This window comes from Copadichromis virginalis, linkage group LG1 (assembly GCF_057382275.1).
Source record: "Copadichromis virginalis isolate Kocher_CV1m ecotype Utaka linkage group LG1, C_Virginalis_male_GT1.1, whole genome shotgun sequence".
NCBI classification, from domain to species: Eukaryota; Metazoa; Chordata; class Actinopteri; order Cichliformes; family Cichlidae; genus Copadichromis; species Copadichromis virginalis.
The window spans coordinates 14,654,801-14,726,889 of record NC_140618.1 but is presented as its reverse complement, the minus strand read 5'-3'; the positions used below and the strand labels follow the sequence as shown (position 1 = coordinate 14,726,889).

Genomic DNA, 72,089 nt, shown 5'->3' with positions numbered 1-72,089 from the left:
CTTAATTCAGTTAATTCAGATAAGAAAGAACAAATATTCTGTCTGAAGTGTAGGGTTGTCATTCGTTTCAAATATTATAGAAACTCTGACCGAGTGTAACTTTAACATGTAGATTAATGTATATATACATACTTTATGTATCTATGTACCCTAATACAGAACTTGTATGTATATTCTGCAAGTGTACACTCTACATACTGCATAGAGCAACAAAGCTTACCACACAAATAGTAACTCTGGATAGTGTTTTTATATTATTTGCTGTTGGTAAACAATGTCATTTTCAAAGCTGCCACTGCACAGAATATATATTTTCAGGATTCCTTCCAAGTACACATTGGATGAACACCATATTTTTCTCCCTATCACTGTCGTCCATTCATTCATTATAAATTAATTTACTCGTCACTAAGGAATTGTTGCCAACTTGAAATGACCTCAAGTCTGCTCGGCTCTTTTAAGCCTTTTAAAAGCAAATGATACTCTGAGAATATGTGCTATGGAGCATCCAAAGTTCAGACCCAAGCATCTGACCCAAGCCCTTCCTGCCACATGCTCTGCTACCCTAATAACACAAAAGCATATCGCTTAAGAATAATAAATTATTCAGTCACAAAGAATACAATTTTTTATGTAAGTCTTTATAGACCATTACAAAAGCCGAATTGGCTATCACAAGTACATACCTCTCCATTATAGCATCAAAGTAGCATAAAAGCATAGTGTACTACTAATGATCTAACAACACTCAGTGATATAGCAGTCTGTCACTCGAGTGAGTCGAATTGTGTTCCAATGGATTTTTCAAAGTAAGAAAGTTAGTTATTATATAAATTATACTATTGCGTGGCCTCATGAAACCATAAAGCATACTGTAATATTCTACAATAATATTGCAGCTACACAATATGATCTTGCACCTACTTAGTGGTTTCCAGTCTTTAACTAAATTATGTTTCTTGTGGGGGGGGGGGGGGGGGGGGGGGGGGGGGGTTTGTATTAAACTTTATATTCCTTCACAAGAGACCTCGCTTTATGCTAAGCAAAAACAACTTTTTCTGCCTTTTTTCTTTGCTGTTTTTCTTCATTTATCCATGTTAGGCCAAAGAAGAAATACCTTTTTTTTTAAAAGCTGACAACAGCAATAGATATTTCAGGCACAAATTTGCCTTTTTTTGTTTTTGTTTTTTGTTTTTTTTACATGAATTCATCTTTCCGTCTCTTTCTGAGAACATTCCACAGCTGTGGAGTATTAATGGACCAAAGTTTGTTTTATGTTTTGGTGCCAGCCCCACTCCCTTATCCTCTTGTAGTGGCAGCTTGGCTACAGGATTTTTATCTAATTCTATCAACTACATTTGGATTGAAACTATTTAAATGACAAAAAAAATGTGGTTGTGGATTTGTACAATAACATTATAGGTTGCTCAGTCTGTATTAGTCACACAATAAAAACAATGTAATAGATCTTTGAATAAACTCTTATTAGTTGAGAATAGTTTTTTCGTTCCATGATCTTAGATTGATACATATGAGTGCGTCAGCATTCAAGTTAAGATCCAGGTTTACAGCCAAACATCTGAACTCATTTTACAGTACCAGACTACAAAAATAAGGCCTCTGGTGAAGGAATAGGCCCCATGGCAGAGCTGCTGGGTGATAGATAAAGTAGGGCAGGGGTAATGATGAGGCATCATCGATGTAAATGATACTCAGGGAGGCCTGGCAAGAGATGTGTGTGTGTGTGTGTGTGTGGGGGGGGGGGGGGGGGGGGGGGGGGGGGCACAAGCAGGTGAAACAGAGAAAAAGAGAGAGTTGTGAAGACACAAGCACTCATGAGAGATGGGAGCAGGTGAGAGCGAGGCTGGGAGGAGAGCTGGATGGATGGAGGGAGGGAGAGAGGGAATAGGGATGATGAAGAGGGAGAGAAGAGAGAAACAGAGGTGTTGGGGGTGGTGATGTATGTAGGCCTGTCAGAGAGTAGTCGGGGAAGATACAGTGTGCGCCTTACACTGGGGAAGAAACACCCCCACTAACTCCACCACACACACATTTGGCTTCCATCCCACACCACCCACCCAGCACCTCTCCCTAGGTTGGCCTGGATGTAGAGGCTGACTAATAACCTAAAGGTTGTTGGGTTGATCCCCGCCACAGACAGGAGTGTTTTCTGGCTGTGAGCTGGCAGCTGGAGGATACTGGTATTACTTCTGAAGTTCTCACCAGTAATGCCCTTGAATAAGACATAGAATCCCATGCTGCACTGCAGGTGGCCTCTAGCATCCCTGATGAAATGCAAATATATAGAGAGCTGTGTGTGTGTGTGATAGGAGGGTGAATGCAGGATATCCTCCTGGTTACCTGGTTTACAGTAAATTAACAACACGTCTGACTGTATAGTCAGTATTATATCAGTATTACAAAGGCCCTGTGAGCAGAGGTGAATTTTTCAGTACCACATGAAAAGGTTTGACATGTTAGTGTTATCAGTTATTAAAGGAAAAATTAAAGGAAAACAAACAGATTTCAAACATTCTTTGCTTCTTTTCTCAGATAGAGTTTGTGCAAATGTCCTCCAGACATGTGTTCTCTGACTTGATAGAAAAACACATTATATATCAGTTGACTCTATATTAAGGTTTGGAGGGACACTGGTTTTTAGAAGACTGTGTTTTTAGAAGACCAGTTTTTATCACGCCAACATAACTTGTAGTGAGTGTAGCTGCTTTGAAATGCACAAAAGAGGAAGTGTGATGAAATAATTATTTGGCATTTTGATTCAACTCTAAAACTGGTTTTATGTCATTATTTTTAAATCTACTTGACAAAGTAACTGATGCTGCTGATTCAGGAAAACAGTGTTTATGGTCTTTATGGTCTAGACACAGAGAGTGTTTCATAAGCTCTAATGATGAGGTTCCAGGTTGAAAATGCCACTGCTATTTTGAACATATCTGTCAGCTTCAATCAGTGAACTAACCTCTTTATTCAGCTTGCTTGCGCTGTACTTCATGTTCAGAGCAAACATGGTAACAAAGCTGAGCTTTTTTTCTACATTTTTTCCACAAAACTAGTTTCTTGACATCACAGACTTTGAAATTTTCACTCTGCAAATGTCAGCAGAGCACAAGGAAAAGTAATGATTTGATTACTGTGAACATTTTTTAAGCCTTGCTGAATGTCAAAGCTTCCAAAGTTGTGTGTGAAGAAAGAGAAGAATCAAGGCATCAAAGATCGACATTCACAGGTCTGAAGTCTAAGAATGGTTGAAGTTTTAATTTTACCAGATCTACCGGTGTTCCTTTCTCTGTATGAGCTTGGGTACAGTATGGTACATATGGGAGGCATATGAAGTTGTGTGCATGCGTGCGTGAGTGTATGCGTGTGTGTTGGTGTTTCGAGTCAGAGAGCAGAGTAATCCATTCTCTCCACAGTGGTATGGAGAGACACTGTTGTCATGCCGTGTTTCACACACACACCAGCACAGAGACACACTCAAATACACAAGCTGTTGTCACGCTGCGTTACATGGAGTCGTGATCACATTATCCAGTGCTGGACCCTACATACTCATTCACTTATATAGCATTCTCTGTAGATTTCCTTCACACACGCACAAACACACACACACACACACACACACACACACACACACACACAGACACATTCTAGGAACGAAACAACGAGCGGCTCACCCGATGGGCTGGCTGAGATCGAGAAGAGCATTGCTCTTTCTCTCTCTCTCACAGACACACACACATTCACACACACACTTCCAAACACACAGTGGTCCTGCTGACAAGCTCTTCCACGCCAGATTAATCTGGTTTACAGTCTTATCTGAGCATAGATAGCCCCTCCACAGGCGCATACACATAAACACACAAACACACACAAATATAATATAACAAACCACATTTGGACCGGGAGGGGCAATGGACTGGAGACATACGAACACCCACACACACACACACACACACAAAGACGCTGATCACAAGAATACAACTGCCTGTTTACCTGCAGGTGGGCCGGTCATTCACTTACATTTTCTGTAGAGAAAACAGGCAAACAAAGCAAACAATAAAAACGAGTGAATAAAAAGAGAGGAAAAAAATAACACACAACCAAAAAAAGAGAGAAACCACTTGTCCACGCGAAGGTTGCGAGCGGGTGGGGGGCAGCAGGAGAAAGTTTAGATTTGACAAACATCACATTAGTCACAGCGAGGAATCTCCAGTCACTCCCCCACCTAGAAAGAAATATAACTAAAAGAATATTGAAGCAGTAATTCTCCAAACTTCTCTGTCCTTTCTGCCTCATGAAGGTCAACTTACAGTTTAAAACATTCCAGTGCGCCTTTCACTTTTTCCCATTGTATTTTCATTCTTTTCATGTCTTCACTGCCAGCCTACCGGAGTCACAAATGAATTTTAAGATTCGTTCTCCCCTGAAATGTTGATTACACTGTACCATGCATAAAAACATCCTGTCACTTTACCACAGGTGAGCCAAACGAATCTAAAATAAATGTGAAACCTTCTTCTTGAGAAATCTCGCATTAAAGAAAAAAAAAAAATTATCTTTCAGAATTCATTAAGCTCGACCTAAGTCAGGCTTCCTGTAGATTAGCATGGTAAGAGAACAGCTGTTGTCACTGGTGTTAGAAAGAAAAAAATATGCAAAGAATTTGTGCAAAAGAATGTAAATTTTTGTTGAACTTTTTGTTAAAAACAGGAAAAAGAATGACATTTATTTGCCAACTGTCTTTCACTACCAAGAAAGAAAGAAGTAGAGGAAAAGAAAGAAAGAGTTTATGGCTCATGAACATTAATTCAACAATCTCAGCATCATGGTTAAAAATATATCAAAAGGTACATAGCCTGTCAGGTGTGTAGCGACTCCCAGAATACAGTCAATAGCTGTGAATGCATTTCCTTATTGCACAGCATGTAATATTTTATGTCAAAAAGATGACCATTTTCTCATTGTATGGGCCTTTCTTCTGCTCCCACTGTTCTTGATCATTCTTGTCTTTTTGTTTTTCTTCTGCTCTGATCTTTCTTCCCCTTCTTCACCCGCTGCTGGAAAATAGAAAATACAAAAAGGAAAAGAAACAAACTATGACATGTTACAGCAGAGTGACTGCACAACAACAGCGCATTGTGTGTATTATTACAATGACGGCAGGAAGCTAAACTCCACTCTTCACTCCTCACAGGGAAAACTGAATGAGTGTCAATTTCAATTTCTCACCAATGTCTCTCTCTGCCTCAGTCAAAAGCAGCGGTTGTGAGCAGAGCAGAGTTGATGGGAATAAACAGGAACAAACAAAATAAGACGCGGCATCATCAGTGTTGTCGCGTCCTTTCTTTTTTTACGTCTATCATTCCCTCTCTTTTCTAGTCATTCTCCGTCCTTTTCTACTTTGTAGCTTGTGTTTTGACTAATTTCTCCCATCTCTCACATCTCCTCTCTGCTCTGGCTGCATCCACCTCTTGTACTTTCATTTGCCCCCCCCCGACAAAAAATTGACCCACCCCCCTTTGCTTAGTAATGGACAGCTGTCATGTGTGCGTGAGTTCACTTGTGAATGTGGGCCGTCTGTCTGTACTGAATGCTGTGAGTGGCCTCTACTGGCTGACTGAAGGGAATTAAAATGATTCATGATTCACAGGAGTGCTCAGTGACTAACTCTTCACAAACATGAAGGAAAAAAAGCACAAAAACAAAAATGAAAAATGATGCAAGTACCTTTATTGTGTGAGAGATGATTTCCCTTGTAGAGCAGAACAGAAGGCCTTAAAGTTATAGTTTTGCATGTTTCCTCCTGTTTCTATACAGTATAGTGTAAGAGAGAGATAAAGAGAAGCTATGCTGGGCACAGTATACAGGGAACAGTAGGCCATAGATTTATTGCTTTCAGGGGAGTAGAAGGCTGCAGGCCTCAGGGGTCTGTCCTCACATCAATATAACAATGACACACATCGACCCAACAACGGCCCGCTTGCTTCATCACTAGGACAAAGTAGCATCAATAGTTACACAGAGAGTGCCAGAACACTGGTTAAGAACAAAGTAGAATAGCAGGTCACATATACGTGCCATGTTCCCTAAAACAAAACATATTCTGATGCAGATTAAATTATCTGACTCTTGTCTATTTATTTCATTTTGCTTTGCTCTTTTCATCTGGAGGCATAACAGAAAAAAATACAGTTAGAAGTTACAGACACAGAGTTTAATCAACATGATTCTGATCAATATGATAGGTTCACCAAAGGATTTCATTAAAATGCCCCTACCTGTGCTTCTGCTTTGCAAGATACTCCAAGTTTCGCAGGTCTTTCCTCCCCACTGCTGTCAGACTCCACAACAAAGACTTTAACTGAACAAACACACACATCCACACATGTGCAATAACACTAAGTGCAATAATCTTTTCTGGCATCGTTGTATTTTTACTCAGTTGTATATAGCATTCGTATTCTATTTTTATCTTATTGTATATTTTTATTCTATTTTATTCTACTGTATATAGTATATTATTTTATTCTATTCTGTACAGCTGTGTACTGTATTTATTCTTATTGTATTCTAATTTTTGCGTCATAACTTTTGCACTTTCTTCATTAGCTGATTGTGACATTTATTAATTTTACGGCGTGGAGCGTGCTAGTGAAACACTGACTTCTTGTTGCATCTACACCACACTTCATGCATAAACACACACATGCGCGCACACACATACTCCCAAATGAGAACATCTGCACAGAATGTGTGATGTGGGTTGACATACATGCATACAATGTGCATGTTTGATAATAAAAGCATAATGATCCCAGCCTTTTATGCACTTAGCGAGTGTTTTATCATAATACCCATGGTGACATGGTCATTGTGCGTATCAACACCCCACGACACGTGCAACATATGTTTGCAGAAAATAATATGTCACATTCATAACTCATGATAAATTTACTTCTAGACCATCATCATAAAAAAGGCACCTAACAAGAAAGGAGGCCAAAAAGTCAGGACCGAGGTATATATATATAAATTAGCCATAGGTAGGAAATATGTATAATTTAAGAAAGAAGTAAATAATTAAAACAATGGAGAAATTGAGAATTTTTTTAAATTGAATAAATCAGTTTAGAAGAGATATTTTGTTTTGTTATTGTTTTCTTTTTTTCTAATTTCTAAAAAATGTGATTATGACATGTTAATACGGTTTTTAGATTGTAGGGAAGTATTACATAGTCTGAATTAAGCTAATGTGAGTTATATATCTCAAACTTTAAATCAATTTCTCCTTTTAAACAGAAGAAGAATTTTGATAATGAGTCATAGATCACAAAAAGAAAGGAAACAGAACTGGAAATATTCAAAAGACACATGATGATGTGGGAGGAAATGAGAGACTGAAGAGAAAGAGACAATATGCTTGTAACACTGTATGGAGAGTTGCTGCTGAGTGATGAAAAGTCCATATGTTACAGAACCATCATAAATTATGTCCCACAACGTATGGTAGAGGGGCACAGGGTTTGGTGTGGATATGTGTGTGTGTCATCCAGAAATAGGACACCCACCCAGCTAGTGAGACAGCTAGCCTAGGAAACAAATAGCTCTCCTCGTTACCCGGACAGGCCTGCTACACCTATACCTGCCACACAATGCTGCATGCGCTTTGAAACAAGTGTAGTGCATGTACACACCCCAGCAAATCCAGGGTAACGTTTTTAGATTACAAACATCTTCAAAAAAATAAAAACAAGTAGTTAAAGTGGGAGGACTTGTTCTACATGGGATAACACAATCGCATCAAATCAGACCAATAAGAGAGAATATGGAGATAGAGACTATGAGGAAATACTTGGTAAAAAAACCCAACCTCTTATTTTAACATTTTACCTTTTCAGTTATATTTTTTATCTTAAAAGGTGGAAGATGGAGTCCCATTTAGGCCTGCTTTTTTTGTAATTACTGGACTACTCCATTAGGTTCAGGAAGGCTTATAGTTTGGATGTTAACCACTTGTTAGAAGATCAACTTCTTATAACCTGCTTTTCGTTCAAGTTAGTTGTCAGAAAGGTGACCGGTTTCAGTAGCGTGATGATATAAGCAGAAAAGAATTTGTCGTGTGACAAAATGGGAGTGTAACATGGCTCTTGAGGAGCAACCTTTTTTTTCTAGTTTCCCATAAAGAAAAATGATGCATACCATGCAAATTTGGCAGTTTGTACATCTACGCAGTCCCACAGACTACTTTTTCTGAAGATGCACGCCTCCTCTAATATGCAGTAATCTGCGCTCTGATGCAGTAGGACACTGCCAGAGGTGGCTTCTGATCTTGCCCCAGTATATGATCCCAGACCACAGAATGCAGTACTGCTACCTGACTGTCTGTGTCCCTGCTCTGTTTGTGTGTTTACTAATAAATCATCCCATTACACATCATAAGTAGGCCATCATAATTAATTGGCCAGTCGAGAGAAGCTCTGACAACAAGCCCCCAGCGGTGAGCATGCATACACAGACACACATGCTGTATGTAGCTCTCACAAAAGCAGCAGTCACTTGTATTATGCAAAAGTATGCACACATAACTGCAAGAAACTGTACATACTTGCATGCATATAAACGAGCACTCAGTCATGAAAGCATCAATAAGAATACAGCCATACACAAAGTTATTTGTGTGCTACATTTGCAGAAGAAAGCTTCAAGCAATGTTTACATTGTTCATAATTACAGTTTACAGTTTACATTATTCATCTATCACCAATTTTTTATGAGTATCTTGTGGCACAGGCTTAAATAATAATGTAAAATATGTGCCATAAATTCACACATTTTACATTAAGAGGAAGCTGAAAACTCCGGGACTGTTACCTCCTCCCTGTCTCCTTTCAGCCTTTTCACAGTCTGTCAGGTACCTTTGTTACCCATTGTGGTTACAACACCAAAGCAAGTTGCATGAAGAGCAATAATGCCTCACATCCTTGCAGTCTATGAGAAGGTCAGAAGGTATTCATGGAAACACTGAAGAGAATGAACAATGTCCTGACACACGCACAATGGAGCTCACTGTGGGAGAGAAAGGATGGCCTAGACCATGTTTGTGTGTATGGCTCTGTGCACACATACGTGCGTGTCATGTGTGCACATGTATATGCACACAGCTGCTTTGCTTCTAATATCCTCGTGCATGAACACATGTAGCACCATGTGACCATGACAATGACCTATATAACATTAGTGAAAGAGATAGGGAGCGAAAGTTTGTGAGCGTGTCAGTGCTAAAAGGAAAAGAGGGAAAGGTGACCCTGGAAGGAAGAATGCATGACCTCTGATACCCATCTTTAGATCAGGGGAGAAAAAGACACCTGATTGGTCTTTGAATAATTTAAAGGGACATTCCACACAGGCTTGTAAGCCCACAGACTAACGTTAGGCTAAAATAAACAAATGTTACTCTTGACTTGCATTGAATGGCGTATTCAAACCTTGTATTATTGGTACTATTTCATTGCCATTTCAAACATGATGGATTTTTTTAGTCTGACTCAATAACATATTTAACAGGGTGATCTGGTTTTCTAATCACAGTTGTAGCGCTGACCTGAAGGTCATAGGTAAAGAGATGCATACATTAGTTGGTTTTGATAAAAGCATAATCTTAAGTGCATGGACAGGTCAAATCTAATTAGATTAAATTATAACACTTAAACAAAAGCTGTAGAAATGTTATCCTTCTTCAAGCATGTTAGGCATGCAGAATACAAATCTCAAATAATACATAAGCAAAGTATGCATATCAAAAGATTTCATATGAATTTGGTTTTGGCCAGTCCCTGCGCTGGGCATCCATATTGAAATGCCCTCAGACATTGATTTGGACAATTATTTTTGACCTTTTATCATTAGGACAAAAACATCTAGCAAAATTGTTCACTTTGTCCCAAAACAAGGTTTCAAAAAGGTCGTGGCTCCTCCCACTTGTACTTCTCCCATGGATTCCAGTTCAATATTCTTTGATAACCAGAACATCTCACTAGCATATTTCCTCTGGTAAACAGAATTAGCTCTTGCTCATACTGAGGGCACTGATGACTAGATGGCAGTGCACTGACCTGTTTCATTTAACATGCAGGCAAAAGGAGATGCTCGAGAGTGGAAAACAAAGTGCTGAGTCAGTAAAACTATTCACCAAATGAAACCTGGTTAACGTATGTTGGAAAACAATGTTCAGTAAACTTAAACTGACACTGTAAACTGTAGCTAGTCAACATTTTTTTTAATGAAAAACATAATATTTAAAGGGTCAGAATTTAAAGAGGATTTTAGGTAACTTTCACTTCCTGAGAACCTGCATCCTTATATGAGGACTTCACTATACTTCACTCTGCTCAGTTATATATATTTTGTTTGTTAAATATTGCAATGGCATTATTGTGTAATTCTGTGAAATTCTATTAAATAAACCCACTATTCTCACATGCGGACACACACACACGAGCGCGTATGCACACATACACACAAATTTGTGTTAAACGATGAGTTTTTAAAGAGTTTATAAACTTATCTGATCCAGTGTATCCCTGGTTCTCAGGAGGATAATGTTTAATAGAAAAAAGTAGTATATTAAAACATTTCTGTATATGTAGACGCAACAAAGTGGCAGTTTAAAAAATCCCACACAACAATATTAAATGGCTGTTTGTATGGCAGTACTGTAAAAAAACCAAACACTCAAAACAGATTTATTAGCTTATTGCTGACCCCTGTACCTGTATATGTGAGTAAAAGGAAGGAGAAAAAGAGGGAGGCCAAGGTCAGGTTTAACAGGGTCAAGTTCAGTCCATCTCCCTGCTGCATTGCATTATGCAGTCAGCTGACTGAATTAGCATGACAACCCAATTTAACAAACCTCTTTTTCCCAGTTCACAACTATAATACACACACACACACACACACGCACGCACGCACGCACACACACACACACACACACACACACACACACACACACACACACACACGCACGCACACACACACACACACACACACACACACACACACACACACACACACACACACACACACACACACAGGGGCTTTTATACTACACAAACGTAGTATGTGCAGTATGTGATTCCAGACACACAGAAACATCTACTCTGCATATAAAAGTCTTAATTCTGTTAAAGGTTAAAATATCATTATCAACAACTAAAGGTTTTCAGCGTAGTATTTTTATATCCACTTTCTCTAAAAGAAAAAGTATTAACATGTGAAAACAAGCAAATCAGCATATTTGACATTTCACTCTGGTTCATTGGATTAAATTAAAAAAAAAATACTTGAAACTTAGTAATATAAACACATATTTACACAGAAAGGCAAAAAGACATAAGATAAACAGCAAGCATTAGATTTGTACAACAAGGCAGTGGCTACAGAAACAGAGAGAGTGTCATACACACTGATCATTGAGCAAAGCAGAGAGAAAGAGAGAAAAAAAGCTAAGTCTAAATTAAGATGTTGGATGCTGGCTTTCCAATAGGACCTTGACACAGCGGTTGACCTACTCATGACAGGATCCCAGTGCTGCGGATTTGGAATTCTATTAGTATTACCAGATGTAGGGGAGGGAGAAAAATGTCATGCAGTCATCAGGAAGAGGCCAATCCATAGCTTCTATCCATCAGCCAATTACTGGTGCTAAAGTGGAATTAGATAGGTATTGACAATAAGAGGAGGTGGAGGGAGATTAGCAAGAGAGATGGAAAAAGTCGAGGAAAATGGAGGCGGGAGAAGGGAAAGGAAGAGATGAAACCATGAGAAGACACGATGGAAGAGGAGCAGAAGAACGACAAGATAAAGCGGAGAAATTGGAGGAAAAAGAAAGTGGAAGGGAAGAAGAAAAAATGAAGGAAAGGAGAGGAGAGAGTGAGACAAGAAGGGATCTAATCAGTGGCTGAAGCAGGCTAGTAGGAGAAAAGCACACATTTAGAAATATAATATTTGATTAAAAACATCATTTTGATGCAGAGAAAAGATATTTAGGTATATATAATGCATTTGACTTTTTTAGGGTTTCCACATTTTTCTCTAACTTGATGCTGCGGAAGGTAAGTCTCCAAAAGTTATTGACACATTAAAATATCACACTGCTTTTTCCCTTAGATCTCAGAATACATAATGCTTTAAATGGTTTCAAACGGCACCTTGGGCCTCATCATGTATTGTTGTGTAGTTGTGTAGTTTCATCCCAGCAGGGAGTACTGGTACTGAAAAAAAAAAATTTAACAAAACCAAAACCAACAGAGCAACTTCCTGAGTTAACCTTTAAACAGAGGAATAAAAGCCTATAATTTAAAGAAGTGAAATGTAAAGAAATAAAGAAATAAATTGATGGTGAAAAGACAGAGTAAAGAGTATGAGAAGAAGTGATGGGAGAGAAAGATAGAAAAAGAGAGAGACTATAAACTCAGAGCTATGTAATGAATTTATGCCTGGCTGGCAGATCTTTATAAGTTATTGGAAAAATAGCCGGGGCGGCGTATTGACACAGCTGGGTCTGGGATCAATACATTGAGAACGGGCAATACATTTTAATTTAAAACTGTTCAAACTTTAGCAGCAAATCCATGCGGCTCAGTGCAGCCTCCTCCTTCATTGGAACACACAGAAACTAACACAGAGACAGATGCACATGTGTGCATGCACACACATCCACAAAAGCATTGGCTGAGAAAGACAGCAACTTCAAACTTCCTGATAAAATGACATACGCATAGTTGTGTTTCTATTACTTCAAAAAGCTAAATATGATTATCAATTAAACATCTAACTAAACTAAACTGAACTCACCAAAAAACTATAACCTTAACTAAACCTAAACGTAAACTCGGCTTGTTATCATCATGAGGACATGGCTCTTGCTGGCTAAACAAAGTCACACTGGATAAACTCCTCCCCTTATTTTATTTAAAATGTAAAACTAGTTGTAGCATATACAAGTTTTGCTGTCTAAAAGGAAAATTCTGCATAGATTTTAAGCATTGATGTCTAATGGAAAGAGCCAAGTTTACCATTGTAATCTTTCCTAACAGAGAAGGATGCATAAAGGATGCTGCAAAGCAAAAAAGTGATCAAATACTGCAGAAGGGTTTGTTTTTGCAAAACATAAGAATGATATTGCCGACTTACATCGATAAACTTTGTATGAAATATAGATAAAATTAAAAGAGGGAGACATAAAAACACCAAAAGAATCTGAGATGTACAGGAAATTTTAGGCCAGAGACATGTATTAATTGACAATAAGGATTTGTGATAGGACAGGATTAATGGTTACTAAATAGTGGAAAGGTTGTGGGGTTGAATATGCTTATGTTCATGCCCTCTTGTATTATATTAACCTGTTCAAAGTAAACCCTCGTTATCATGATCATCATGTGAAGCTGTTGTTTTTGTCTTCAGTTGTAGGTAAGGTTTCTCGTGGTGATCGTGGCTCAAGAGTTAGCAGTTCGTCTTGTAATCAGAACGTTGCCGGTTTGAGCCTCGGCTCCCATAGTCTCGGTCGTTGTGTCCTTGGGCAAGACACTTCACCCGTTGCCTACTGGTGGTGATCAGAGGGCCCGGTGGCGCCAGTGTCCGGCAGCCTTGCCTCTGTCAGTGTGCCCCAGGGCAACTGTGGCTACAATGTAGCTTATCCATCACCCATGGGTGAACGACTAAATGTAGTGTAAAGTGCTTTGGGGTCCTTAGGGACTAAGTAGAGCGCTATACAAATACAGGCCATTTACCATTTTTAAAAACAATGCTATAAATGATCAAATCATCTCCAAATTTATCATGTGCCCTGTGCTTGTTTGCATCAGTCCCTAAGTATACACCTTGGTCGGGGTTGTTCTCTGTGTGTCCAGCAAACATTTGCATCTCTTATGAGTTATTTTTAGATAAACCAATAGGATCTCTAATTAAAAGGCCAGGTTTACCAAGAGATGAGTAGGAGGGCACTTTCGACATCTGTTTTCATCCTGCTCAATTAGCATAATTAATTAATGCTAATCGATCCAAACAAATTATTTTTTAACACCTAGAATAAATCACACAACATCTCTCCATTCCTTAGCACTCTGCAAAGCATTCATTGATCGCCTAACAAATGAGACAATGCTGGGCAATGAGGCTTATTGTATTGTATTCCTATTGTATACCTCAGTTTGAATTCTTTTATCGTCCGTCATTACCTTTACATGCAAAACAGGTTGTGGTTAAAACTTGGTAAAGTGAAAAAAGATGACTTTTACTTATAACTTTAAAGTGGGTAAGTGGTAAATACAAATCCTTCAGAGAATGTTAAAGAACATTAAAATTAATGAACAAATATTTATACACATATAAATTCAACATTATGTTATATTCAACTTTAGATTTAACCTCAAGAAAGAGTGAGATGGACTATCATGCACACACATTTATGCATGCACTTTTTATTTTCCCTATATCTAAGTGTTCTGTGTCTAGCTTTCACACACATTCACACTCCCACAATGGGAGAGATACTCTACCAGTTCTCAGATTAAAAGAAATGAAGCAGCACGACTGTTGGCTTCTTTTCATCGGTTCCCTGTTAAATCCAGTTAAATTTAAAATCCCTCTCTTTACATACAAGGTCTTGAAAAATCAGCCTCATCTTATCTTGAAGAACTCATATTACCATATCAAAGAGCACTTTACTCTCATACTGCTGACTTACTTGTGGTTCCTAGCATATTTAAGGTAGAATGGGAGCTTTCAGCTTTCAGGCCCTTCCTCTGTGGAACCAGCTCCCAGTTTGGATTTGGGAGAGAGACACCCTCTCTACTTTTAAGATTAAGCTGAAAACTTTCCTTTTTGATAAAGAATAGATTTAGGACTCTGTCAGGTGACCCTGAATCCTCCCTTAGTTACACTGCAATAAGCTTAGGCTGCTGGGGGCTTCACATGTACTGAGCGGTTCTCCTTGTCTCACATGTTTTCACTCATCGTGTGTTAGACCATTTAATTATAAGTTATTACTAACTACTGGATCTCTTCCACAGTGTGTATTTTGTCTAGTCTTCCTCCCCTCAGCCCCAACTGGCCATGGTAGTCTGGTTCTGCTGGTTCTTCCTGTTAAAAGGGAGCTTTTCCTTCCCACTGTCTCCAAGTGCTTGCTCACTGGGTGGATCGTCTGATTGTTCGGGCTGTCTCTGTATAATTGTAGGGTCTTTACCTTACAAAATAAAGCATGCTGAGGCAAATGTTGTTTTGATTTGGCACTATATAAATACCACTGAATTTAATTGAACTGATTTCATTTGGTTTGAATTTAATTAATTTGAATTAGTTTTCCTTTTTATTTTTTCCCCACTGATATTTATGATTAAGCACTTGAATGTATTTTGTAAAACTCAGACTACTATTGGTTGAATAAATATTGTACATATGAACACTCATGGTTATGACATATGCTTTCTGGAAGTTGGTTTCTAATTCAGTGTCATTCTACCTCAATAGAAAAAAAAAGTGAGGGAGAGAGAAGGACTCAGAGATAGAGTGGGGACATAGATAGAGAGGACACACCTACTGGAAGCAGCAGAAACATCATTGTTGTGCTTCAGTAGTTAAAGAAATAGCAGTGCCTTTGTTTTTCAGTGATTTTCTGAACATCAGTAGTTGTACTATTGTATTAAGAGTCTGGTGCTGTTAGATCCCTTGAGGGTGTCAGTTCGTATATAGATAACCACAATACCCAGCAAAGTATTTTGCAAAATGTGCAACATGACACTGATAAACGTGCTGATAAACTACTACAGAAAGTAATTTTCTCTTTGTTAGGTAAGATAACTGTCAGGTTTTGATCAGTGCAGGAACCGTGTCAGACAGAAATCTGTAGAGTGTGTTCAAAATATAAATTTTACAATTTAAGGACATTTTACAAAATGTAGTCATAATATTTCAGAATGTTTATGATTACTCTAAATCCATGAGAAAATCTATGTTTGAGTGTTTTTTGTCAAGTGGGAATTAAGTGGCTATATTTTCACTGACTAATGTTGTGATATATAGTTCAAACTAAGGGAAAGTACTGTTTCCTCATTCTTAACCCTCATAATCTTTTACAAGCTGATTTATCTTGTCTCTTTTTTATTTAGCTGACAAGTGAGAGAGGTGAACAGCTTCTAAATATTACAAAAAAAAGCAGAATAAAGATTCATGCAGCTGCTTAAAACTGTAACCAGTAAGCAGAGAGACATGATAATGTGTATTTGTGCTTCTTTGAAAACAATAGAGTAAGATCATCTCTATTCACTCACAAGCTGAAGCCACACTTATAACCTAAACATGACTGTGTAAACATCCTGGAGATTTTTATAAAAAGACAAAGGCTTTTTCACATGGAACTGGGGCACACCTGCACACAACTGCAGACACATTCACATGCTCACATGCACCTCTAATATTGTTATATGGCTGTCAGGTTTTCAGTGGCTTGGGTTAATCGGAAAAGCAACTGGAAGGGTGCTATCTACTCACCAAACTGCCACATTTATCGATTCCATTTACACACACACACAAACTGACAACCAGTTTCACCAGAAGAACAGGCGCCCATAACACCCCTTTAACTATTCTATTGGCCCCAAATAGATTTTCCCATTTTACGCTGTAGAGGCAGGGGAAACACTGGAGCAGAACTGAAAGTGATATAAATGTATCAAAAAACAGATGAACAAACATTGTGGGAAGATTTATTACTGGAGATTTTAATAAAAATTGGAGGTGGATGAATTGATTTTGGTTTAAGGGAGGGTGTTATAAAGAACAATTTATCGGGATGGCCCAGGTAAGATGCATTATTTTCCGATTGTTATCTGGCTTTGCTGTTTAAGGGGCTGATTTGTGTTGTGTATTGCATTTTATGGGTAAGAAGGAAAGGGGAACTTTCAATGATTTAGGTGGGATGTATTAATCAAAGGCAGTCGGTGTGAACCATAGATCGCCAAGCAAAAGAGGCACAGGTGACAGCTCATTCTGCAAAAGAATGTTTTGGAGCTGCACATCATCGCTTCTCAATCCCCTTTCTTCACCACACTATTCCCCACCTCCCTCTTCCTTTCGCTCTCCATCTAACTATCTTTCTCACCTCATCATCTAAGCCTTTTCTCTCCCCTTTCTCTCTTGGTATCCTTCCCTATCCATGCCTCTTCTCCACAGTTCGGTGCACACTTGGTTTTAATTTTATGAGGCTGAGAGTAGCTTTTAACCATCCATGCGGCAAATAAACTGGGGATTAGGAGTATTTAGTGTTTTCCTCCTTCTTAAAAGCTTCCTTAGCGCTCAGTGACCTTTGCTGCTGCCTCTGACATGCAAAGAGACAAGCCCATCATCATCAAGTTTATGCATTCAGTCTACTATCACTTGGTAAATGATGTACTGTTTGCCTTTGTACTAGCTGCTTTTGTCTGCTCAGTCTAGTTCATATATATATACACACACACACACACACACACACACACACACACACACACACACACACACACACACACACACAAATATATTCATTTGTTTCTAGTATTGAGACAAATGGTTCAGGGGGTTGGAAGCTCATCTTGTAACCGGAACGTTGTTGGTTCGATCCCCAGCTCTGTCTGTCCTGGTCGTTGTGTCCTTGGGCAAGACACTTCACCTACCGCCTACTGGTGTTGACCAGGGGGACTGATGGAGCGATATGGCAGCCTCGCTTCTGTCAGTCTGCCCAAGGGCAGCTGTGGCTACAACTGTGGTTTGCCTCCACCAGTGTGTGAATGTGAGAGTGAATGAATTGTAAAACGCTTTGAGGGTCTCAGAAAGCACTATATAAATGCTATATATATATATATATATAAAATATAATACACTGGTAAAAAATCTCAGTCTTAAATGTTGAGTAATTACAGACATACCATGTAACAAATTCAGCAAAGAGTCTAAAAATGAACCAAAAAGTAAGTAAGGATTCTGTTTGTTTTTGCAATGTTCTATAGTTTTTCATGTAGAATATAATAAATGAATTTCCCTTATTTTTATATAACATAAAAAAAACATGTTTTAAAGTTCCAGCCCAGCCATGGCAGTCAGCTAGTGAATGTGAAAACAAATCAATCAATGGGCATTATGGCCAAAAGGCCAAAGCTGGTTAAAGTTTCTTGGACACACTCACTAACCACAAATGCAAGTGTGCTGATGCATGTTCTAGGGTGGTCACTAGCTACCATGAACAGCTACATATTCCAAAGTGCCTACTGTGCAAAAGCAGTGAAGTCCACTATGCATTGCTTTATAAGATAAATACACTGAAAGACTTGCAAGGCATGCCTAACAATTAAGACTTAAAACTGCATCAGTCATAAAACACAACCAAGAGTAAAAGGTTGCATCACTTATTTTTATTTGCTTCTTTTCTGCAAGCGATATGTTTCTTTCCCCTTACATGTTTCCTTTCATAGTGTTTCTTGTTCATAAAAAATTATGTACACGAGGTAAGAGTTATTTTAAGTCAGCACAAACAAAACTCCCGAATCAGGCACAGAGGCCCTAAAGGGGCAAAGGTCAAGGTATTTGAGGTGCTAAAAACACTGACCCCTGCTTTTCTCATATATGTCTTTCTTTGCAGTTAGATAAGAGCCAAGCAATTACAAAGTAATGAAAATGTCTGCATGTGTGTAATAATTTAGCAACGGTGTTTATGTGGATGATGTTATCATTGAGAAAGACAACTGGGAGCACCATCTGCAGATGGTGGCTGTGGCTCTGAAATCCCCAAAGGCAGGACTCATGGCCAGCCCCTAAAAAGTGTGTAATTGGGCAGGGGGAGAGTCACTGTCTAGGGAATCTTCTGACCCAAAGGCAGGTGTGCCTCTAGCTAGTCTACTGCCATTACTGCCTTCCAGAAGCCCAGACTTAAAAAATGATGTAAGGTAGTTCACGAGGGTGGATAGCAGGCTACTGGGTGTCTGAGCTACATTCTCAGCCTTTTTTGTGTTGACTGATCTGGCCTGGATAGGTGAGCCCAGCAGGCTTGAACCAGATTACTTTTACGTTTCCATATTAGAGACAAATGAATCATAGCCTTTAATTTCCAGGTCACATGATTTCCCGTAAAAGCTCCCTAATGCTCTAAATGAAGAGGACTGTCATAGGGAAAGGAAGAGTAATTTTCTGGGTTAGTCTGAGCAGAAGGCAAAAGTTGGAGATAGAGAAAAGTGTCATTAATTGTAATTATCATGCTTGCCTGCACTGATGTTGAAGTACCCCTTTACCTATTCACATGGTGGCAGGGTGGTGCCACCACTGCAGCTCTTTCTGACTCATGATGACCTTACAGGTTTTATTGAATCAACCACTCACATTGTTGGTTCTAAGAGAATTATCACGGTCAGCACCGGACTTCTCATATTTATTGTAGGTTAATTCACCAATAACCAGTCTGCTCCAAGCTTTCAGTAAGTATCTTGTCTTTCTTGCATTCCAAACATTTCATATATATTACAATAAAGGTTACTGTGGAAAAAATAGACACAAATACACCCTGCTTTTTAATCTCATCAGAAATTCCACAACAGTGCACCTAGTCAGCATTTTACAGTATAATGTAGAGACAATAACCAAAGCAGTTCCTTTATAGTATAATGTGTATTAGTTTTAAAAAAGAAAGGGAGAAAACTTTTCCAGAGGGGCTGAGCACAAGTTAAGCAAGCAGTCAAAAAGGAACTTTGATAATAGCAACATATGTAGGTACAGATGTTCACACAAGAAGAGATTCAATTAATCATTAAGTCACTCCACATGTCACTGCCTCAGCTAAATAAGGTCCAGTGTATCTGAGCCAGAACCACTATATGTTCCTGTGCGTGTGCATATACAAAAGTGAGTGTGCGTGTCTGTATTCATGTGTGTGTGTGCGTGTCCCTGTTTGTGTGTCGGGGCTGATTGCTCTTGACTTCATTAATCTCTGCAGTGTGGTTATGATTAGCTCTCTGAGGCATGCCAGAGGACATCTGACACACAAGCTCACACACTCACTGTCAGGTCTGGCCACCTCTCCAGCCTGTTTCTCTCACGGTCCAACCAATTAGCTGCAGTAAAGAGAAATAGACTAGCTCCTGTGGTCACTGGGCATACGCACATACACATACTTGAAAAAGGTCTGTGATATTTCAGACAGAAGAGACGAAGTCTCTGTGTGTCATATCTACAGCGAAAAACCAACTCTACAGTTTGGAAATGTGTGCAAAGTTGGAGCGGAACAAGGTGTTGCAATGCCCAGTTGGTTCTAGTAGCTTGAAAAATTAATTGGCTTAGTATATGAGGAACAAGTGATTCTAAGGTCTGCAGTGATCACATGACTTTAATAAAACCCTGAAATTAACACTCATATTTGGTCCTCTTATAAGCCCAGGTACAAAAACTGTTACATTCATTCTCTACATTACTATTATTTTGTGTGTCAAAATCAGCTTGGAGGTTAAAAAAAGATGAATAAGTAGATGCAAGAAGGGAGAACACAAAAACCAACAAAGAAACAGAACGAAGGTTAACGTAAATGAAAAATTTGACAGGAGAAAAGCAGAGAAAGACTGTAATGTTCGACAAATGGAAAAGCCAGTGGCAAAGCTAGTAAGCAATGCCAATCTGATAGAGCAAGCAAAGCAAAGCTAGAACAAGAGAACAAGGGATGAACGCGACAGCAGATGGGTAGGGGCAGATGAAAAGAACAAGTGAAGTGTAAGGACTGAAGTGCCTTAGATTGGCAGATGTCTAAGATGCAACACTACACCCTACCATGATCAGAGTGTAGACTGGATGATTTATTTTCCTTCTCCAATATTGAGTTCATGAAAAAAAAAAAGATCTACATTCAATTAAACTACTGAGGGTTTTATTTTGAAAGGAGAATGTGATTGTGGGCGTGGATGTGTGGAAGTAAAGGAATGGTCATCAGATGTGGCAATCATGCAACAAAAAAGTCTTACTCATCTTACTCTATTCTTCTGGTCTTTGATTGCCATTCTGTCCATTCTCCTTTCTTCTATTTCTAATGCATACTGAACCTAGACTTGTAGATGTTATGCACAAACATGCAAATAGAAAGTGTTTGATCTGAACCATGGTTTTACTCTTTGGGGACTAAGACGGGCTTTTCTTTATTAGGCTTTTCTTAAAATACAGATTGTGCACAAAACAAAGATATTAAAACTTGCTGGAGCTAAGGGTCACACAGTTTGTAAGGGTACATTGTAAAGTGTTGGAAACTCCTGGAAAAAATCAGGTCGCGGTGGGAGAATACTGGATGTAATAACAAAAACTTTTACTTAATTCGTTTTTTAAATGAAATTAAACTGTATTTAAAATTTTAACTCAGCATTTAGTTGCAAACTGAAAACAATTAAAGTTTTTAAAAGATGTGATTTAATTGTATCATTTTTTCTAGTCTGACAACAACACATTTACATTTGTCTTCTGCTGTGTGTGTGTGTGTGTGTGTGTGTGTCAAGAGAGAGAGCAAAATGACATATTGTTGAAAAGAAGAATGAGAGGCGTAATGATGGAACAATAATACCATATGTGTATGGTAGCCTGTGTGTATGTGCTTGTATTCGTGCGCGTGCGTGCATGTGTATGTGTGTGTGTGTGTGTGTGTGTGTGGTGATGAATCTCTCATTGTGACAGTGGGGCCGGCAGCAGCGAATGTCCTTCTGGGTGGGACATACACTCACACATGAACACGCAGACACACACACATACAGAGATACAGGCATACACAGATGGAAACGACCACACTAATGGATCACCCCTGTCTGCACGCAATCCGCCACAAATAATGATGAACCACCCCTGCATTAAACTATTTTACACAATGCTCAATTCATTACTTTGCGCGCTCTCTCTCTTGCTCTCTTTCTCTCTGCTCTCCCTCTCGCTCTCTCTCCGGGTATAGGTGAGCTAATAACAGTATGATATTTCTCCTTTACCAGCAGAATTGTAGTTTTTATCCATTAGTAGGATATTAGGAATGAGGAAAGGTGGAAGGGAGGGGATGGGATGGAGAGGGAAAAATAGATGACTTTAAAAATGGTTTAAAAGCATTGCCACTATAAAAAGTAACAGCAGCCCCAGGTGGAAAATATGAAGGAACAATTTGCATAGTTTTGCAAAGAAGAACAGGAACAACTTCCCACATTGTAGCATGGCTCAAACTGAAAATGTTTAAACCATGTTTTAAAGTCTGAGCTTGTGTGTGATGAGTAATTCCATTACTTTTTTATGGAACATAATGGGAAAATCACCACTGATGAAAATGATACCAGTGGTTTATTCATCACAAAACTCATCTTGGAAATTATGCGCAGTTTACTTGGATGCTACTAAGTTTACAGTACTTGATATGAAATATGAAATCAAACCCTGAATTTTCTCTTCAAATATGGTGCCATTTGGAATTTTTTTTAGCATTTGTGTTTATTTAAAACCTAAATTAACTACTCTTTAAGTGTTTAATGCAGGTCTAAAAAAATATTTGAAACGTGAGTTAATGTGAATGAATTCAAAATTAATAATAAATTGCTGATTGTAACTTCATTAAAAATCTTTTTCCTTAGTAGAACATAATTTTGATTTTTCTTAAAGTTTTCCAGTATTTAAACTTTCAAGGAATACCTTATAATTCTTTTATTAAAAAAAAAAAAAAAGCATACCAGTGGGTTAATGATTAGATAACAGCTGATACAAATATCTTTTTGTCTAAAAGATATTTCCCTGCTTCACTTTGCTCAGTGTGGGATAGAAGAGAAGAAAGAGTCATTATGGATTTCAATTAAGTGATCCCTGGGCAGAGAGGGATGCGTCAGAGTGGGGGAATTAATGTGCTGCGGACAGATGTTTAATAATAATGGCCGAACTGGCCCTGCCGAGAAACACACATTCCATCCGCCGCACCCTACTGTGGTGGAAGGAACACACATGCATCGAAAGACACACAGACGGCCTTGCATACACAGACGCTCACGTATAATCAGTCACACACTGACACATACAATAATGATTCATACACATGCACTGTGTGAAGACATGTGCGGCAGTCACATAGCTACAGACACTGGTATCTGTGTGTGTGTGTGTGTGTGTGTGTGTGTGTGTGTGTGTGTGTGTGTGTGTGTGTGTGTGTATCTTTATGACCAGTGCTGGCCACAGTGCATATGGCCCTCATTTAGCAACAATGGGCATGGACAATGACTGGCGGGAAGAGCTTCCTAACTGTGAGAGGTGACTCTAGGCGTGTTAAATGACATGCCCCATATGGAGAGATGGAGAAAGAGATGGAGAGAGTATATACATGGGTAATCCTGGATAAGAACTTATCGCCTCAGTGAGCAAGGGAAATGTTTTGATTGAGAACAGACAGGAGATGAGGAAAGTAGAAAGAAAATGGAAAAGTAGAGACAGAAGACAGAACTGCTCAGAACAATACCTGGAGGATGAAAGTACACCTAAGTTGTTGGAAGGGTGTGTTGTATAGAGGAATGTGGAAAAGATGTTAGGCTGAGTCTGTAAGTGTGTCATTAGAAAGAGTGTAAACAGGATGTCTTTTTATGAAGTGGTCTCACTCTCCTTTTTGTGCTGTTCTCTCACAGATACACTCCTGGTGACACCTAATCAGTGCTGTGGCAGGACGAATAGCCTGCAGCATTTTTACAGTCTTGTCAAAAACAAAGCTTGCCCCCCCCAAAAATCTCTCTTTTCTCTCTCGCTCATTCACTCGCTCTCTTTTTCCTCACATGCGCTGTTCATACCCTCTTGTCACAACAACATTTCTCCAGTAATTACTAGGGTGGTCGCCCTCCTATCGCCCTTCGATGGATGAGCTGAGCCACCATGGGTTCAACCCTCCAGCCATAACTCTACCTAGGACGTCTGCCTACTGCTCTTCACTACTGTGGTGGCCCTCAGACAGCAAATTGGCCTCAGAGAAAGACAGAGAGACTGAAAGGGATTCTCAAACAAGCACACTGCCTAGTTCACAGAGAAACAAGCCGAGGCATGCCAGTACAAAAACACATGTAAGAGCAATGAGACAGACATATACTCATTCACTTTCACTATTTGTGGTTTCCCTGTCTCCAAGGAGTAATCTATAATACAGACAGTCTTTTGCTCTGACCACTGGCCAGACAGATATATTTCCTTGCACAAGTACAGAAATACACACACAGACACACATATACACCCTGCTTAGGTGATCATTTTGACAGGGCAATATGACTGAAGGAGAGTGGAGTGAAGATGGGGGAAAATGTGGAAGGAAGAGTGGGGAGAAATAAACTGATAACTGTATGATGAAGGGTGATAACGTCAGGAGAGGAGGGAAGTAGATGAAGGGATGGATGGAAGAAGTGAGGCAGCTGGCAGATCAATACACAGATCCACAATCTGCATCTATGAAACGGGCGCTTTTTAAAATCTCTTTTAGTTTTTTTTAATGCCTACTATTCTTATTACTTACAAAATGTTTTTGCTTTGGTATAGTAAGTGGGAAGTGGTTTGCAGGACGAAAAAGAACATTTTTTCGTGAAGTTTTTATTTCTATCATGGATTACTTTTGGAATTTATGGTTAAATTATAATGTAAACTTGTTTGCATACAGCGCATGATATTAACCCAATTCGGTTACTGGAATCTGTTTAAACGCTTTACAATAGTCGAAATGAAAGGAAATAGACACGTTAGGAGGAACTTTCCCTTTTCCTGTGAGTTTTGAACGCATCTGCAGCACCCTGGGAAACACCTGTGTTGTCAAGACAACATGTAAACTCTCGCTTGAGTACACCGACATGGCGGAGCTGTTGAAAATAAAACGCGAATTTGAAGAGTTCCAAAAGGAATACTACTATACAAACAGGTATGGATTAATGATTTACATAACTATATATGGATACGTTTAATTGCTTTATGAGTTCTTGTTAGCAGTTTAGCAGTCAGCATTTAGCTAACATCACCCAGAACTAAGGCTAGCGTCATGCGTCTACTGTGTATGCTAATAAGCTTTTGCGGTCCCGTTTTGGCGTTACAATGCAAGTTTTTGGTTCCCTAAGAATGACAGTAATGCTCAGAAGCACCCTACGAGTAAGCCACACAAATGGGGCAAAGTTTAGCTGTGTAACTTGCCAGTAAAAATGTGTTGTTGTTGTTTTTTGTTTGTTTGTTTACGTATGAAGGACTTATTATCGCTTCTCCAAAAGGGTTTAGCTAAAGTCAAAGGAAAGTGGCGTTTAGTCTCCAAATGTTGAAAGATTTTTCAGCCAGTTTTAATAATTGGTGTTATAATGAAGCTTAATATGCACTTTTCAGAAAATTCTTAAGTCAGCTATGATAACAATGTATTCTCTTTACTGTATATCGTGCCTGCTGCCATGCGTAGTAAACTCCAATGGCTCGTTTTGAGCCAGGCGAAGAGTGATATATTTTTGTGTTTATGTATTTCAGAGAAGCTGATGAGAACAGAGAGAAGGAGAACCAGGCCGTCACCCAGATCCAGAGCTGGTTCAGAGGCTGCAAGGTGCGGGCTTACCTCAGGTATGGTATATCTCTGTGATCCGATTTGTATCTGTAATCCATAAAAAAAGACTTTTGGTGCTCATGCAAAAACAAAGCAGACATTCATTTTATTTATCAATGTAAGTGTAGTTCCTTTGGAGTTGTAAAACACTCAGACAGGCTGTAAGAGTTCATATCAAGGGAAACCCTGATATTAGCTCACTACCATAATTATCCCACTTCCAGAAGTTTGCAAATGGCCTGGAGGAATAAATGTCGCTTGCACTCTATGCTCTTTTCTCACACAGAGAAATAAATGTCTCTATCTCTGTGCTTGTTCCCATACTGTGACCCTAGCACCATTCTGCAGGGTCAGCAGACAAACTTCCAGACAGTAGGTTAATTCAGATTACTTTAGTTAATTGATCAATGCGTTAAGTGGATAATTAGCAACAGTTTTAGCTGCCTAAGTGCAACTCCGGGGTTGTGCTAGCCCTACTATAAGCATTGATTTTCTGGGCATATAAATGGCCTTTTGGAAATTGATGGCCTCATTGGAGGCAGAGAATCGCAGTGGACTTGCATTTAGAGTATGTTTGAAGATGAATACAAATGTGTACCGCTGACTATAGGAGGTGGAAGGCTCATCGGACATGATCGAAAAGCCTGGGAGAGCACGAATGGTCTATATGTGTGTGCATGTGTGTTTGTGACAGCTTGTATTTATAAGCATAATGTTTCCCTGACCTTTCATTTGAGCCTTTTCACAACCTTAAATTTGTATGCAGAAAATCACTTTCTTTTTATTGTTTTCCCTAAAAAAGAGTTTATGTTAGGAAGTTAAATTAATTGAATAATTAATAAATTAATTCTAGATAAAGGTATTTTTTAGCTTATTCATAACTATGGAAACTTTCCATTTCATGCTTTGTTAGGATTGAGCTTTCTGGGGGAGGGTTGCAGAATTGCTTAATTTCTCAGCTTAAACAACCTTGTTAATGACCAGTGAAATTTGCCTTTTACTTCCCTTACGTGTTTCTGAATAACTTTTTCCAGGGTTTCCTTCAGTTTAACTACTAAAAAAACATCCACCCAATCCTCTCCTCAATTTGATTTTATTACAGCCATCTGCACAAGAAGGCAATCATTATACAGAAGATATGGCGGGGCTTCACAGCAAGGGCACGTGTCAGACAAATGGTGAAGGTAAGCCAGTGCCTGGAACGACTATAGATATATTGATTATGCTATGATAGCACGCATTAGAATTCAATTGCTATATTCCTAAAGTCCCTGCGTCTGACCTTAAGAAATATAATTCACCCATTACACATTAGGAAATTAGCACTTTGGAAAAATGATGCATTATGATAAGGAATTCCATCTATTTCACAATTCTTGGGATGCATATAGAAAAAAGAAAAGAGTTGTGTATCTATGTGTGTATGTGTATGCTTTAGTAAAACAAGGCCCCATTTTCAGCATATTGCCTCCAACTGCTTCTTAATTGAACAGATTGTTGATACCGGATCCAATACCCAGCGCTCTCACGTATAATTTTCCCCTGGATTGAGTTTTGTAAACGTATCACAACAAGCTATTTATCATGCCTGTAAATTGACTGTTTGCTAAAGCATAACTGCCAGCCGCCGTTTGGGAGGCGTTCAAGAAATGGAAGGGTGGTGGTGGCGGGGGGGTGTTGAAATAAACAATGAAGGATGTGTCACATCACACATATGGGCTAAAAAGAGGCTGTTTGGTCTCATTTGGAAACAGACAAGCGCTAATTTGAATCACTCAAAATTGCCACAGTGCACTGTTTTGAAATTAGCCCTGAGAGATTCTACTCTTCACCTCCTTTATCTCTCTCTGTCTTTTTCTCTCTTGCGGACCTTATCGTGTATAATGTGATGTGCACAAAGCCTCTTCTCAAAACATCAAGCTGAATTTACAACCTCCTTTCAAGTCTTTGTCTTCCATCTCCTTCCTCTTTTTCCTCTCTTCCTTGTCGTTATTAAAAAAGACGTGTTGAGATATGAATCCCTTTTATGGCCCACACTCCAGTTTGCTCCTGAAATGTGCTCCCAGTGGTTGCCTGGCATGTTTGGAGTGCGATGGCTCGTTGAGTATGTTGCTGAATATTCTCTGGCCTTTTGTTAGTCTGTTCTGTGGCAGTCCTGTCATTGATTATGAAATCCAGAGGAGAGCGTTTGGCCGTCATACATCTCCATTAGCGCGCTGCTTGACTACCATAGATTTTCTTGGCCCTTGTCTGTGTTAGTGTATTAAGAGAGTACTGTCCTCCCCTTGATAGAAAGTCCCACTAACCACTCTCTCTCTCTCCTTTTTTCTCTCTTTGTCTCTGTCTCTCTTCTGCTCTCTCTCCATCTCTCTGACTTTTTCTCGTTCCTCTTGTCTCTCTTGCTTTCCCACTCTCCTTTTCTGCCCCCTTCCCTCCTCCCTCCACTCTACAGTGGCCCTATCTATGCTGCCTGTGCAATGTATTATGTATAAAGAGCTCTTTATCTTTGACGCCTGCTGTGGACAGATCAGAGGGTTGGGAGACAAGATGTAACACCATCGTTTCCTTTGTGTTCACAGGCGGCATATTTTATCATGAAGATGAATTTCTACGAGGAGATGGCGGTCAGGGTAAATATCACTACACTGTCTTGTTTTAGCAAATGGAGTGTCGTGGTGGGAGCCCCTGTGAGTAGCAGCCCATAAGCATCATATCTCTAAATTTCTTTAATCTTTTGTTGGCCATTTTTCTCCCTTTTTAAGTGCAGCATCATGTTGGTAATCCAGTATAATTTATTATTATTAAAAACCCTATAAAAATGGACAGATTTCTATATCAGAATGACCTATCATATTTATATGTCAAACCACAGCAAATATTTTATATATAACGTTAAAAACTTTTTTTTCACTTTGCTTAAATGCTCAAGGCCCTGAAATACTGTCTTTATCCCTGAACACCTACTACTGTTCAACTCATAAATCATAGCTCTGTGGCTGTGAGTGATGCTTTGGCACTTTTACACAAGGATATTGCCTAGAAATCTTATATTTTAACAATTCCATATAGGCCTTCTCTTTTGGTGAATAGTTTCATGCCTAAACCGTTAAAGGGTTTTATAGACCAACAAAAGAATTTGCCAGTGTTTATTGAAGAGAGAGATTCACTGTCCAGCTGGAAAGAGATGTTTATAATATTTTCGTATTGGTGGAAAAGCTGGGGAACTGAGGGCTTTACGTTTTACACATAATAGGAACCCAAACAAATAAAGCTCACCCCCTGCTTTTACAATAAATTTCGCATTATAGGAGAGACATAGATTCACAAATAATGTTTGACCCAGCTGTTTAGGTCACAGGGTGAAAGTTCAGAGGTGATGTCGACATGTAGTCCAAAAGAGAAGCTACTGAAATAAGAGACCTATGTTATCTATGAAAATAGCCACAATTTCCTATAGGAGACAATAGGAATTTTAATGGAGAACTGTGTTAAAATGACTGGTGCTTAGAGGTTACCAATGCGAGAAAGTACTGGGTTTAAACCCCAGAACGGCCAAGTGAGCCTTTTCTGCGCTGAGTGTATCCTCTGTGTCTGTCTGGGGTTTTTCCGGGTGCTCCAGTTTTCTCCCACTGCCCTTGACCAAGGCTTTAGCCTCATATGTGAAATTGGTCCCTTGGTGTTGGACTGTGTACTGCCCACAGCGCCTAAAGAGAAGTCATGGGGCAAATCCAAAGACAAAAATTCTCAAAACAGATTGATTACATGTGACTTTAGACTTTAGAAATAATAAATTAAAGGACAATAAGGGAAATACATGCAGTATCTGGCCTTTTTTATGATGCCACCTGTTGAAACTTTTCTACTATTTACACCAGACATACAGATATAGTACTTAATACCTGCAATATAAATCTTGATCCCACGTCTTCTGACACATACTCTGTACTTTCTCGACTTCAGTGTTTGTGCTGTTTCAATATGACCTGACATTTGTACTTTTTTTGCCAAATAAGTATATATTGTATAAATGAAAAAAAAGAAACCCACAAAGCACACCCAACACATACAATCATCTGAGAATCCCCTTGTGACATTTTCTTTAAATCAATTTTAACTCTATTTCTTTTTCTCTCCCCTCCTGATGTCTTTATCTTGGTGTGGTAGCTAACAGAGGATAATGTATTAAGGCCGTAATAGAAACCAGTGTTTACATGCCGCACCTCGTATTTGTATTAGATTCAACAGCATCGATTTCACTAGTCAACAAAGGTCAGCAAGAACTCGGGAGGCGGCAATTACTTTATTTAAAATTATCTATTGACTGGCAGATCAATGCTAATTCTCATTTTGCTCTTTGTTGTTTTTCCCTATCCTTTACTTCTCCTCTTCTTTCTTCTTCCCTCTTCTCATACCGTGATTATTCTTTTACCTGCCATTGTTTTAATCTCCTAATTAGTCTGAAGGACATCCGCCCCTATGCTTTAAAATGGTCAACTGTTGTGTGTGGGTGTGTTCTGGCTAATCTGCAGCCTCCTCAATCAGTGTGGATGATGCCGTTAAATACATGGTTATGTGACAGTTTGACAGTCTGTCTCTCTCGTGCTGGATTGTCCCTCTGAAAGTAGGGATTGTATAGTTTATTAACAATGGTTTAAAAAGTGTCCTACTTAAATGTTACATTTAAACTTCATAAAAACTTCTGTAATCCCACACAGATCCAGCGGACATGGAGAGGATTCTTTGTGAGGAAGTATATCCATAACTTCTATGCACGAAAAAAGTATATGGAAGGACTTGTCATGAAAAATGAACTAGTCAGGTGAGAAAAAATAGTTTCATTTATGAGACCTTAAGAGACCTGAATTAATTTTTATCTTTTTATTTCATTTTATTTTCCTGAAACTCACTTGAAGTTGTGTTGCTTTTGTCTTTCTCACATGGCCAGTACATGTGTCAGCATTCTTCTAGATAGATTATAACCGATATAATACAATATCTTCAATTAAAGGAAGCAAATATGGGGTACCTTTTTTGCACAAAGGAATGCAAACTGGAAAGGATAAAAAACTTAGCCTTAATATGTTCTGTTAGAACATGGTGTATCTTTGCCCACTGACTATGGCCTACTATATAGCCTATCAATCAAAATGAATTGATTTGATTAATGTAAAGACAGTTGTCTGAAAGGTGTATTGTGTATGCTTAACCAAAACACATGACTGGAGTAACGCGAAAGGAAAAGTGAGGATATGAAAGAGACTGAGAGACAAAGAGAAGCGAAAGACAGAAGAGAGAGAGAGAAGTCCTCTAAAGCGCTTGAGGCTAAGAGAGAAGTGAACGATGTGAAGAAATTAAAAATTAGCCTCTGATTTGAACCGCAGCTCGTGCATTAATAAAACATCCTGCGCTTCAGGGCTTACTGCTAGAGATACACCATCTTTTATTTTTGACAAAAAAAACCATCACGTTTAGCTAATAGTCACATTTTTAATGTTGCTAATATATTTTACAGGAAAATATCTTTAGGCTTCCTGCTAAAATTAAATGTAAATTTGTTAAAGTGCTCCTTGGATCACCGACTCTCCCCCCCTCACTTCCCCAGCAGCGTTTTACCTTTCCTCCACGCTCTTTGCCCCTTTTAGAAATAGGAGTGACTAGGCTGTTAAAGTCCATCATGGAAGAGTTGCTGCTATAATATAACACAAAAATGAGCACACACAAAGACATGTCAACTACGTTAAGTATTCTGACCAGTCACTGGGATTATTTTGCTTGTAATGTCTTAATGAAATTTAAGACATTACAAAAGTACAAAAAATGATTCATAGTAAAAAGTATTCATAATCAGGCCAAATTTTAACCACACTGTAATAAAGCTACAATAAGGAAACAATCAGACCATTGATCTGAACTGAACATCACTTCATAGGACTAGATTAGATTAATTCAGAAGTATGCAAGCTATAGCTTTTAGTTTGCAAGGACCTTGCCTAAACAGTATATGCATATACTGTGGCTCCTGTCTCTTTGCACCTTTTGCACAACTTACAACAGTTAACAAAAATCATAGGAATTGAAATTTAGAAACAAGGAGCTATAAGGATAAAGTGACCAGCTATGTGATGCTATTTCATTTTAGGATTCTGGTCTTATGCTTTTGTTATCAGCCGTGGTACATTCACACTCTTACTCATACACACATTTATGCAAAAACACACATACACACATGCACATGCAGCCCCTCCTCCACAGTGGTTTGGGGTACGAGGTCACTTTCACTTCACTTAATCACATGTTTATTTAGTGCTACTGGGGTCACGATCAATTAACGCCGTGCCGGCATTTATTTAAAATATCCTTTCTCTGTTAGCTGCTAAGCCCTCGGATTGCACACTGCCTGATCACTAACCCTGCAAAGGTCTGCTTTTTAATCCATCACCATGCTCCCTGCCTCCGCAAGTGTGTCCATCCGTCTGTCCAACCACTGCATAAATTAATAAATTCAAAGTCAGATGAATGATCTCCATTTATTGAAGGCTGATCAGCTGTGCATGGTAATGATGTAGGAGTATTGCATATTTTCCCTTCACTGTCTTTGTCCTTTTTCATTCTGATTCTCCATTCCAATCTCTTTCTCATGACAGAGCTCCCCAGTTCAAAACCATCTGTATCATTTCATTAGGTACAACTAATCCACGCCACTTACACCATCCTCTTTTATCCACCGCCCTCTCTCCGCCTCCCTTTCTTAATCTCTGCCTCTCGCCTCTCTCTTTCTCAATCTATTTTGTTCGATATCTTTCTCTCTTGCTCTCCTTGCCACAGGTTCACTATGCTTTAGTGTCCATCCTCATTCATCCTTCCTCTCCTTCTGCATAGCCTAATGAAGTCAGGACCCCAGTGCAGTCCCCACTCTGCCACAGTTTTCCTTGATACCCCAACAATTTATCACTTTGTCAGGGAGACACTTAAAGTTCCTGGGCTTTAATAAGGGCATGCTGTGGGACGATGGGGGCAATTAGGAAAGCGGAGCAAGTCCGCTTTGCATATTTACTAAATGTGCTGGTGTCATCGTTGCTGCCACTAGCACGGCCTGTTGACTGCATGAATTATTCCTCTATCTGCAATAAACAGCGGGGTAATTATTACTGCCATAATCAGATAAATAATTCTCCCTGTGATGTTGCAACAACATAGTGAAATCTTTTAACTTATCCTAAAGAGTGCTAAAAAAGGAGGCTCAGAGAGAATTTATGGACTGTCACTAGGCTGAAAAGCACAAGTGTTTTCTTCTCTTCTTTTCTTTTGTGCTGTGCTGTGTCTCTTCGTCTGTCTACTTTTTTCCTGTCTCCCTTCATTCCAGCCTTCTTCATTCCTCCATCTCTTGTGTCCCTCTCAAGGACATTCATGAAAGGAGAGCTGCTATGTCGGAGAGAGTGTGGGTCTGCCCTGCGATCACTCTCCCCTTCTATGCGTCAGTCTTTCTTTTACTGCTCTTCCCTTCTGATCCAGTTTGGATGCAGACAAGTTCTCTCTTCAGTCTGATTGGATTTATATATTCGCTATGTGTGTGTCTGTTGAAGTTTAATGTGGATGCACTGCTACTTGTCTCTTAAGAAAATTACTTTGAGAGTGAACAGTGGACAAAAGTCTGTAATATATTTGAAATTATTTGTTTTTTTCCTCTCAGTTTATTGAATGTGGATTAGCAATATTATCAAAGCTGGGGTTAATTGTTTTCTTAAACACCTTTGGGTGGCATTAGTTTTACTACTTTAGTGAATTAGTTAATCAATCGGTCAGTCACTTAAATGGAAAGGCTATGTTATGAGGGTGTTCAAGGCTCAATACATTGAGCTGGCCACTGTCTAAATTGACTGGCTGACTACCCTCTCATTGCCAGCTATTGAATCATTCAATTGGAGCAATTAAAACAGCCAATCAGGTCAAGCCTCCATTAAATATTTAGAACCTGGCCAATTAGCTGCTCTGGTGCTGGCCTGGATGACCGAAGGTGTGGCCTGCTGTCCCACAATGCCTCACTCTCTGATGTTCCATTACTCCTTGATCCCCTGTTTTGAACCAGAGCTTAAATTATTGAGGAAGAAGTGAGAAATGTGGCTTTATTATATTAGACATTTAAATAAGTTAGAAATCCAGGGTGAAAATGTCAGTAAGGGTTTCAGTCATTTAAAAGTACTTCAGGTATGTTTGATTAACTTGTCCAGCGGTTCAGCAGCCATTAAACATAATCTCTAGCCACAGTGCTTCAGGAATACAACATGACAGGCTTAGCGCATTATATGTGCCTAATGTTAATAATTGTTATTCAGTTTTTATTTTATGTCATATATCTATTTTATTATCACATAATCTAAATGGCAGAATATCATGATTCATGAATCATAAATATATGTATTAATATATTTATATAATTGGTGTTTCAACTCCAATTAAGGAATGAAAGTTGTGACATTATTTATTATTTAATTGCACATCATCGCATTTCAAAATTGTTCATGCATGATTATGTTTAGCCCTTTGTTGCACCTCCAGCAGTGGTACAGTATAGTTTAATGTTACTGGGATTAATGCAGTGATTTTTATCCGGCTCACTGCTAATTGTGTGGCACGAAGAAGAGCGTAGATGCAGCTTTGCACAAACAGCTGGAGAGAGACAGAGAGGCACCAGGGAGTTTATTTAATTTCTTCAACATGAAAAGATGGTTTTATAGGGGACAAATCAAGGTTCACATAGAGCAATTAATGATTTATCCTGTTGTAATTAGGTATCAGCTGTAAAGGTAAAATAATTTAACACTTGCCTGCTTTTTTATCTCCTTATTATAGGTAAAAGTGTTCTTTTTGACTTTTACCTTTTTTTGTGTGTGTAAAATATTTAATATGCATAATACATTACATCACATACTGTTAACATGAACTGTTAACTGATAATAATCAATACATTAGCTCAATTTTTGTTTCTGTTGTTATAAAAATAAATGCACAAAAAATTCCCCATAGTTGGACCTGGCTTGGGATCAGTTTAAGGCCTGAAAATGCCCTGTAATCCTCTGAGGAACTAAGGAGATCGATTGCTGTGACTTTAAAAGTGAAATGTTTTCTCTTTATTGCCTTTTTAAATTTTCATAATGTGACTTTTCTTTAAGAAACTAAAGCAAGAACTTCTCTAAAAAAAAGACAGTGTAAATGGGAACATATTTGACTTCAAAATCTATGTATGTAATTTCAGCATTCTTATGCCTTTTCAGATATACAAGTTACTCATTTTGCACACTAATGCACTCCTGTACCATCAGTATTGCTGGCCTTTGACTGTATGTTGAAAACAAGCATACAGTCAAAAGCAAGCGTGTCTCTCTGATTTAGCCTGGAGGATGTGCATTTCTTTTTTTAAATAGCTCCAAATTACATTTTTTTACTTGAATTTTTGGATGCTTGAAAGAATAATGTTCAGTGACCACAATTTATGGAAGAGTTACTGAGCTCTGTACCGTGTCAGCAAAATTGTCACTATTTTAAAGCAGTGTTGCCTTAGATCCAGAAAACTGAACTGGCCTTGTCCTTCGGACACAGAGGTTACTCTATATATTGCCCAACCGTTTTTCTGAAAGTTTTGGGACCTATGTTTTGTTTGTTTTTTTTGTTTTTTGTTTTTTTTTTGTTTTTTGCTTTGTTTTGGGGTTTTTTTTTGGGGGGGGGGGGGGGGGGGGGTAAGGGAGCAGCTGAAAGTGCCTTTGAGTGGCTCTTTAATGTTTTCTTAAAAATTTAATGTGATAGCTGAGAAAAACTTGGTTTTGTGGTGACCCTTCTCTCATACTTCCTTTACTATGCTGGTTCAGATTGTTCAGATTTTTCCTATAATCTGTCACCTATAACTTTATTTATTTTTAATGTATTATAGTAAATCTATACATATGTGTAGAATTTTAGTTAAAACTAGCAATAATTTTTTTTTCTTTACAAGAAATTAGTTTAGGCTGATAAACCAGACGTAGCACATGTTCCAGAGCTGTTCCAGAGTTAAACATAGTGTTTCTTTCTTTTCAATTTTACTCAGTCAGTCGCACACACATTTATAAACACAGACACACACGCGCGCACACACAGGCGCGAGGGCATGTGCTGCTTGCTGAACAGGGCTAACGAGGGTTCTATGTTGTGGCGGCTGGTTGGGTCGACACAGATCGAGGTGCCTTCAGCCGTTACAAATCTGTTTGGCTTTTGTCCACTACAGAGCAATTAATAACACTGGGGCTGGGGGTAGGGAAGCAAAGGTCACTCATTGAGCACCCCCACCCCCCCAACACACACATATATAGATACATATACACATACAAGCAAAGTGTACATACATTTAGTATAAAAACAGATACACATTTGCATATTTATGATAAATGCACAAACTGCTACATTCTCAGTTAAACTGTTTCAGCCCAGAGACATATGTATGAAAATATGAACATATGAACAAAGGTCCTGATCCCCTGAAACATTACTACAAGCTTTTTAAGGTGCTATTAAGAATTGAGCAAACAGAAATGACGACATATATACAGACATGCACATATCGTGGAGAACACCGTCCCTAAACCAGGACTTTAAATGTTACATTAATAAGTAATATCCCTGTTAGCTAGGTGGACAAATAGAGGCCAAGCAACCTCAATATTTACTCCCCACACACCTACACTATATTAAATTACTGTATTTAATATTACACAAATGCACATATTTAGATTCACTCTTCTTCTTTACACACCCGCAAGCATTTTTCATTTATTTTGTAATTGAGTCTGGTGCTGAAGAATGAATGAGAATGCACAGGCAATGGGAATTTGTTGTGATTTGTTTTTAAATGTCAGTAGCCACAGAATGTGTTAACCTCAGATTACTGACACACTTTGAATACCCTGATTCTTCTATGGAGGATTGTAATTGAAAACAGAAGTTGGGTAGAGGGGGAAAAAAACAGCGGAGAAGAAGTAAGGAAAAAAGGAGGGAAACAGACACGGGATTCTTGATGAGCTATGGTTAAACTCTTATTGGTATTGTGCTCTTGGAATTAAATTGGTTTTACTCCTGCTTTGTGTGTGTGTGTTTATATTATGACGACATGTGTGTATTTAGTAATTGTTTCCAATTCCCCTTTTAAGTTATCACCACTTTGTAACAACATTGCTGTGTGGTTGTGGAATTAAATTGCTGTGTGTATGGGGTTTTAATGCATCCCATTTAGCCAGCTTCGCTTAACAGATGTCATAGAAAGACCTGTCCTGGCTGCCATGATGAAATATATCAATCATCCTCCCACTTATAGCCTCTTACGCTCTTATTTTGCCTTTTTTTCTTCTATGCAGTGTCATTCTGTTGTTTTTGCCCCAGAGCTCCTCTGTCTTTCCATGTATGCCTCAGTGTGATTAGGTAGTTTTTTTTCCTTCATCTGAAGGACACTTTAGGGAATTGTCAGCTTTACGACCAACAACTGTTTCCCAAATACATAATAACACATGCACAGATGTACTTGTCTGAAGTTTACACCGTTAACAAGTTATTGATTTATTTGGTGTTAAGATATAGTACTTCATAAGGTGAATCCTCAGAAAATGTGTAATATAACACATTAATGTAGTATTAAAAAAACATTAGGCTTACTTGTTAAACCAAGTGGTATAGAGTTATATGTAATCAAAATACAGAGTAATGTGCATTTAGTCATTGTCATTCACAAAACATACTGTACATGAGTATATAAATATGATGAGTTATTTCTACTATATGAATTATAATGATTGACAACTTAGGAATTGGAGAAATTATGTCTTAACTGTTATATTTTAAAAAAAAAAAATTATGCTATTGTTCACGTGTTATTGTAAGGTGACCTTGAGGGTCTGAAAGGTGCCTATAAATAAAATGTATTATTATTATTATTATTGTGTAAAATGATTTACATTTATTATACATGTCTAACTAATGCATACCTATTGTAAAGCCTAATGAATCCGAAGTGCAAGAATCTTTGTGTGTCGTTTATGTTCCCTGCAGGAGGGAGCTTGATCAGCTGGAAGATCTCCAGAAAAGGGAGAGAGACTGTCTGGATATGGTGAAAGAGCACACTGCCAAAGTCTATCAAGCTCATCGGTTACATCATCTCCTTAGTACAAAGCAGGTGGGCTTATGGAAACACAAACACATTCAATTTTGCACACATTTTACAACAATGTTATAATGATTAGACTAATATTTAACCAGAGGGAAATGTACATATTAATTTTATGTTAACCAGAGCTACATGAAAATAGCGCAGTTTAATAAAAATACTGTAATGAATAAAAAATTGTTGGACTAGTGACAGTAACACGTATTGACTTTGTAATTCCAAAGTGACCTTAACTGCGGTTATGTATGGATGCAAAGTCACTTCAGATGACACGAGAAACGCATCCCTGTGGATTGACTTAACATTTGTGTAGCACTCACCCATACAGCTATGCACAATTATGTGCATGCTCAGATACATATGCAGGCACACACATGGGCATTGAGCTCAACATTACAAAGAGGTGGATTCCTACAGAAACGGGCTACACAGAGAAATACCACAGACCTTTTCCTTTCTATTAGTCAACAGAAGTGGGCCGTGTGGAGTTCAGTTGCGCATGTGCAAACATAAGTGTGAGTCCTCACGGTTGTTCTGATGTGCTCAGTCTGATGCTTCCCATGGCAAAAGTGTGCACATTTGTAAATGGTAAATGGACTAGTACTTATGTAGTGCTTTTATACTCTATTTGAGCGCTCAGAGCACTTTTTTTTTACCGTATGCATCATTCAACTATTCACACACACACATCATGCTTTTCTCTATGCCTAAGCATTTTTAGCGTGGCAGCCACACACTCTTAGTCCAGTGGATGCATTGGAAATAACTCGTTGTTTAGTATCATGCCCGAGGATACAGCAACAGACTAGAGAATCTGGGGATCAAACCACCAGTTAGCGGGCGAGCCACAGCTATCCTTGTGTTCATATGTGTGTGGCATCTACGCATCTTTGTGACTCCTCACTGTGATAATAATGAAGACAAAGCACAGTGGTCACTGTTGATTCAGCACTAGCATTCTGCTTGCTCTCTCTCTCTCTCTCTCTCTCTCTCTCTCTCTCTCTCTCTCTCTCTCGTGTCTTTACAACTAGCATCATCATTGCCTGTCTTGCTGTCTACTGTCCTCAGACATCCCATGTTCACCGAAGACGCATACATACACAAAATTTTCACACAATTGCATGAAGTTGATGTAAGCTGGAATGAGGTTAAGTTCGCAGTTTTTACACATCAGGCTTGATTCTTAAAATACTTTAACTCGTGGGTATCCACATAATTTGTGTTACGTTTCTGTAACTCTGTTATCGTTATTTTTAAGTACACGCTAGAAAGAATGAAAGTTTATGTGCTCTTCTCCGCCCTCTGTCCATCTTTCTCTATATACTTCCCTCTCTTTCCCTGCATATGGCAGGGGACTCTTTCCCTTCGTAGCTCTGACCTTGTCAGCAGTGAATAGATGGCTCTCCCACACAGTTCATCCTTTCTCACTTCTCAGACCCCAGCCCACACACACACACACACACCAAAATACACAGACTCACATCCAGCTTACCAAAAGGCCCCAAGTCCCTCTGACAGAGACAGAGATGCTGTGTTCCTGGGGTCAACATCATTGCTCTTCCCGTAGCTAGGTTGGTACTTGGTACTTTTTGGGCTTATGTGTTGTGTTTGTGTATTCGTGTGTGTCTTTAGGGGTGGTGAGATTTACTTTTGTTTATGCGTTGTGTGTATCTGTGTATTTTGCTGGCTTTCTGTCACTTCCTATTTGACTTGTGTACTGTCATCCCTAAAGCAGAACATTTCTCCTGTAGTTTCAAGCAATTTCCAAGATACTGATTGGTGTTGATCATATAAACTATTCTTATGACTACTCAGTCCATACTTTTAATTAGTTTACTACTCTATTGGGGTGAGGCATAACATTTACTAATTTAGTTTTTTATCTATAAGTAAGAACCATTTAATATAACTTATTATTGGTTGTAGAAATATATTTGACAACTGCTTCAAGATATTTTTGTTCTCAAGAGGGACCCTATGCATGATTGATTACTGATTTTGATTATTAGTGAAAAGTTGCCCCACTGTCACTTTGAAATTTTAGTCACTGCTTAGCAGCTAGCCTGGGACCTGTTTATCGGTCACCACTGTTTTTAACTGCAACTGGCAGTCTAACAGTGGTACTTCCTTTGCTTTGAATGTCCCCTGCAATCTAGAGGAGGTCTCTAATGAGAAGAATGAGCAAGTACTGCTCTTAACAACTAAAATCCATGATGGTGTAGTTGTCCTCATCCCAAGTCCTAGCTTGGGATGAGATTCACTAGAGGTGCATGTAATTATATTGCTTCATTATTTTTTTCTCATAGTGTACTTGACAAGTAAAATATTTGCAGAACACAACCTTTTAAATGTTACATTAAAGTGTAAGATTAATCTAAGAAAGCACACGTGTATGCATATATACATGATTACATATATGCGCATGCACATATTCTGCCGTTACATATAGGATCTAAACCTATGGGAAACTATGACGTTGTATAATAACTACTTTCAACTACTCCCTTAGTCACAAGGAGTTTTGATTTGGTAGATTTTCACATTGGATGTCCTTCCTGACACAATCCCCCAAGTTATTTGTATCAACACCACTATTTTTTAAATAGGTACGTATTGTGCTATTATCAAGCTGTACCTACAACCCAGGGTCAAAAAAATTGCAGTGAATAAAGTGGAATTTCTTTATTTTTTCTTATAACGCAATGGATGATATTTAGACCAAAAGTGCTTATGATCTAATAGTGACACATTTGCTATTTTACTAATTTGTTAATATGTTATTTTAGAAAGAGCGAGGTTTGGGAGGATGTAGTTAAAGCTGTATGTGTTTCTCTCTCTCCCTTTCCTTCTTGTTGCAGTCTTTTAGAGTGGAAAGCAGTGTTATTAGCATATAGAACAACTCAAAGCTTTGGTCTGGTAATTAAGACACAGGCAAAAGAATAACTGTGGTTTGAATAATTATCATCAAGGCTGTCTGTGGCAAATCTGTACCCCAGTTCAGAATCGGAGAGGCACAGTTTTAAGTATGTGTACTTGTGTGTGTGTTTAGGATTTTCATCTATCCATTCTTCTATTCTGTATTCATTTAAGATAACACCTTTTTAAAGTGGGGATATTTGGGGGAGGTTAATATGGATTACATGACCATTGATAGGGAAGAAGGCTGATGGAAAATTTTAACACAATTGATGTTTAGTAGCTAACAATTGTTAGTTTAGTCCCTGTCCCAGTGGGTGCCCATTCTGAGATTTGATGTTCCTCTTCATAAACTGAATTCTTTTTTTCTCCAAAATCTAAATTAAGTTATATATATATTTATTTAGTACTGAAGCATCCATGTGGACAGCCAGGTGCTTAAAAATCAGTGCCCCAAAATCATTTTCGCTTTATGTCTATGTCACTCCATAGAGCCTGTTTTTTTTATTTCATATTTTTAGGTCTAGTACATTCTTATTAAATGCTGCTGCATGTCTTTTAACAGGTGCTAGAATGTATGAACATATCACTCCAGTTTTAGGAAATTTACACTGGCTCCCTGTTGATTATCGTATTCATTTTGAGATTCTTTTGCTTACTAGTTTTAAATGGTATGGCGCCCAATTATTTAAGCAAACTCTTCAACATGTGTAACCCCAAAAGAGCACTGAGATCGTCCAGCCAGATGCTCTTAGTACAACCGAGGTCTCGATTGAAGCATAGAGGAGATCGGGCCTACGCAGTCGCAGCACCTAGACTCTGGAATAACTTAGCCACTTCAGAGTCTATTCAGTCTTTCAAATCACATCTTAAAACGCACTGTTTATGTTGGCTTTTAGTTCAGTTTGAGTACCATCAGGCTTGTTTTACGTTTGTTATGGGGGTTTTTTGTTTTCATGTTATACATTGTCATTGCCTCATCTCATTTATCTGTATTTGTTTTTCTATTGTTTTCTCATGGTCTTAACTAATTGTGAAGCACTTTGGTCAACTAAATTGCTTTTAAATGTGCTATAGAAATAAATTTGATTTGATTTTGATTCATTAATTTAAAAAAATTTAATTACTAGTAAGAAATACATTTTAATCTAATGACTTTAAAATCCTAATTTAATGTTTTCACGCTTTTACCCTCTCTCTCTTTTTTTCTGTTTCCTCAGTGCCCAGGGGTCTTCAACTCTCCATTCAGGCCAGCTCCTCATGAGATGGAGCTGCTGCTGAGGCAGCAGGTCAAGTACCAGGCCCCCACCAGGCTGGCCTCCAGGGGCAAGGCTTGTCTCTTGGGCATCCCAAGCTCAACAAGCTCTAGTTTCCCTGTGACTCTTGGATCCCCATTGATCAAAACCTCTAGAACTTACAGCTCCAGGCCCATACTGCCTCCCATTGCCAACAAGACACAGCAGGTGACGGTGGTCAAAACGTTGCCTATAAAAGACATAAACAAGTAGAAAACAGATAAATACAGTAGTATAAAAGCAGATATACAAGAGATGAGATGTGATGGTGTGAAAAACTGGATTTAAGCATGTTCAAGAGGTGAAACAGACTGTTAGTTTAACAAAGTATCATACTAATTATTAAAGCCTTCAACATCACCTTCCTTCCTCATGGGGGATGGTTCTTGATGAAAGCAGAGATCCTTTAAAACTCCTTTTAAAGAAGAATGACATCATTAGCATGGCAGACAGCTCTCCTGGGGGCTACTGCATAGAGTCGTTTAGTGCCTTTATTTCAATGAGTACTCTGTGGGACTATGTAGTTATGTGTTACTATATTTGTGCACCACAGTGTGTGTGTGTGTGTGTGTGTGTGTGTGTGTGTGTGTGTGTGTGTGTGTTTTAAAATTGCATGCACAGCTCTGACTAGTGGACCACAACAACATGATATGTGCTGTGTCAGGTAACGATTTAACTGTACAATTATCCACAATTTTGTTGTCCAGGTACAATGACAATAAAGGGCTCTTCTGTTCTAAATGTAAACTAATACACATTCACATACACATTCCACTTGAATTTGAAGTTTAGATGTATGTATTTGTTTCTGTATATTACAGATATATATGGATAATTTTGTTAAATTCCATGGAAACATGCATTATATTTCCATTAAGCAAATAAGCGACATATATACATTCAACAGAAATTAAAATTTAATTTGATAAATAATAAATTTAATAAATTAGTATTTTTCTGATCTTATATGTTGTGAACACATTTTCTTCTTTTTTTTTACAGAAATTGTTTTAACAATATATTGCTTTGTCCAAAATGATCAAGAATAAGTGTTCATTTTAAAGAGTAAATTTTCATCAAAGACCTTTGGACATATCATAGAGAGAAAAGAACAGATTTGCCACTGTTTCATATTGAACTATCACATAATTATGACAGTTACCAGTCAAAATGTGTACTATATTAATCCAGTGGCTGATAAAAATAGACGAACCTTGAGTTGCCACTATTTGAATATTTACTTTGGTTGTTCTCAACTGAGAATTTGTCTTGGTTCAGTAAAGGATAATCCAGTGGTGTGTTTGTGACTGTATGTGTCATGTGTCTGTGTTTGCATTTGTGTGTATGATGATGATTTGAGTGCTATTGAAGAGCAATATTTTCCACTCTGTGGCTCTTTATGGCAAATTGCTTTCCCTAGTATTAGTTTCTAGTAATGTAAAACATAAGTGAGCAGAAATGAGGCGTATATTTGTCTCCTTTTATTAGCTGCAGTTCATACACTTACATACACATGCAGGCATGTCTCCAGCTGGCCGAAATGGGAATAGGTTTATTAATGGTGTCCTAGGAAAGTCTCTATGGTTGATATGAAGAATAATTGTCTATATTTATACATGTGTGCCTCATAGTGTGTCTTTTTTGTGTGTGTTCAGCTCGTGTCATTAGTGCAGGAAGTCCCCTTTTCTTTTGCACTCACCCCTACATCCCACACCCCCTCCATCTCTGGTGTGATAACTATCTAGTGGTGATGGATAAGGTTGAGGTGCTGGCTGTGGAAGTGGTCAGGCCAGGCCAATGATCCCGTGGTGATAGGAGCAAGGACAGGGTCTCTGTCTCTCTCCTCCTCATTCTCCCTCCTTTTTTTAACACCAAACAACAACTGAAGGTCACCTTAAACATAGCGAAAACATTTAAGTTAATCTGCATTCCCAAAAGTTTAGCCGTTATTCGCACAAGTTCTTAAGTAATGTAGTCTTAGAGCATCCACTTTGAGATTTGACTTCGCTGGACACACGGACAACTCACACACACGCACACACACACACACACACACACACACACACATACACACATATATATTCCAACAAGCTTGTTCACCTTTGTTCTTGCACTTAGCCTGAACTCTCTTAGGCAGCTTTCTTGTAATTTCTGTAAGCAGTCTATTTCTCCAGCCTTCTTGGACATAAATCCAGAGCTCTACCTTAGATGTTAGCTGGATGTACTTCTTCAGTAATGTTGAGGTCCGGGCTCTCGGGAAGCCAATCCATGACTGATAGTCTTCCATGGTGTGTTTTTGTTTTTTTGTTGTGGGTTTTTTGTGTTTTCTTTTTTAATCCAGATGTAGTTTTTTGTGCATTGGCAGTGTTTTTGGATCCATTGCCATGATGATCTCTTCTTCTTGTTTGACTCCTCAAATATTTTAAGGACAAACTGCACACCATACTGAGATGTGCCAAGTTTTCAGCTTATTAGCTCCATGGGAATCACTGTGTTATCTTCCGCATGTTCTCTAAATTTAACTAATGAATTGATAATAAGTGACAAAGTGCCTAAAGATACCAATTAAAATAGGTTCTTCGAAAAGTTGTCTGGTTTATCCCTTGAGTTACGCCTTTTTTATGATTGAGTGAATCATAGGTAAATGTAATGTGGCTTAACGAACAAACAAAAAGAGAGCCTGAAGAACTATTGTTCAAGACCATTTGTAAAAAATCATGAGAAAGTCAGTCTCCATGGAAGAAAAATAAAAAGAAATGAGGGGTGGCTCAAGACTTTTTAATTGTGTGTGTGTTTCTTCAGTTTACCTTAACAATTTAACAACATTAACACAGATATTATGTAAGTTGACTTCTTAAATAAACTGAGTTTAAATAATCTCAGCTTATTTAAGAAGCCAGACAATTCATAATTTAGTCTTTTCCGTTGAAATCACTGCTATATTTACAGAAAACCATTCCACACCCCACACCCAACCACTTACCCACTAATCTCAGCCATGGTCTGAGTAACCCTCATCCCTCTGGCCACTTACGCAAAGACTCTATACTCCAAAGTCTTTTGCACAACATTCAAGCACTTTTCAACTTGTCATTGTTACTGTGTGCCTTTGTTTTTATATATATGTTCTTCTTGTTTGTTGGTTATTCCAGTCTTCTTACTATTTATATTTCCTGCACAATTGTTGCACTTTTAACAGGAAGAAAACTCTGGCAGAATCAGGCTCAGGGAGGGGCACCCATATGCTGGAACTAATTGGGGGTGAGGGGAAAAGAAGAGAACAGGGAAAAAGATCCACTATCATATTCATTTAGATTTCAATTAACAAATCACCACAAAAGCCCAAATCATGATTTTAACCCATTGCAGACAGTGTCCTCATTGCTCCAAAACTGTCTTCTTTTTAACTGATACCCCTCCCATCCCCCTCTCTCCAAAATTGAACTAACATGCTTGGTTTTACTTCTCCTGCCACTTGATCTTTTTTATTCTTTCTCTACACTTAGCCTTTCTCCTGTCACAAGAGAAGAGATGCAGAGGACTGACCTCTGTCTTTTTTTAATTCTGCAAAAGAGTGATTTTGCGATCAGTTTTCGACTAATGTACTGTCTATTTTGTCTGTCCTTATTCCAGGGTCTTTACAGAGAAGCAGGAGAGGCTTGGGAGCAGCGCTTGCATTGTCGTGAATTGATGTTATGTCTGCAGACCTCTTACATGCACCTAGAGGAGGCCCAGAATCAGCTACGTGAACTCGAGCCAGTGAGACTTAGGTTTGTACAGGAGTTCTCTGTCCGACCTGTCTGGATAATTCTTTTAGATTGGATACAATATATTAGAACATTCATACATTAATCTAACATAATTCAGCTACAGGTATGTCCAAGTCCATTGTTTGGTGCGTTTTAACAGATATTATTTACTGCAAATAGTGTCTGTATTAACTCGATACTAGCAAGAAGCTGTTCTTTGAGTGAGCACTGCTGAAAGAGAGAGACACAATTTTTCATTGTGGGGTCTGTACAGAAATGTTACTAAAAAGTTATAATAACATAATAATCCAGTGTAAGCTATATCCTTGCATGTGTCTTGTGTTGGTATTCGCCTCCTCCTTTTGATGCTCTATGTTAAATTGAGTTCAGTTTAAGCTGTATTTTATCAAAATACTGGTGTTACTGAAATATGTGGAGCTCCACTCTAAACATTTGGGATCAAGATTCAGTGAAGCCCTACAGGACAAAAGAACAAAGCTTTGGCACTAAACTCATAGCTTTGTGCTGTCCATCTGTGCCAATTACGCGCTAATTCTGATAAAGTTGCTTGCTGGCATCCCTAATATAGCAAAGCTCCCAGCTGCAACTTTCAGCTATTCTGGTGCAAAATAAGACATGCTTTCATAATTAAATATGCCACTATTTGCAGTAAATTGCTTCCCGCAAACTCTTAGTTTCAAAACTGACACTGCACCATCTCTAGTAAATCCTGACAGTAGTTTTATATCCATGGAGGGTTTTACACCAGTGAATCTAGCCCTATAAAAGTGAAAGACATGCTTAGCAAACAACAGTTTTAATAAAACCAATCTGAAAACCTGTGTGCACTATATTGTATAACTTTGCTGTTTCTTGTTGTCTGACACCCAGAGGAACAGGAAGTACACTTCACCATTTGAGCCACAGCAGCAGTTCATTTCCTCATCCAGCCCATACCGGCAAGAGCTTCAGATGATTAATATACACTGGTTATCAGAGGAGGTATGATGAAAACTAAAAAGACTAAACAAAAAGAAAAAAAATCATTTGTTTGTTTATTTATTTAATTATCCCATGTAGAGGGAATGGTCTGAATGGGCTAAAAGCTGTTGTAAAGGGTTTATATGGTTGAATTAGTTTGATCCTAAGGTATAATTCTTCTTCTAAGAAAGACATGAAAAAACAGAGCAGCACAACCTAAACCTTTCAACTTGTGTTGCACAAATTTGTCAAAAGTGACAGCAATTTAATAAATCGCCACTCTCCATCACACGCATATCTACACCCACCCACACCCATACACACAATTCCCAGCTATGCCCTCCACTGCCCCTTCTCCATGTATACGTAAATGAGGTGTATGCATTGATGTGTATGTGTGGGTATGTTAGTGAGAGAATGTGTGAGCGTGGGCCCTGCGGTCTGGTCCAGGCATTAGGTAATTGACTGTGTCTTTGCTCAAGGCCTTTCATGGATCACCGTCCTTTATTAGCTCACTTCCCAGCACACACACTCGCATACGTGCACATCCACACACACATACACAAAGTTCCCAGCAGCTCCACCCCAGCCCCTTACTCCCCACCAGCAACCAGACCCAATTGCCCGGAAACAAGGAGTGAAACAAGAGAGAGAGAGAGAGAGAGGAGCAAGGGAAAAAGGAGAGAGCAGCGACAGGGGAATGAACTAACACGGCCCCAGGAAGTGGAGATAAATAAGTATGAGGAGAGAGTGAGTGGGTGAACGGGGTCTCCTCAAACTGACAAGAGAAATTGAGGGAGTACGATCCATATTTCACTGTATCATGTTTGTCAAATACAATTTTAGGAAGGTTGTAGATCTGCATTGGTGGTAGTATTTTGACTTTGCCTATCGCCCTAGCCCCGTTTGGGTGAAAAGTACCTGTCTAGACAAAACAGGAAACAAATGTCCCAAATATGCTGTTGAACTAACGCAGGTTCACAGCAAAGCTGCATGGCAGTTTTAACTGTGTGTTAACGGGCATACCCACTGATTATCAAATAATATGTCGGTAAGTATAAGTGTGAATTAGAATGAGATTTGGTCATTTAAATGGTGGGATGAGCCAGGATTCATTTATTAAGTTGATTCATTTCTTAGATAAGTATGTGTGTGTGTTTGCTGACACGTTTAGCTATTTTCTATTATTTTATTTTATCTCAAATCAAATATTTGCTAAACGTATTCTCTGTATAGTATAACTTTGCCATGCAGGATGTTGTTGAGGAAGATGATAAAGACAGTAGTTGCCTGTCCTCGGCCCAGTCCTGTCATACTGCTGTCACTCAGAACTCATCAAACCTCACATCTTTCTCTCAGAGATTCTGTGTCTTTGTATCTCTCTACCTCTGTTTACTCTCTCTCTCCTCTCACTCTGTGATAATTAGTGCATTAGTCCTATCATTGGCATCACCGTGAGCTATAGCAGCAGCCAGCGGAGCTTCTTGTCACATCTCACAGGGCCAGTGGAGTGGACAGCTCAACCCTGGTACTCATCATCTTCATACCGTGCCTAGCCAGCCTCCCCCCAGCCACATTATTTAGCTATGTTATCCAGCCATGCTCCTAATTATTTTCAAATCCTAGCCATAGCCCTCTCACCCAGTCTCTGCCACATTACCTAGCCTTGCTTGTACTCATCACCTTAAGCGTTGCTTTAGCTTCTCCACACAGCCTGAAGCCTCATCATTAACATACCCCAGTTTTTTTTTCTGTTTTCTTTGGCTTGACCATCACAGCTCTTGGCAGTATGTACACAGCATCCTCAGACCAAACCAAGCCCTAGAAATAGCCTGTGACTCCTGGACCTTTATTTACCTTAGCCATCTGGGTCACAATATGAAAGTCTGTCAGTGTACACACACACATATCCACATGCATCCACATAAATTCACAAAAATGCCAGTCCCTGCCTCTTGAAAAGCTGAGTTCCCTGTCTCAGGCCAAAGAGCGCTGTGTAAAGGTTGCCCCTTTTCTTGCCCATATGTCTGCTTACCCTTTTTGCCTATGTTCCTGGTAATCCTGTTATGCCAACACAACAATGATGGTTATTTTACTCGTTAGTTCATGTTATATCATCATTGTTATTATCATTGTTATTTCAGGAGAAATAAAGTGATAAAGAGCAAAATGTAGGTTATTGGTAAGCAACACATTGCCTGTAAGTATTGTAAGATAAAATGCTATAAAAGATTGTGAACCAGTTACATGCTCCAGCAAAGACTAATTTCAAATGCAGATATGGGAAAGCCCTCTGTGTTCATGCTAATTTTGTGGTCGTTATTAGCCATGTCACCAGTGGTTCTGCCTATAACCATAGAAGATAGCTAATTAGGAGGCTACGTGCTAATAAAGTACACTACAGTGAGTGGTCACGTCTGTGTTTATCTGTGCTCCAAGCCTTTCCTTCTCTTTTCATTAGACTGATGTCCATCATAACTTTCAGAGCATCAGGAGAAACTCCCTGATACACACTAAAACACAAGCACTCTTCCCTAGGTCCAGGTCTTTTTAAAATTTTGCTTGTTTGTTTGTTTCTGGTAATTGTTTATTGAAATAATACCAAATATGAGGTCCAGACATAGAGAAAAAATCATTTTCAGAACAGAAGTTAATGCACAGGGATGAAAAGTTAAAGGGCATAAATAAATGAAAACAAATACAAATCAAACTGGACAGGCAGACGAAGAAGGAAATGCATCGACACATAATAGAATATAAATACTAATAAACAACCAGAACAGCAGTGGAGGCAAAAAAACCCAAAAGCATATATAACATCAGTCATAAAAAAATAAACATAAATTATGTATCAATGGCTAAAAGTAATACCAAGATAGTAATAACAAAGTGGAGGCAAGGCTAAAGATTGTGTTAGCTGTAGCAACGGCTTTGGATCAGTGGACCACTATACAATGTCCATCTTTCTTAATTCTGGCCCTTTCAAGTGATCATATATCTGAAAAGAACGTTGGCCAAATTTGGTCTAAACTATTTTTTAATAATAGTTTTCATTGCAGCAGTTGAAGCAGCTAATGTTGCAAATTACTCCTGAAACTAATAATGTATTTAAGCTGAGACTAGTATGAAAATTATAGTTCAAAAAATCATATAGTGTGATTATTTTACCAGACTCATAACAGTGAACCCAAAAGTCATTATTTAATAATTTATCTTTAAATCTAGGCTCAGGTGTAAACTGAGCCTAGATTTAAAGATAAATTGTTTTCCTAACTTATAGTCAATATGTGTGGTTTTACAGTAAAGGAAGAAAGACAATTTGTAAATAATAATGAAACTGATCAAATGTTTTCTTGAAATTACCATGATATCACGGAAGACCCTGGTATTCACAACCTTTTAATTTGAATTTACCAATAATAATGCTGCCATGTGGGTATTAAAACGCGAAAAAACTCGTCTAAGGGTGAAAGTCAAAATCAAATGGATTATCAGAACAAATACAGATTGATATACACCAGAATATGTTCTGATTTATCTGTTCTTGTTTCCACAGACTGTATCTAAAAGATAGATGTAGTCTCTGTGTCAACCCTCATTGGTTATCCAAAAGCTGTTATGACACTTTAGGCTTTGCAATCTCATTTTTTTAACCACTGTGCTTGAATAACAAAGATAACCTAGGACACTGTCAGATAACTCCAGCTCTAACTAGCTAGATTGGTTAACAAGATGCATTTATGATTTACTGTGATATTGATTCAAGTGATCTATCCGACTCTGCTGCATTAGGGTCCATGTTACTAACCATTACTACTAACCATTTTACAGCCTGTGTAAAACTCTGAAGCCCTGCCATTTGCTCAACCATAAAGCATTTCCCGCCACACCGCTTCCTACTTGAGACCTCAGGCTTATCAGTTAACCCACCAATTCATTTACATTATGGTGACATTTAGGACTGTATACAGAGTAACAGTGAGGGTCAAGTTCACACAGCATGATGTTAAATGGACAGCATCTGCTAAGTAGCAGATATATTTTGGTAAGATTTGAAAGAATGAATGACTTTAGATATTTTCGTTAAAAGATTCTGGACCAAACTTTACCAGATTGAGTGACTTTGTAGAACTTTCTTTCTATAAAATAATAAGGTTGCCTTAATACACTCAACAAAACACCACAACCACTAACAGATTGGCAGTATTGGTGTGAAAATATAAGTTAACTGCAATATAAAACGCTATGTCATCATAGTTATTCCAAAATCAAGATGGAAGTGTTTTTAAGTCTGAGTAGATGTTTTCTTCTCCATGTGTACATAGGTGTCAGAGAAAGGAGGCAGACAAGCTGGATAGGGGTGTCTGTACTTTAATGGACTGCCTGTCCCTGTAAGGATATGCTCCACTGAACCATGCTGTATATAGTGTAGTATAATCACTGTCGATGTCTTTCTCCTTCCATCACTTTTTCTTTGCTCATCTTTGCTATCTTCTTTATTTGCATATGTTCTCTTTTTCTGACTTCTTCATCTGTACTACCAACCAGTAGCTTTTTCTACACCCCTTTCCCCATTCTTGTAAAAAATATCTGAGTGCATATATATATATATAGAGAGAGAGAAATATAAATGGATTGTGATGAAGCTAAAATGTAGATCAAAGACTGTATATAAAAAATGGACATATTACCCATGGCATTATTCTGTTTATTTATATAGTTTTATTTATATAGTTTCAAATCACAAAAAAGTTGCCTCAAGTTGTTTTATACAGTAAGGTAAAGATTGCAGTTTTAGAAAGAAAACCCCAACAAACAAATGACCCCTTATAAGCAAGCACTTTGCGAATGTGGGAAGGAACAACTCCCTCTTAACCTTCAGCAGAATCAGACTCAGCAAGGGGCAGGCATCAGCTGCAACAGGTCATGTCTTGGTTTTTGAAACAATATAATTTTTGGTGTCACTATTTTAGTTTTAAAAGCCAGAAGTGACCATTGGGTATTTGGGTAGCTTAGGAGCCCACCCAAAAAAGGGTAGACTCCTCAGATATCCATTAACTAAGGAGCAGCGTCCATTGACTGCTTTATTACATAAGATAGATACAGTACCTGTTATTTAGTGCTAAGAAAAAACAAGCAAACCAGGAGCAGACCAACAATTATAAAAAATGAACCTCAGACTTCTTGGATAGACTTGGATGTACACACACCACAAGCAATTGTGCTTTTCACATATTCCAAATGGCACCAACACTACACACAAAGTAAAGAGGTCCAGTTCCATGACTGAAATTCTAAGAGGTTAATGCTAGACAGTGGCCCACTATAGTCATTTGTTGGCATCCATCAGTCAGTTAACTTTAAGTAAACTCAAATGTAATGGTTAAATTTATAGCAATTATAGATTAGACATGAAGACCCAGGCTATTTTTGGTCTAGAAAAAACAGGCTCTGAACATTCATTCTCTTCAGATGCGTTTTGTTTTTTTTTTTTTTAATCTTTTTAAGTCTATTTGGATTGATTGACTGTTGGGGCTACCCTCAAATGTACTGCTGTTTTGGGCACTTTCACAGTGGCTTCATTTTTCTAGGCCAGGAGCTTGTCTTATTGGATGGGCACAGAGAATCCAGCACCCACATTCTGTATCTATCTATTGGAGGTATAAGGTGTGTATGTATCACTGTGTGTGAGTCCTATTTTTTCAGGTTATGTTTGGTTTTTTTGTGTTATGGCTTTTGTAACTTTCTAAGCTGCCTAGTGTATGTATAAAAACCACCCCTTTATCAGTTGTAACTATACAAGATGTGCACACTTGGGTATATGCACATGTATGTGTGTGCTATTAAAGTGTCATATGTTCCTTAGCCAGTGTGGGAATATGTGTTGGGGGTGGTGATGGGACCTGGAAAGAGAAGCAATCACAAACACTTAAACCAGCAAATGGCCTTGATGTCCTGTGCAAAGCAGCCCGTGTTGACTGATGAGCCTGTTAACCCTGGCTGAAACAACTCCAGCACAGGGGATTAGACAGCAATGCTGGTCCCGGCTGTTCGTGGCCCATTTTGCATGGGAATTGTGCATATTTAATCTAAGGTGTGCCGAGGTGCAAAGACAAGCCTCCCTCTTCTCCGTTTCTCATTATAGATGTGTAATAGCACCCCGAGGCTGAGGCCCTTAATTCACCAGCCCCAGCCCAAGTCTTAATCTTACCCTCAGTCTCAGCCCCCACCTTCCCCCAGTGCCTACTTTCAACCCAAATCAAAGTCCTAGTTGCAGCCCTCCTCCTAGGCTTTCTCTCTCCTAGTTCTTTCCTATTCTAAGCCTTAGGGTGCTAGTATACTTGTCAGACGGTCAAACAGTGTCTGTAACCGCCTTCTGACATTGGAATTGACGAAAATTGGCAAAAATCAGATACTTTTCATTTTTGCGAACTTTTGCACTGTGAATGCCTTTGGGAGATAACCAGAATTTCACTGTTTTGTCCCACAGGGCATTTGCAGTGGCTAATAGAAAACTAGGATTACACAAGATTCATTAAACCTTTGTATTATGTGTTGTTAGAATCATGAAATGACCAATAGCAATATGAAGATAAAGAATAATGGAGAAATTGCAGGAAGATTGTCACATTTGAACCATGGTAGCATGGAAAATATGAGGTAACTAAAGACAAAAAGTTATGCTAATTAATTTCCATTCTAGTTGTATTTTTATGGTAAACCTATTTGTATAGAACTAACACCCTCATTATAAACAATATTTTATCACCATGACCAGACACGTCACAACCATAGCCACTCATTCTGGTAACTGCATTTTCATAAGGATTTGCTGCAGTCGTTTTTGTTTATATTGTTTTTTTGTTTTTGTTTTGTTTCTTCTTGATATGTTAGTTTTGAATTCTGCATTTGTTTCCAGATTAATGTGATTGCATGTCAGTGATGAGTTCTCTGAAGCATGTATCTAATTTCATCTATCATGTCATCTCTCTCCCTCTCTCTCTGCTCTCAGCAACCCCCTCTAATCCGGCTCACCCATTCACACTCTTTGCAAGACTGAATAATTAGTACTTCTCATTTAGTTATTGTCTTATTCTTTACAAAAATATTGTATATATGCCCTGTGTATCACATAACTACCGCATGAGAAGAAAGTATGTGTAGAGTGAGTGTGTGCATGTGTGTGTGTGTGTGTGTGTGGGGGGGGGGGGGGGGGGGGGTTGTTTATTAGTAAGAGGGACCCCATACTGTGGGTGTAATTTCTTGTTTGTGCATTGTTCCAAACATCTTTGGCTACTGCAGAGTAGGGGATAGATATAGAGAGGGATGGAGAGGTTGAATCAGACAAAAAAAAGATTGAGAGAAAAGGAAAGAGAGAAGGGAGCGGGGAAAAACAGGATGATAACAAAAGCGGCTCAGATTTCACAGACGCATATTTCATCAATCATGTGAATAAGTCGTGGTGATTATGCATGGCGGTGGCAGGCCGAGGGGGGCTGATTACCATACACCATAAAGGCTGCTTTCTTATCTCACACACACTGATTAGTTTCTGTCTGCAGATAGCCTCTCACTCTTCGCTCTTTCTCTCTCTCTCTCTCACACACACACACACACACACACACAGATACTCATGTGGTGTGTGTACCTCAAGCATACACACACAGTGTATGCAAGCATGCAGACACAAGGTTACATGCACTTACCCGGTACTGTTGGAATTCCAGATAAATGTAATTTAGCTGGTGGCATTAGGTCATCATTAAGTGCAAAATGAGAAAAGTTCAAAAATCCTGTCTTTGCTGGGGTTTTTTTTTGCTTTTTTTTTAATTAAGGAGGATCTGGGATAATCTTTTTGATAAATGTGATAAAGCTGTAAAAATGCAGGAACACCTCTTAAAACTGTTGGGCTTCGAAGTAGCTATCTTTGCGTACAGTAAAAATGTATATGCTTTCTTTCTTTTTAACTTTTTTTTACTATTCGTGTTAAATTTTTGACCTATGTGTAAGATATCTTGCACAAGTCCTCAATGCAAAGACCTTGTGTTGTATTTTATGATGTCCCAAAGGAGAAGCATGATTAGTTAAATCAAAATGGTCTTTGCTGTGGTCCTGTTTTGATACTGTAGGTCATTCTTTTCTGGGACTGTGTGTTTGCATGATGCAGAACAAGTGAAAGAAAGCAAGAGTTCAGCAGGATGGGGAGGTGAGGTTAGGGCAAATAAGCCATGTATGAAAGGCCCTGCTTTGTGTCTCAACCACAGAATTAGAAATGACTCTTTTCTTTTGCACTTCTCTCTCCCTCACTGATATATAATGTAAACTCATTTAGTAACCAGGCTGAAGCTGTGTCGTGCTGTCTGAGTGCCTGCATGTGAGAAGTGCGCCTGGGATGCATTAGGGCCTCCTGACAGGGGCCTGGGAGAAATAAGTGAAATTAATGGAGCTCCTTTCATGTCGGACAAGGCCGCGGCACCCCTTTCACGCCGCATACAGTCACAGAAAAGTCAATACTTTTTTATTACTCCTCGCTTGCCCTACATTCCCCACTACAAGTGCTCTGCCCACTAATTGGTTTCAGTTTCCAGAGAAAGAGAGAGAGAAACAGGAGAGAAAGTGTGGGAGAGGACTCCATCCCAAAGAACACTGAAGCAAATAAATCAATCTCATATTTTTCTCTCTGCTGTCTTCTTTCATAGTATAACATCACAGCAGAGAGAAGGAGACATCAGAGTGGAGAGAGGGAGAGGCTAAACGGTTGGTTAGAGCACGCCTGCTCCCCTGGGAACATAATAATATCTGCGAGTCTGTTAATGGAGATGAGTGGTTAAAGTAGTCTGACGCCCTGCCCAGGTCACTCTTGGGGGTTTCTAACCAACAACTCTACCTCTGCTGACTCTTTCCACTGTAACGTGGAGTGAAGCATCCTACCAAAAGACTGATTTCAACTAATCTTTGTGTATATGTGGAGATAGTGATGCAAGCTTATCAGTATATTATCAATATTGCTATTATTATAATTCACATGGTGAATTTCTCAAGCTGTATTGAACTGTCATCTAGTATTTAAAATTAACACATATGTCAGCATGTGTAATTATATAATATTACTGCATGGGATGTTGATCAACTGAGCATTTTAACATTGTTTTTCAAAAAGAATAGTTTTGCAGCAGCAGCAGTTTAAAACATGTTCCAGAGTCACCATCTGAAGCAGTTGGAAATTGTCTATCAAGTTAAATTATATCTATATAACCCAATATAAATGTGTGTGCTTGCAGTTCTAAGTAGGTAATTACTGGATTAGAATGGTTTCACGTGTGTGTACTGACGCATGTATGTGTCCTGTCTGCCGCTATGCCGTTCACTGATGTGCTAAACTTAAGTGGCAGTGGGGTTAGCCTCTTTCAGAAACAGTGGAGCCACAAATTGATGTGACATTTTGAACCCCATCCCACCACAAACACACACTCACAGAGACGCACACGTGCGCGCGCAAACAGACACACCGACACACACACACATACACACACTAATCAGCCTCCAGTTAAAAGGAGGTTCCACCAGTCTCGTTTTCTTTCTGTATCCCAGCTTTCACAGCTCTATAGTATGGGCAAGGGCAGGTTTGGGGGGCTAGAGCATGTGTGTATGTGTGAGTGTGTGTGTATGTGAAGAAGCTGTCACACTGAGCTGGCATCACCATCCAGTTTGCCATCTCTTCCTCAGTTTGACAAGTCCCTGTTTCCCACCCTGTGGCCAACATGCACACACATACGCACTGTCTCTCTGTCTCTGTCTCACTTGTCTGTCACACACACATATGATATGTGAACACACCAGTCATGCACTCACATGTATTGTTTGAATGCTTAGGCTAAATAAATGTATAGGCACACATGTGACACACACACACACTCACACACACCTGTCCAAATGCACGGATGACCACATGCTGCATATTATGCAATGAATGAGTTTGACAATGTATGCAGCATGGTCCAGAATGGGTGACAGTAACATATCAAATCACATCATTGTTACTGAAAAGAGCTTTCATTATAAATCTACAGTGGAGTTTGTTTTATATTTGTCTATTTATGTGGCAGCACTACATGACGGTTGTCATGTTCGTGTGTGTGTGTGTTCTTAACAGTTGTCGGCGTCAGATTGCGGAGGGCTTCTGTTTGTTACAAGGACAGGCTTGTCCCTCCCTCCAGGCGTCGGCATTATGATGATTGTCATGGCGATGGAGTGTGAGTGACAGGCGGGATCACATGTGCTAGCCGGGGAGCAGGAAGCCCAAACCGCCCAACTCCCTGACATTAGTTTGTCCTTCATCAAAACTTTACATTCGTTTATAACTACTCACTCTCTGCGTTGCAAAATCTTTCTTGTTTACATCTTTTTTTTTACCATCTGTCTCTTTCATCTGCTGATCTTTTTTCCCCTCTTTTATTTCAATTTCTCTTCCTCTCTCATTTACATTTCATGCTACCTCTACTGATATTTCTTTCCACTTCTTTCTTTCTTGTGTTTACCTCTCAAACATTCTCTTACCGTTTCAGTTCCAGATTTAATATATCTGGACTTGACACAACTTTTTAGATTCTCTTAGCAATGGAAGTTGTATTCTTTCACACCTGCAAACACACACACACATTTCCTGAGCAGGCTGGCTGGAGGTAAATCACCTTCTATGGAGCAGTAAGTTGTATTTGTGTGTGTGCGTGCACAAGCAATTTTTTGTTCAGCACATGGTTGTTTGCTTCAGTTGTTTAAGATGTATGCGTTGGTGTAATCTAATACCTGTGTGTGTGTGTGTATGTGTGTGTGTGTGTGTGTGTAATTTTTGATGAGAGGACTAGAGCTTTTTGTGCATCACAGCAGAAAAGGAGGTCAGGGTTTGCACAGAGACTCGGGCATTCATCATTAGCCTGCTGCCGCTGCTGGTAATGTTGCCCGTTACAGCCGTGATTAAGAGCCCCGCTTAGTTCCAGTAGTCGGCTCAGATGCACAAACACACACACACACACACACACACACACACACACACACACACGTGGTACCAACTACTGCTCCGATATGCTGTTTTTTTAATGGGAAAAGTCTTTCAAATCATCATCCGTTTCAGTATGTGTTCATGTGTGCTTGTTGTTTGGGGACTGAGCTGTACATGGTCTCTAACTGCGAGGAGGCTTCAGGGCCTGATGAGAAACCTGTCACAGTCACTCATGAAAAGAGCAGTTCATCGCTCCAAACACACTTTCTCCCTCTCTTACACACACACACACACACACACACACACACACACACACACACACACACACACACACACACACAGAGCAGGAAATTGCACACAGTCTCTTGTGAGTATTGGAATCATAATGGGATATGTACACCTTGCAAAATCCAGGAAATGGGAATAACATTAATAATAATAATAACAACATGAATAAGATGCTATATTTTTAAAACTTTTTTGTGAGAGCAGGTCTTCAAAACTTAACCTCCTAAGACCCGAACTCTTTCATGGCATGCATTTTTAATTTCTCTTTGCTATTTGGGCTGATTGGGACCTGACGAATGTAAAAACAAAGGATTATGTGTTGTTGGGGTTTTTTTAACCTGATTTTTGTTTCTGAGAAGATGAGATCCACATATGAGGATATTCTCTTTAAATTTCGATAGAACAGTGGCAGTATAATGTCCCGTAAGTGGATATCAGGTCTTTACAGGTCTTTAATTTTGTATTTTGATCTAGACAACCTAAAATGTGATGTCCACATATGTGGACACCAGGCTCTAGGAGGTTAAAATCACTTGTAAAGTTACAATTCATCTGTCAGTTTTAGTTAAAATCAACTTGCTCGATTCTCTTGCATGCCAAAGCAGTCACAATAAAAAAAGGAAAGTCTGAAACAGACCAACAGATTTTAATTTTGAAAAACTCCTCAACCAGGAGTTTCAAGTGGAAAGTCATAGCAGACCGACATACCTAGTTAGCAATCCAAGATGATGGTACTGAACATAAACAGTTGTGAAAGTGTAAAATTTAATCTGTACTGCCACAGCTGTGTATTTTTGACTCATTAAATAAACTATATGAAGAGCACAGATTAGGCTCTATCCATGAATGGTTTTTTTTAAGCACGAAAAAAATCTCAGACAAGTTTGAATCTCAGTGACCTCAAACTAAAGGTCAATGGAGGTCAAGTTTTCTGAAAATCTTGTGAATGCGATAACTCGAGAACAAGGTGGCATAGGGGCTTCAATTTAATAGCGCAGGTGCATCTACAAAATACCTTGAATGACTGTCAGTGACCTTGACCTCAAGATCAGAGTAAGTTTAGTGAAAATCCTGTGAATGCAATAACTTCAGCACGAGGCGACATAGGATTTATCAAATGACACCATAAGTGTGTCTTCTAGCAGGCCAAGAGGTAGCTTTTCTCCAGTAAATTAGGTCACTAGGTGGGAATGTGTGATATAAAAGATTCTAATGTAATGACCTATTTTAATGGTATGTGTCCACAGGATCCATGAACTTCATCTTTGAGGCTATTATTGGCTTGTTTGTTGCATCAGCTGCTTTGAGAAACACATTTTTCTGGATTGTTTAGTTTAATCCTACAGGGTTTACATGGCTTCACAACACTTCTTCCTATGGATAAATTCCTATAACATTATTTAAGAGCCTTTACTATCTATTATAGACAGTAGCATAACAATATAACACAAGTTTTATCTTTAAATAAAGTTATTAAGTCAGAAACCGTATTGTCACACGTACGTTGTCCGTATTGATGTGGCACCATTGTCTGTCCCCAACCTGTTTTTCCCTTTCTTTCTGTCTCTCTTCCCCTTTTTCTCTCCTTCATGTTGCTGGCATTCCCTCGGGCCTGTGCTGTAAGGCGTGGAAGAGGAGCAGAGACAGAGCATTTAGTAATAGCTTCTTAATGGGCTTGTCGACAGCCACATTAGAACGCACAGGCAGCGAGCGAGGCCGGGCAACGATATGCCAAGCCAGATGCCATGCCAGCTGTGACACTCCGCTTTCTCACTCACGCTCTCATTTGTAATCACATTTCTCATACGGATGGACGCCATGTGCGTAAAGAACAGCAGACAGGCACATCACTGTCACTTTTCCTTTTCTGTGTTCTTAAAAAGGAAACTTTAACATTTTGAAAAAAGCAGGAGGTCGTAAAAAATAATCAAAATCCAAGGAATGTGCAGTCAGAAGATAAACAAAACAGTATTATTCTATAAACTGGCATGAGCTTATGGTGCAACCTGGTCTAATTTTGACCTAACTGTAGTTCCTTTTTAAACTAAACTTGTGTATATTTGCATTTCTTTACTATCACAATTAGTCTGTCATTGATTGGGAGAGTCTAAGAAATATAAAAGATGTTTTTGGAACAATAATACTGGTACGCTTATTGATTAGGCTCTAATATATGCCATAGTCTTGTGAGAGGTGACACAAATTGTACAAGATGGACTTAATGTCCGTGTCTTAAAAGTAATGTGGAATTGACTACATTTTTTTTTCTCTGATGGGTAGAAGGGATCAACTACTGTGGTTGCAAAACACTGAGATAGTAAAGAAGTAGAAAAAAAGCTTCAACTCTGTTGTGACCTCACTCTCCTGAGGGGTTTATGGCTTCAGAAATCTGTCTAGTCTTATTGAATATAGCAGCTCATATTTTAGATTAAGATTCAAGTTAAAAAGAACAGTAATGAAGAGTTTTCTTTACTGTGTCACTGGCAAGTATCTAGCCTATTAAGGTGCATTGTCCATATATTTCTCGGTTTGATCTGCCTCACATCTGATTTGAAAACACCAAAATGACAAAGGTGAAAACAGTCTTCACACATCACAATGGACCTTTACTATATAGGCAATGGATGACATCATGGTTGCTAAGTCCATCTTTTACATGAAATCCAGTCCTAACTACATCCATTATTAAACAGGAAAGTTTTAAGTCTAGTCTTACAGTTTTTCTGAATTGCTAAAACACCAAATCCCATTGTAAAAATGAAACCATCAACTATGAAAACTCTTTCATCAAATCAATTTCACAGTTGCCAAAATCTTAAACACTATTCATTTGCAAATCTGAATCACCCATTTACCAAAACTCTAAACACATTCTCAAACACAAAACACATTTACACAAAACACACTGTTTTCATCATTAACACACTACCACTCAAAATTGAAAACACATGTTACAACCTCTTCTTCTGCTTTTTGCTAGATTGAATACAGCTTCATCCACGAAGATGTATTCATGAGACCTAACCATTGAGTCAAGCTCAAAGATTCTCTGTACACAACAAACTAATTTTAGTTCTCTAAAAGAATGAATAGTATGATGTATACATGTGCTATGTATACAAGTATACTTATAACTAAATGGTATTTTGTTTAGAATTGAAGGATAGCCGCATGAGTGTGGGAGAACACGCATGCGCTCACAACACCAGGAGACACTTATTGTGGATATGGTCCATCAGAATAATGCAATTCGACTGCATGAAATACAGCAGTGGATTATAGAAGACAACATACATATTGAATCTAGAAAAAAGGAGGAAAAAAGGTTGCAATGTCATAGGTCAACGTGCTATTAATGAACTGCCTGGCCAGCGTAGTGGAAATGTAACTATCTGTGCTGCCATCAGCAGCTATGGGGTTCTCCACAGTCATGTTACTGTTGGGCCATACAACACCGAACTTCTAGCAACATTCCTGGATGGTCTACGGGATGCTTTGCTTGAGTAGAGAGATCGTGAGAAGGCAGAGCATCCATCCCATGTCATTTAGGACAATGTAAGCTTTCACCATGGTCCAAAAATATGCAACTGGTTTCACAATGAGCAGCATTTTATCAGTGTGTTTCTTCCACCATACTCTTCCTTATGAACCCTATCGAGGAGTTTTTCTCAGCATGGAGATGGAAAGTATAAACCGAAACCCTTACACACAGGCAAATCTACTTCAAGCAATGACTGGGGCATGGTGAGATGGGACTGGAATCTTGCTAGGGCTGGATTTGGCATCTCATTGCATTGCAAGGGAGACCATAACATATAATGTGGATGAAGTCCTGTGGCCTGACCCAGCACAGAGGCTTGATGCTGAGGCAGATTAAATTATCTGAATATGCTGTAAAAATATGTAATTTTTTTTATGTATATGTAACTTTTTTCTTGCAGTTCTTTTTTGTTAAAATGTGAGTACAAGAATAAATGAATGAATAGATGAATATTATTTTCCCGCTATCTCACAGTGTTTTGTATTTATTTCTGTAGTGTGTAATAGTTGCTAAGTTGTGTTTGCACATTGGCTGGTTTTGTGTGGCTTTTGACAGTAGTGGTTGATTTTGAGTAAAGTTAAAGTAGTTTTGGGTCAAATGTTTGGTTTTGCAAGACAAGTTGAAGGTTTTGTGTGTGTAGCTTGATTTTTACAGTTTGTGTTTAGTGTTTTGAGACAAAGAGATGATATTTTAGGAAATGTGTTTTAGCAATTCAGAAAAACTGTAAAATAAGAGAGTGTCAGTGTCCTGAATCAAAAGAGAGCACATTCCAAAAAGGAAAGACCTGATAGCTGAGGTGCTGCCTCCTATCCTACTTTTGGAAGCTCTAAGAACCACAAGTAAGCCTGCAGTCTGAGATTGAAGTGCTCTGTCGAGATAATACGGTACTAGGATATACTACATAAATACTACATGGTCTAAATAACTGCAGTGTCTTACATTCTGAATTTTTATGACACATTGTATGTGTGACTTGTAGCATTTTGACTCTCACCAAATATCTGTATTGAATGAGGATAATATCATAATAAATCAAAATGAAGCCAAATCAGTGAAAAACTCAACCGGTAATCATCTGCCACCTTCTGTTGGTTGATTTTCAAATCTAACAGAAATACAAAGATGGAAATGGTGTGATGGAACAATACAAGTTTAGAAACTATGTGGGGGGAAAAGGACTGGGGAACTAAAAGAAAAAAGATTATGATAAAGTGAGGGGAAATGGATAGCAGAAAGAGGGAGGAGTGATTAAATTAATAGATGGATGATGGAATCAATTAATGAATGTTAATGTGCTACAGTGTAACTGGGGATTGCAATGTCATTGCCAAGGGTCTTATAGGTCTCCAGAAGGGGGAGCCATGTGTCAGTGACTCTTGTCTGTGTCAAAGACCTTTATCAGTGCAATAAAGTGTGTGTGTGTGTGTGTGTGTGTGTGCGCACGCACACATACACACTGCTAAACACTGAATAGTCAGAAGGTGGCTCTTTGTTTCCTCATCTGATCTGATATCGTTACTACCAAACCAAATTTTCCTGTGTCAGCGATGATCAAGCGAGATGAGGATGCAAAGAGAAAAAGGCATGTACGCGCGTGTGTGAGTCTTTGCTCTCTTGTGCATGTCACACTGTGCATGTGCATGTGTGAGTTTGTATTGGCAGCTGATAGCATTTTAGGAGCTGAAGCCTATATACAGACTGGCGACCCTCTAAACTATCGACAGCTGCCAATTGTCGCTCTAGTGAGTGACAGTTCTCTATTGATGGACGGGATCTGCTGACAGAGAGATGAAGGACGAAACAATAGGAAACAGAGCCCTATTGGTGGAGAGGGCCAGAGGAGACAGTTAAAAAAAAAGAGGGAAAAAAAGGTGTACACTAGCAGGAGCTTTGAAACTTTTTGAAGGTTATGGTAAGAATAGGAAGGAAAAGTTTTGGATCTGGATCAGTTCACCTTTAACTCTATCATGAGACATCACTGCAGTTATACAGTGCATAGTACCCAGACACCAGCAACGCCACTAGTAACCACTAGTTCTCACTAGTTTTCTTTACTTTTAACTTGCTGTATAATTGAATGGAAAGTGGCCATTACTATTACTTACTGTCCTAAATGCCACCACCTCAGATTGGAGCTGAGACACTACATGTAATGTAATGAAATTCATAGAAATGTGAGTGTGAGCCACTAAATCAAGCATGGGCTAAACAACAGGTGAGGTGACTTCACCAGTTTCTGTTAGACATTCCTCTTTTGTCCTAGGTTATTCTTTTTGCTGCTTAACTTTCTGGTGGCTGGCCTTTGATGCGGAAGAAACCCCTGTTTTTTTTATTTTTCTTCAGAATATTGACAGAGTAGTTTTGAATTTAGCTGTGTCTTCTGTTTGACCTTTGCAGTCCATCTCTAACATACACACAAAAATAGAACAAGCAAAAACATCTTGTATATGGATACAAATACAGTGCACACAGTTGTGTCTATATGTCTTTGTGTCTGTGCGTGTTGCCTCACCTCAGGAAACTTGTGGCTAATTCCATTAGTGGGTGGAGAGAGCATGTAAATGAGGGGAGACAGCTGTTAGTGAAGGGAGGTTGATGGAGTAAGCCTGGGGGGAGTGGGGAGGCGCAGACACACACCCACTCACAAACTCACATGCACAGCACTACACTTCACATACGTATATCTTTTTTTCCTTAAAAATATAAGGAGACCCAACTGAACTTATTTTATGTGTATGCCTTGGAAACATGCCAGATTATTAGTCTTAAAGGCCATGCATTCATGGTTACACAGAGTCATCACACATGCTTTAGGGGGGTTGTGACATATTTGCTTTTATTTTACGTTACAGTATATAATATAGTAGGCAGTATGCAGGAAACTGTAGCAGTAGGAGGGATTATGTCTATATGCATATACAATTTACAACTGTATTTTCTTCAACTCAATATGTGCACTCATGGTTTTACTTTATATTACCCACCCAACACAGTCTGTTACATTAAACTTTTTTAGATATAATGGCTGTAAGTAAAATTGTGTGCATGCACAAAGGTAGAAAAGTGCATATGCTCTGCTTTTGTAAAGATAATAAATTCATGTGTGCTCATGACACCTTTTTAAATAAATGTAATATCTTATTACATTATTTTCTCTTACAGTTTTACCCAGTGGATGAAGACATTACCCAGGGATTCAACTGCACATAAAAAATGCTCTTTGCATCACAAGGTATTATGCTTGTCAATGAAAACGACACCAAAGACAAAACCCAGTTTAATCAATTGCAACTGCGTTCTCCCCTAATTGTTCCCTGACTTTTCCACTATGCACATCGGAGCGTCACTGAAATGTAATCCACCCCAATAAAAATCTTTAGTGGGAAAAAGTAACAGTTTGTAAACTCAGTAAATTTAGAGCAAAGGTCATTAGCACACACAACAAAAAAGATGTGGTTGAGTTAAAAGTACAAAGACCTCCAATGACACCAAAGCAGCTATCTTTACTCATCAGGTCCATTACATGCAGCAGCTATTTATATCAAAAATACAAAGAGGATTGATAGATATAAGCACACAAGCACTTACGTATAGCGAAAGTAAGAAATACAGGCTCTGTAAGTCAGGCTTTTTCCATGTATTTTTGCTTACAACACCAAACTTTACCGGGCTGCCTGAAGTCTGTATTACTCACACATAACATATTCAAAATACATCTTGTACATATGTGAAGTACTCTACGTGTGTTTGTATGTTTGTATGTATTGGCACTTGGGGCTAATGGGTAGGGGGTGGGGGGTAGACTAAGGGTCCAGATGGTTGGAAAGATAGATGTAGAGATAGATAAAGACAAAGAAAGAGGGAACAAAGGAAAGGCAGAAGAACACACTGTTTATCATTCAGGAGACTCTCCCCAATGGTCACTGCTCAGCTAGCACACATACATACACACAGGTATGTGTTGGTCTTAATCCTATTGTGTAGCAGTGACCAGAGTGTGGGAGTCTCATCACCTGTCTCCTCTCCCCCTCTCACATACACACACACAGTGATGGAGTATAATCCTGTCAGTAACTGTGATGGAATTTAGAGAGGATTTAATTTTTATAATTCTACCAGCATACTGTGAATCATGGGAGCAAAAAGTAAAGTCCAGAATATCTGTGTAAGCACATACACATCTCTGTCTTTTGGTGCAATGTTTTTTTTACATCTCAGTCTTTTATTCTGCTGTTCCAGTATATTCATTTTAGGTCTCTTTTAAAAAACATATATATTCACTTCATCCATTAGTTTTCACACAAAAAATGCTAAAATAAAATAAAATATTTATGATTTCTTTACTCTCTTGTGGCAGTTTTACATAATGTAATCAAATTAAAGTGAACACCACCAGTGTGCAGCTGGAAGCGTCTGTAGGGAAATAGCTGCAGATGGGAGCCATGAGGGTTGAAACTACTAAATGGCGCTGAATGCTCATATATATATACATTAAACTGTCCTAAACAGGGGCAGCATGTTTAAACTGTACCAGGGTGGTTTCACTGTTTAGTGTGAGCTATCGTTGGCTGAATGTGCTTGATTGACGGGAAATTGGAGAGGAGTCTGGGCAGTCTGTCAAATTGTTAATATGATAGGTAATACCCCAAGGACGTGCACATACGCACAAACAAGAAAGTGACTCCCTTTCTATCAGCCTTTCCCTATCAGTCTCTCTAAACACTCCTACATGTACCTGAATTTCTTTACGTCGCTGTCTTTCATTTTCCTTCCCACACACGGACAGCTTTCCAGCTTTTCTCTTCACATATACTCTCCCTGTGACTTAATCTTTCACACACACCTATATATGCACTCTGTTTGGCTATGTGGCATTTTACTGCAGGTTAATAATGAGAGGAGAGGTGTGTGACCCTGTCAGAAGTGTGAGAAACTGACCCAAAGACATCAGACAGAGGCCGAGACCCCCCAACCCTGAGGGCATTAAAGTGTGTGCGTATAATAGTGTGTGTGTATGTGTGTGTGTCCATCCCCGTCTTCTCATAGATGACATATGTGGGGTCATTTACATACTATTACCTTTCTACTGGATATGAGGAATTACACACACTCACACACACAGAAAGGTGGATTGGCCTGGTGTGATGTCCCTGTCAGATGTCAGGCTGCAGATGGGATGAAATAGAGGGGGGTAGGTCACGTCTGTTTCCTTTTTTCTCTCACACGAGCACATACACTCACAGACACACACCTGTCTTGCCCCTAAGGTGCCCAGTTACTAAGAGAGTTGTCAGCAGGTCTGTGGGAAGCCTCAACTGTTTGACATCTGCCAGAAAACTCCCAAAACATGCATGCATGCACATATCCCCCACCACCTCATTTCAGAACAACAGAGCATTTCCCAATGATCAACATTTAGATACAGTCATCACTTACTGGTCCCAGCTGCCACACACACAACACACACACTCCTCAGGAGAAATAAATAAATAAATAGAGTTATGGGCTAGTGGAGAGATTGAACTGCAGACAAGTTGGTGATGAAAAAAAGAAAAGCGAAGCGTATATGTGTGTGTCAATATGTGGATGTGTGTTAATGTTTGTATTTTCTCAGCTTTTCATACTTACACTCAGAGTGATAGAGAGACTTGTTTCAATTTGTCCCACTTTCATAGAAGATAATGAAGCTGTCATTCTCAGACAACTTCACTGGATTGGTACAGGACCACAGACTGCTGCTCAGGGAGACACACACACACACACACACATCTACCTAAGTGTGCAGTGCTGCAAGCGATCCCCCTGGCCCCTGTTAAGCATATGTCAAATATAACCATGTATAGAAAGCGAGATTGTGTGACATATGTACAGCTGGCTGAATGGCAGACACAAATCATAGAGTAACACATACACACGAACACTCAGCTCGTATCTTTAACATGCAAACAGACAGACAGCTCTGATAGCAAATAAAATGAAATCAACCTTGAATAGCAAAATCCTCTGTGAATACTTGTCTCTTCTTTACAAGTCAATTTCATATCCTGTAGCTCAAGACAAACCTAAAGAGATTTGAAATTGATGTAGAAACAGACAGAGGGTGGAGGGGAAAAATGGGTTATAGAGAGAAAGGGAAGAAAAGAGGGAGAGGAGACCTTGGTGAGAGCCAGGATCATAGGTTAAATGGGGGTTGAAAAATTATAACTTACCATTTACAAGTGCAATGTCCATGATGTATTCAGCAGATCTGATGAAACTGTTATTCTTTTAAGAGCGTTTAATACATGATGACTTGTAATGAGTTCAGATTATTTGCTGGGATCATGGAAAGCATTATGCTTCTCCTCTTTTTTCTTTTTTTAATTATGGGTGGTATTGGCTCTCTGAAATGGGCAGGGATTTTACATGCACTTAATCACACAACTAAGAGGTGACAAATGTAAGTCCGAGTCATTTGGGTCAAGTGCCTATACCATTGTATTTTAGATAATCAAGTAGTTCAGTTGCCTAAATCAATCAAAATCATTTTAATAAAAAAACACTAAATCGTGCCTATAAAAATAATTGTAATATTTTTATTTTAATTATTAAAACAGAAGAAACCCAATTTCATGAGTGAAAAATCTTGACCCACTCCAATGCTGTACCTTTCTCCACCTAAAGCTGACTTTGTATTTTATGTTCCTTTCTCATGTGAGTGAAAAGTTTACCACAATAAAGTTCTCACTGTTGTAATGTTGTATTAAGAAACTTTGTGCTAAAATGTTACAACTACTGTTTTTGAGCTAACCGGTTGCTATGACTTAGACACCAAAGAGTTTCCAGTTAATGGTGTCCAGGCCTCAAAGTAACATTCAGACAAGGAATGCAACCTGAATCGTGAGTAGTGCAGTGAGAAAGTCTGCCAAATTCAGACTTGCAACAAAGAGTTTTGCTACAATTTCCTGAGGGATCTGGGGAGAACATTTGGCAGAAACTACCTAAACTGTGATGTGTTGACTCTGGCCTCTTCGCCAAAATAAAGTTCATGTTGACAGATCATCAGATTAACAGACTGGAGGATATCCAGCAAAGAGATTGAATGGGACTTGACAAACAAATCTAAAAGAAAAAAAACATCTGGAGTGCTAGAAGCAGTGAAGAGGCGAAAAAGAAGATGACCTTGAAGGGTACATTAGCCAGTTTTTGATTCCTGGGACTATATGATCACATCTAATACTCTGGAATTTAGAGATCCACATACATTGCAAGAGATCTATAAAGGCCCTAAAGTTGGTTTTCTAGTCCTTTCTACCTGTCAAGCTCTAAAAACAAGTAATCCATCTTCTTATTTCACAATTTAGCATTATGTTTTAGTCCTTCATTAAGTCTATGCTTTTCCAAACTTATGGCTAAAAAAATGTCTCAATTTCCAAGCAATTATGACCCATCATGGTGTCACTAGTGTTATTTTCCTCTGACTTTAAAGTCCTTCCAGTGCCACCATTTTTACAGTCCAGGTTGCACTTCATCTTGATTTGTGAACTGATCAAATGCATGAAATTATTACAGGGATCCTGTTATGGTTTTAAATAAACCAAAAACATTAACCATCCAAATATTTAATGCACTTAACAATGGAAAACCAAGAAAGAAAGACTAAAAGTGTCTGCGTTGTCAGTGAATGTGAACAAATGAGGGAAGAAGAAAGGAAAAATGAGGACAGCAGTTAACTTTTTTCAATCCGATCATCCTCACACCCACTCATCTCTCTCTATTCAAAGAAAGACATAATTACAGCTTTGAGTCTTTAGCCTCATAATTTACTCGTTCTGTCACATTATTTACAATTCTCTCTTTTTCTCTTGCTCTCTCTCTCCCCCTCTCTCTCTCTCGGCAGGGGTTCGCCCCTATAATCTAGTCTGTTAGGTCCAATCCATATTCCAAGTTATTATCACTCTCATTTGCTTATTAAGTGCTCCCTTGTTTTCTTCAAATAAAGTTATAATTAGAGATTTGGTGTCTGCAGCTTGAATTACTATCTCCTCTTTATGGAATCTTGGGTGGGATGAGAGAGAATCGTGTTTTATCATACTCATGGAGTTAATGAGGATGTGCACAGCTTGATATTGTGTTTGTATGTGTGTGAGGGTGTGTGCGTGTTTTCTAATTACGTCTCAGTGACAGCTTTCTGGCCTCCAAAGTATCCATATACTGTATACCCTCTGTTGTTTTGTTTTCCCACTGATTTATGTTAATGAAGTCAATCACAGAAGAGGAAATTCACTGCTTTATGTAGTGTTTGAGATTAAATTGCCATCATACTTCAAAGTAGTTGTTTATATTTTATTTGATAAGTATACTGATATATACATAACAGTATTTTGTACCACATAATTGTCTCTGTAGTTGCTTATTTAGCGTAAATTGAAACCAAGAAGACTTCAGTGTCATTATTTGGCTTTTACAGCTTTGAATACTAATCACCAAGGTTTCCTGAGGATGATGCACTGATCCATTCTTACCTTCTCGTGACCCACCCTGTGGGCCCAACCCTGTCTTTGAGAAACAGCAGAGTAGAGTACATTAAGACACGCCCCAGCAACACACTGATTACATATGCTAGCTATGGTAATGAGCTGAGCTGGACAGTGGAAGACTGCTGCTGTTTATGGCAACTCATTATCTGGCCCATTGACCAGAACTGTTCTACACATCATAGAGCCCCGTGTCCTCTACATCTATTCGACCATCATTCTCTTGTCTGGGTGGGGGTGTAATACATTTGTGCTTGCGTGTGTCAGTTGGTGGTTGGTTGAAGGTTTGTGTGTATATGAGAGGTGAGACGTGATTGTTGGATGGGTGGATATATGAAGAGATGAGTGGATGGGTATAAATAGAAATTTGTGTGAGAGAGTGTGTGTATTTTCTTACTGGGTGTTATACATAATGAAAAGTTAGATGAGTCGTCAGCTAATGATCTCATCCACACGTGCAGCGTTACACATCGGTTTCAATACTTTTTTGCTGGGAGTTTCATTTAAGCGTGTGTTTGTGCATGTGTGCATACGATTACATGCCCGAGTCTCTTACTCAAGAGTGTGTCAGTGTGTGTATGTTGCTGTGATCACTAGCCAAAGTAAAGTGTTTGCAGCTGAGAGAGACAGGGGCGCTAAGCTCAAGGGCACGTTTGTTTCAAGCTAATGATAGAATGTAAATGGAGCAAATTTCCTCTGCAAGAACAGAAGCTCTCTCGCTCAGACACACAACCACACACACCTTCATACTTTCACACACACGCGAACACAGACACACACTCCTAAAGACACGCTTTTTCAAATGCACACACATAGCGGCATCGTGTTGATGGAGTGCAGAATCTCATTACACATCTAATAGAATAAGTGTAGTGTGCGTATGGGGAGAGGAGAGGAGCAGCCAACCTGATTAGCCTTATCACTTTATTATGCCGCTCTGCACGCAGCACACAGGACAATTGCATTAGAGAGGAGCAGATGAGCTGAAGGCAAGGAGAACTCAGCAAACACAGCCTTAATTGATTCCTCACCAAATTAGCGGGGACAGGTGGGGGGCTCACTGGCTGGGTGGCTGCTTGACTGACTGGATGCTTGGTTGGCTGCTTCACTGAGTGGCTGACTTGTTGACTTGTTTGGCGGTCGATTGACTGAGTTACAACGAGAGGAGTTGACTGGCTAACTGAGTTTACCAGTGAATTTTGTTGAGCTGAAGGTGAGGAGAACTTATCAAACTCTTTAATGTTTTAATTGATCCGTCAGTAGATTTTCAGGGACAGTTGAGGTGAGACCCCAAGTGATCCACTGCCTGCCTGACTGAGTGATTGTTAAATGGCTGACTGGGTCACTTGATAGTAACTGTTTAGCAGTAGGTTTATTTGAAAACAATAACAACAACGATAGTCTGGCTTACAGCTACAATTTTTTGGAAGAGCCAATTAGTCTAATCAGTCTATACGTTTATCTTTAGTTTTTTATCAAAAAAACTTGAATTTCATAAAGATAAAAAGTGCAGTTCTGAAGACTCCTGCAAAAACAAACAACTCAGTATGCTTCATTTGCTTCATAATCACAGGAGCCACTAAAAATCATTGGTTAAAATCATTAATTAAAGCTTTAAAATTAATTGTAGGTGCAAGTGAACCTTGCAGTAATGACAGTCTTTAGTGGCAATAAACACCTCAAAAAAAATTGAGCTTGTTTTTTTCATTGCAGCAAGAAGTCAGATCCCTGCACTTTGTTAATTGTGTGGCATGTGAGGGAGGGTAGGAAGACTGGATCGGTGTAATGGGGTGTAGGTGGAGGGATGAGGGGGAGAAAGAGGGAGAACACAGGACACAAGGGGAAGAGAGTTTGTCTTTGTCTCTGTAGGTCCCCCTGGGGTATTGTGGGATAGTGGAGGTTAATGAATCTGATTGGCTGGTGGGAGTTTTTCTGCTGGTGCTGCGGTTTGCACACTCGCTTCACTTTTTTATTTCGCCAAGTTTGGCTT

The 72,089-nt window shown here is 38.9% G+C and overlaps 1 protein-coding gene across 2 annotated transcripts; it reads left to right on the top strand.

Moving 5' to 3' along the window:
- The first annotated feature begins 24,854 nt into the window (after positions 1-24,854).
- Positions 24,855-64,987, top strand: spata17 (spermatogenesis associated 17). Of its 2 annotated transcripts, XM_085452063.1 has the most exons (10): positions 24,855-24,973; positions 25,558-25,647; positions 26,733-26,814; positions 28,210-28,260; positions 30,346-30,449; positions 37,700-37,823; positions 41,951-42,193; positions 45,659-45,795; positions 46,666-46,776; positions 64,746-64,975. In XM_085452063.1, exons 1-9 carry the CDS (start codon positions 24,906-24,908, stop codon positions 46,748-46,750), a joined length of 984 nt encoding a protein of 327 aa, XP_085308189.1. In that variant the 5' UTR covers positions 24,855-24,905; the 3' UTR covers positions 46,751-46,776; positions 64,746-64,975. The 2 variants fall into 2 exon arrangements, with proteins under 2 accessions (XP_085308189.1, XP_085308200.1); XM_085452074.1 differs by lacking the exon at positions 41,951-42,193 and having other exon boundaries at positions 64,746-64,987.
- Positions 64,988-72,089: the final 7,102 nt, after the last annotated feature.

Coding starts and splice junctions, on each gene's coding strand:
- spata17 (XM_085452063.1), top strand. CDS start 24,906: ATGGCGGAGCTGTTGAAAATAAAACGCGAATTTGAAGAGTTCCAAAAG. Junction 25,648..26,732: donor AAGGTGCGGGCTTACCTCAG/GTATGGTATATC, acceptor ATTTTATTACAG/CCATCTGCACAAGAAGGCAA. Junction 30,450..37,699: donor ATGAAAAATGAACTAGTCAG/GTGAGAAAAAAT, acceptor TGTTCCCTGCAG/GAGGGAGCTTGATCAGCTGG.